The following is a 58,530-nucleotide window of genomic DNA, read 5'->3' on the forward strand; positions in this document are numbered from 1 at the left end:
AATAATCTCTCCAGGTGAAAGCAGCAAGATGAACCATAACATTCCTTGATAACTCTTTGACACTGCTGTAACCATCTCCCGCGTATTTCCCTCCCAAAACACATTTACTAACAATATCGTTTGATGTTGATGTCAGCATCTCACTTAGATTCACGTAGCAAGGATCACTGGAGCATGCTTCCCGTATCTTATTCACCAATTTGGCAACTTCTTCTTCTCTGATGAGATGAAATGATTGAACCCTTTTCATGCTCAGAAGTTCAAGGACACATATTTTTCTTTTCTGCCTCCATCTTTCTCCATACGGTGAAAAAAGAATGTCGGCACAACCATACACTAAGATTTTTGCAGCAGTGTTTTGGGGTCGGTTTGAAAAAGCAACGTCATGTGTTTTCATGATTTCCATGGCAACATCTACAGATGAAACCACCAGAGTTGGAGTATGCATCTGCCCCAACTGCAACAACATGATGTCACCATACCTGAGTGAGAGATCTCGAAGAGATCGATGTGGCAGTTCACCTAACTGATGCAGATTGCCTATGAATGGTAGTTTTGGTGGTGATGGAGGCAAATTGATCAGGTTTGTTTTGGATTTGGTTTTTCTTAAGAGCTTAAACACATAGAGGAAGCTGATAAAGGAGAGAAGAGATAGATAAAAGGTAGAACTTGAAGATAACATTTGATTCATTTGCTCATACAGCCACTGTTTGAGAGCCATTCTTTTCCAACAACATGCATGGAATGGTGACTACGCACTTGAAACTCTTATAGGAGCGCCATCGTGGTTTTTATCTCTTCTTTTTTCTTTTTTAATTGATTACTCGGTGACTTTTTGTCTGTATTGACTCTTGGAAGAAGCTTTGTAGGAAGGGGTTTTAATTGATTAAAAAAAAAATCTATTTCAATCGATGTAATCTTAAGTACGGCCATATATAATAGACAAATCATACTAAAAAAGGAGTGAATAATTAACCAGAGCAGTATGTGCTATAGCGAAACTTATTACAAAAGAGGAAAACTTAATCACATTAAAATTACTTTCAAATTTTCTTATTGAATAATAATCAGTCTCCCATCTTAAAAATTTTTATTACAAATTGGCACTAGGGTATATACCATTTTAGTAAAATATCATTAATAAAAGTTATTCTACTATTTTAAATTTCAAAGAAAATATTGTACAAATTAATTAGGACGTTCCATGGCAATAAAAATAAGTAATATTATTTATAAAATACAATATGATACTATTTTTTGTGTATCTATGTTGATCTAATTAACTATTTTTAAGATTTTAATTTAAAAATATGTATGTTATTTATATATTTATATTTTATGAAAATATTATTGATCTTATTTTAATTCTATCACATTCATATTCAAATATGACAATCAATTTTAAATTAATAAATACATTACTTTTTGTTTTATTGAAACACTTAATCGCAAAAATATTTTAATTTTAATAAAAAATAAATAACTAATTCATCAAGATTAATAAAATTAATTATGTTATAAATATCTAAAATAAAAAATAAACAACTTATATATTAAACAAATAAATTTGTTCATTTTTTTAAATAATAAGTTACTTATTAGTACACAATTTATAGTAAATAATATGGAAAAAGTTATTAATTAATATAATTGATGTGAGTATATTTTGGTAAATTATGTGGTATAGTTAAAAAATTTTAACCAATAATTTTTGAATACGTGTTTAAATAATAAATTTATTTAATAATAAATTATTATATTTATTATATTTAAACAAATTAAAGAGTAGTTAAATTTTTAAATAGAATTAGAATGTAATTAAAATTAAATAAATTAAAATTTAAAAATAAAATAATAATATTATATTCATATATTTTTTATATTCTTAATTATATTATTATTAATATTTAATTATTAATATATTATGTTATAATTTTTTTATTTAAAAAATATATTCTATTTAAACTGAAAATATATAAAAATAATAAAATAATAAAAAATTTAATATTATATATATATAATAATAGAATTATATAATAAATAATATAATTTTAAATAAATTATATAATATTTTTTTAATTTATCACATATTTATTTTTTATTAATATAAATTTTTTTAAGGTAGATTACCTCTTCTCTAAAATAAAATTTTAGGTACCACATGGCATACCTAAATTAAATTGGGGGTCCTACCCATAATCATTATTGTGACTAGCTGCTTCCCTCGGACATAGCTACAGGATCCCCTCTATTATCCTCAATTGAAAAATGAAGCGCACGACCACAAACTTTGCAATCTATATCTTATAATCCTCCAATATTGAATTCTTATCCAAAATATCTGTAACTGGTGACTGTGAACCACAACTAATCATTATTGTGAATCACCACTTCGCCCAACAATAATTCAACAAAAACGTCAATAATAATAATAATAATAATAATAATAATAATAACTAGAGCTATGTCTTTGCTAAGCGTATATCTTAATAATTTATGTTTGATTTTGGTTGAAAAATATTAAAAACACAAACATAATAGTAACAGATGAAGTTGAGGTTAAAATATTTTTGCACATTTGTATCCTTAAAAGTTATAGTAGATTGGTAACAAGTTTACAAATATATAACATTATTATTCACATCAATTTTATAATATATATATATATATATATATATATAATTTTCTCAAAGAAATATTTTTATGAAAACTCTCATAAAGTTAACTAAAAAGTGATTATATTTAAAATAAAACCATACACACATCCGTTTAATATTAAATTCTAATTCATCATTTAATTATTTAACAACATGAAGGTGTATTTTTTGTTATTATTCCATTTGTTTATTGTTACTTTGTTTTTACATTATTTTTGTACTATTTAAAATATCCTTTATGAAATACCAAGTTAAAGTATTATTTTATATATCAATTTTTATTTTTTAAACAAGTAATAAAACAATATAATTCTGTCTTAATAATAATAATTTTTAATGTATAAAAACTTAATGTAGACACACATATTTATCATCATAAGTTACAATTTTTTTTCTATACTTTCTTGAACGAAAGTCACTCTCTCCTGGTCTAATAATTATTTTTAAATCCTTAAATAAATTCAATGGTGGTATTTGGGGTTTTTTAAGTATTATATCTAAAAATTTAATATTAATTTATGGAAACACGTGTCAAAAGAAAAACATTATAGTCCACTGTAGATTACAATATTATTATTGCCAATTTATAAAAGCAATACTTTTTTGCTTTAAACACGTGACAGAACACCTTCTTTATCGGTGGTGTGATATTTTATTTAAAAAATCTATATAAACAATGCAATTAAATGAAAACTTTCCCGCAGATACATTTGTATGAGTTCATGTTACATTTACTAATAATTAACTTTTAAATGAATTATTAATAAATTATTTATTTTAAAATACCTGTAATGTAATAACAACCTATGAGATATATATATAGCTAACTTTTTAGCAATACATTGTACCTAGTTGAAGAAGGGTAGGTAATGCAATAATGCAAAGGGTCCTGCTTTATACTTGTAAGATATGGAATTTTTATTTTAGCACCTAATAATTCAATCCCAGTGAAATCATCTTAAAATTTAATTGCTTTGATTATGAAGCAATTTCTTTTATAACATGAATTCGTGCTTAGACATGTTTTTGGGTCACAGGCCAAAAAAAACATTGGTGCTACTTGAGATTAAGAAAACCTATTATTATTGAGTTAAGAATGATGCATGCTTTTAAATCTTTAAATTAGTTCAACATCTGGTAATTGATATTATATGTGACTTAATTGTATATCATAATTTTTATCTCATTTACATTTTTTTTAATCTTTTTTATATACAGATTATAAAAATACTTTTAAAATAAAAAGAAACACTATAAAATATATGGTTTTACTGGAAAACATTGTCAAAATCGGTTTATATTTATATTGAGAATGACATTGCTTTTAACCTTTTGTGTTACAAAAAGGCTTTAAAGTGAACAATTTATTGTCAGAGGAAACTCGAGTACAGTATGATAAGTACTTATAAATCATGTCAGTGTTGTTTTTTAGTTGAAATTTCACTTTGATATTGATAATATGTATGGATTTTTAGGGTTAGTATGTTAATTTTAAATAAAAACTTTTATTATACATATTATTAAAATGATTTCAGATTGTTTAACAAATAATCTTATCAGAAATAGGAAAATTCTTCCCAAAAGGAAAAGGAACATCAAATTACAATCATATATATATATATATCATCACTTTATTAGTTATCTTTTTGCGAAAATTTAGAAAAATAATAGAAGTGAAACATTCTGTACTATTCTTGCACGATATGTCAAGGTTTAGATTCAATTCCTAAGGAAAATGGTATTGGTTCAAGGAGAAGAGGAACCTTCTTGTTGACAGTGATCCCATATCTCTCGCTCATGTCTTAGCCTTGCACTGGTCCACCAGTTTTAGGCACTTTCCAATCGAACCAATACAAAAGATTATCTGGGGAAAGCTCAAAGCCAAGAGTACCAGCTTCTTCAAGTCGAAGGAGTATATCCACAAAGTCTTTCTTATCATATTCATCACCCTCCCTCTTCTTGATCTTCTTCCTGTGTTCTTCAATTACCTGATCAAAGAAAGCATATGGTGAACTAAGAGTGGCCTTAAACTTTGGAATCTATAAATATTAATTTAAATTATATAGGTTTTTATGGATAAATATTTTAAAAAATCATATAATTTTTATATTTTAGTTATGACTATTTATAATAAGATTCAATTATTAAAATTTGTTCTCACATCAAATATATATATATATATATATATATATATATATATAATTTATTTTTTTTCTTATTGATAAGGTATATGCTATAGTTCATATTATGAGTAAAAGAATTGAAAGAAAAATAACGTATGTATTGATTCTGAATGAATGAATTACAAAGGAAAGCTATCTAGTTATATAGCTGAAAATTACAAAGAGAGAGAATGGAAAAGCTAACAGACTCAAGGTCAAAAACAAAAAAAGCGTAAAAATGGATTTTGTTATTAACAGTAGTTTCAGCATCTTAATTGATGTGGGACCTTGCAAGTTGTCAAGGTGCACACTATTGTCACCTATTCTGATGTGGCACTTGGCAATTCTAATATTTCTAATAGCCTCCCTCAAGCTGGAGGATGGAAGATGTCCAATACTCCAAGCTTGCAAAGTAATGCGCTGAAATTTTTGGGCAGTAAGGCTTTGGTGAAGAAGTCAGCCACCTGATTGTTGGAAGAAATGGGCATGAGTCTCATAAGCCCATATTGCACTTTCTCACGGACAATATGACAATCAATCTCGAGGTGTTTTGTTCTCTCATGAAACACTGGATTGTTTGTAATGTGGATTGCACTTTGATTGTCCCAGAACAATACTGAAATTTTTGAACATTTGATCTGAAGGTCCTGAAGAAGAAAATGCAACCATTGAAGTTCACAAGTTGCAGAAGCTAGGGCCCTGTACTCTGCCTCTGCTGAGGATCTAGCAACTGTGGGTTGCTTCTTTGCACGCTAGGAAATGAGTGAATCCCCAAGAAAGAAACAGTGACCAGAAATAAATCTCCTGAAATCTATGCACCCTCCCCAGTCTGCATCAGAATATCCTTGCAATTGAAGACTGGACTTTCGTGGGAAGAACAACCCAAGACCTGGGTTCTTTTTGAGGTATCTTAGTATACGGAGAGTAGCCTTGTGATGTGAGACAGTAGGTGAGCTCATGAATTGACTCACTTGTTGCGTAGCAAAACTGATATCAAACCTTGTTGAAGTAAGATATAATAGCCTCCCAACCAATCTTCTATAAGAAGAAACATCATGAAAGCTTGGACCAAAGTCTTGATGGAGTTTGAGAGCAGGATCAATTGGAGTGGAGGCTGGTTTGCAATCTGCATGAAAATTGTCTTCGAGCAAATCAATACAATACTTTCTCTGACAAAGGGAAATACCAAGTGAGGATTGTGCCACTTCCAAGCCCAGAAAGTACTAGAGTACTCCCAAATCCTTGATTCCAAATGCAGCATGTAGTCTTGCTTTGACAGAGGTAAATTCTGTGAGACTATCCCCAAATAAAAGCACATCATCCACATAAATGAGTAAACCAGTAAAAGAGATACTAGTAAATCTCAAAAATAGTGAGTGATCAGCAGAAGCTTGGTAATAACCAATATTAATGAGAAAATGTGACAACTTGTCATACCACTGCCTGCTGGCCTGTTTAAGGCCATACAAGGATTTAGAAAGCTTGCAAACCTTGGAATGAGAAGAGACAGACATGCCTTGGGGAATACACATATAAATGTCCTCCTTTATATCACCATGCAAGAAGGCATTATTAATATCTAATTGATGTAAATGCCAATTAAAATGAGCAGCTAAAGCAAGGGTTGTTCTGATTGTGGTGATCTTAGCCACAGGAGAAAATGTATGAAGAAAGTCCAAACCTTCAATTTGGTTATAGCCTTTGGCGACCAACCAAGCTTTGTACCTTTCAATAGTACCGTCTGCCCTCCTTTTAATCTTGTAAACCCATTTGCTGCCTATTGGAATGACACCAGCAGGAAGGTCAACAAGGGACCAAGTTCCATTGAGTTCAAGAGCATTAATCTCTGCATCCATGGCCTTTCTCTAACATTTAAGTTGACTAGCTTCATTGTATGTAGCTGGTTCCTGTTCTTGGCTAAGGAGAGAGCTGTAGGAAGCATGTGAAGGAGATAGATTGACAAATGAAACAAAAGAAGAAAGAGGGAAAGAAATACCTGATTGGTTCTGCTGAGAAATAGATAAATTGCAATGGTAATCTTGCAAATAAGCAGGTCTTTTTTTATGTCTGACATATTTTCTTTACAAAGTGGGTGGGGAAGGTGATGGTGAGGTATGATGGAAAAGAGGAGGTGAAGAAGGAGGTGCAAGTGAAGTGGGATATGAAATACACATAGGTGTGGATAGCAGTACAGTTAATTTGGCAAATGTAAACCAAGGGAAAATGTATTCTTCAAAAACAACATTTCTGGAAAGTACCAATTGGTTTGTATGCAAATCATAAACTAAATACTCCTTAGTGCCTGACTTAAAACCAACAAATACTGACTTGTAACTTTGCAGGTCAAACTTGGAACTATGATTGCCAAGAGTAAAAATATAGCATAAGCACCCAAAAACTTTTAAATGTGACAAGTTTGGTTGTACCCCATATAGTAAAGCATAAGGAGAATTGCCTTTGAGCAAAGGGCTAGGAATTCTGTTAATTAAATATACTGCATGAGCAGCTGCTAAGCCCCAAAAAGTTTTAGGTAAATAAGATTGAAAAAGAAGTGCCCTAGCAACATTCAAAATGTGTTGGTGTCTTCTTTCTACCCTACCATTTTGCTGAGGGGTTTCAACACATGACTTTTGATGTAAAATGCCCTTATCTTGATTAAAAGAATGTAAAGAGAATTCTGGGCCATTATCTGTCCTTATGGTTTTGATGGTTACACTGAATTGATTTTCTATCATTTTGACAAAATTTTTAATATGTGAGCCAACTTCAGATTTTTGTTGGAGAAAAATAATCCACAGAAATCTACTGTAATCATCCAAAATAGTCAAGAAGTATTTATGTTTTCCAATGGTAGCAGTTTTATATGGCCCCCAAATATCCATGTGAATTAATTCAAAAGGCTTTAAAGCATTATGAGTGCTGATGGAAAATGGTAATTTCTTTTGTTTAGCATAATGGCAAACATCACAAATGTGTTTCTTATTAAAAGGAAGTAACTGTGGATACAAACCAATAAGCAAATTCATTCTAGAGGAAGACAAATGTCCTAGTCTAAAATGCCAAATAGCTGTGTCAGGAAAAGAGTAAAGACTGCTTGTAAGATTGTGAACTTGATGTTGTTTTGCTGGGAGGAAATAATCATTTGTATGCAAGTAGTACAATCCATCTATTAGCTTAGCTGAACTAATCGTCTTCAAGGTATTTAGTTCCTGGATGGCACAAGTGGTTTTTGAAAATGTCAGAATACAATTGAGGGAAGCAAGTAGTTTAGAAACAGATACTAAGTTGATTGAAAAATTTAGCAAATATAAAACATTTGGAAGAATTAGTGTGTTGTTTATCTAAACAGTTCCTATATGAGTGGCAGAAGTGAGATTTCCATTTGGCAATTTAACAGTGATAGAATTTTTGCTGAGAGGTTGTAATGAAGAGAAGATGGACTTATCTAAACAGATATGATCTGTGGCTCCTGAGTCTAGAATCCATGAATTTTTGTTGGAGTGATTAATGGTTAAAGTGTAACAAATACCTGTGTAAATGGAACTTTCAGGATTGAGATGAGTTATGCTAGTGGAAACTGCAGCAACTTGTCCAGGAGAATTGCTAGTCAAACCAGAAGGTTGGATCAATGACATGAATGCTTTGAACTGCTCTGAAGTCAAAGACACCTGGTGTGGAGCCTCACTTTCAGCAGTGATTGTGAGTTTATCATCTTCACAAATTTCAGATTGCACCAATAGCATTGTTAGCTAAGATAGTATTCTTCCCACGGAATCCAGATAGATACCCATGCTTTTTGTAGCAAACATCCACAATATGACCATTTCTACCACAACAACTGTAGATCTTGGGGTTGCTTTTTCCAAAGTTATTTGTGCCTCTATTAAAGGTGTTATGGTAGCCTCCTCTACCTCTACCAAAGGATTTACGACCTTCAGTTGCATTGACAAAAATCTGTGAATCTTCTATTACAGTGGAAGCATCAAGTGAGGAAGAGGAAGAAATAATTCTCCTCTCATGTTGAACAACTAGATTAAAAACTTTGTTAACATTAGGAAACGGATCCATCATCAAAATCTGTGTGGTAACTACTTCATAATCATCATTTAAGCCACTTAAAAACTTCATAATGAGATCTTCTACTCTATAATCTTTTCCTAGATGTCCAATCACACAAACACAGCTGACAGAGCAAGAACAATATGGAAATGGTCTGAAATTTTCTAGTTCTTCCCACAGAGTTGAGTTGTGAGTTCAGTAAAGAAATGAGTCACCGAATTTGTACCTTGTTTGAGATTAGAAATCTCTTGTTGTAAATCAAACATTCTTACACGATCAGCTTGTGAGAATCTGTCCTTCAAAAGTTTCCAAGCTACTGCAGCAACTTCTAAATAAACAATCCCTTGAGCAATTGTTGGTTCCACCGAATTGAAGATCCAAGACAGCACTAAATTATTGCATCGTTCCCAAGCATCAAAACTGGGATCAAAGGTTGATGGCATTGGGAGAGAACCATTTACAAACTTGAACTTATTCTTTGATATTAATGATCTTTTCATAGCTTGAGCCCAGCTATGGTAATTCTTAAGGTTGAGCAAAGGAGTAACTGGACTTTCACCTGGGTGAATGTAGAAGACGCTGAGAGGATTGAGTGTTGGATCTGAGGGAGAAGGAGGAGTATTGTGAGAACCACCACCTCTTGCCATGGTTGCAATACTTCACGAAGCTCTTGAAACCGAAGAGCTCTCTGATACCATATGAGTAAAAGAATTGAAAGAAAAATAACGCATGTATTGATTCTGAATGAATGAATTACAAAGGAAAGCTATCTAGTTATATAGCTGAAAATTACAAAGACAGAGAATGGAAAAGCTAACAGACTCAAGGTCAAAAACAAAAAAAGCGTAAAAATGGATTCTGTTATTAACAGTAACTTCAGCATCTTAATTGATGTGGGACCTTGCAAGTTGTCAAGGTGCACACTATTGTCACCTATTCTGATGTGGCACTTGGCAATTCTAATATTTTTTATACATGTTTATCACTCTCTTCTCAATTATACGTGAGGAGAGATAAATTTAATAGAATCTATGACATGTATTTATTTAGTGAAAAGATTATATATAATATTCAACAGAAATATATATTATAATGAATTTAGATTATCTCCCACTATAATGCTAACATTACCATCTAATTTTGTTTACTCTTAAGTTAATCTTGTGATTTTGTGACAATGATAGATATAATAAAGAGATGACAATAGTGATGACAATAATATTTCTATAGTTGGTTATCCTCCAAGTCAAAATAAAATAATAATAATAATAATAATAATAAAATGATTCTTGATAGCACAATGACAAGGGAATTGGAAGCAAAGATGGGACCTTGGGTTAAAGCAACTCAATGAGACTTGATAGGATTGACTTGGTGAGTTGGTTTGGACTCATGCCAAGGGTGTGAAAGTTTTGGAAAGAGAGAAAAAAAAATAGAGGAAATTGCTCTAGTTAATCAGGTGTTAGGCAAGAAGATGATTCACATTTTGGTGAGTTGGGTAATTTGGAGAGCAATGAATAAGACATGTGACAATTTTGGGAGAGAGGATGAATTGAATTAACACAACGGGTGAGGAAATGGACAAAGAAAGTGAGCCGACAAATAGGAACAAGTTAGTGTCGTAGGGAAGAATATTGCAGACTTGGTTGAAAAAGCAGGTGAAGCAAGCGAAGGAAGAGCATGACTAGGGTTCACTGTGGAGAAGAAAGGTTTGGTGGGTGAGAGTTCTATGAGTATGTTTTTTTTATGGAAAGAAGGGCACTAGGTTTCAATTGGTTTATTTTTGGATGGTTAAATTATTAATTTATAATTTATTTAAATGAATTGATATTTGTTTAAGCAAAATTTCATTGTTTTATATGTTTAGTCTTACATTATTCGTGTAAGTAAAAATAAAATTAATAATATTATTTTTATCCTAATAAAAAAAAACGTAAATTCTTATAATAGTATAAATGCACATATATTTATAACTACGAGACTTGTAATTTTCTTTCAGATGATTAACTTGTGATAAATAAATATATTAAAATATAATTTATATGTTACTTAAAATTTAGTATTTTATAATTTAAATATTAATTTTTTATGAAAAAAGTATGTTTATATATATATATATATATATATATATATTCATTTATATAATTCATTTATTAATATATTTTTATGCAAAAAGTTTATTCATACGTGGGGTAAATATTTATTCTCATGATGTAAAATCATCAACAAAAACAAAGAGAGGTTTCCAACTGACAGATCATACCCAAACAATATAGATTGAGACCAAAATCGACAGTATCCATCTATACCATAGTTGAACCAACATAAATTGCATGCATTTCAACGTAACAAAATGCGAATTTAAGACTCATGAGCTGGGCAGCGTTTGACAATATATATGTCATATAAATTGATATAGTAGAAGATTACAAATGAGCAGCACACCATAACATAGTATCTAGAACAACACATTGCACAAAGAAGAGAAGATAACTCACAACAACACACTTAACGAGAATTTTATAGCTTAAATTAATCAAAACGGTATCGGTTTAAGATGAAGTGGCATTTTCTTCGAGACAACGAGTCCAAATATCTCACCCATGTCTATGTCTTGTTTAAGTGTATCAGATTCAGGCAGCTTCCAATCGAACCAATAAAGAAGGTTGGCAAGAACATACTCTATTGAAGTGACTCCAAAATTTATTCCAGGACATCCTCTTCTTCCAAAACCAAATGGAATAAACTGACAATCTTGACCTTTAAAATCAAGCTCACTGTTTTCAAATCTCTCTGGCAAGAATTCTTCAGCGCTTTTCCAAAATTTAGGGTCCCTTTGAATTGCCCACGCATTGATATATACCATCGTTTTTGCAGGAATATCGTACCCTTTCAATTTAACGCTAGATATTGTTTCCCGTGGAGCCAGAAAGGGACCTGGTGGGTGTGACCTTAGAGTTTCTTTGACCACGCACTTTAGGTAATGCATTTGATTGATGTCATTTTCTTTTATATTTGATTTATTCCCAATAATGTTTCTCACTTCTTCCTGTACTTTCTTCATTATCGTAGGATTCCTCGCAAGTTCTGAAAATGCCCATTCCAATGTCACCGCAGTTGTGTCAGTTCCGGCAACAATCATATCCTAAAATTATTCGAAAAGATATTTATGAAATTTATTAACAATCGACACACTAGTTAAGAATAAAATGAAAATAATTAAGTAATTAAAAGTGATAACATTTAAATTTTTATCATTTAAAAAATATGTAATTGATAGATTTTAAAGAAAAATAATTTATATATTTGAATTTAATTTCAAATTAACTAGACCCTGTCATGAATAAAGGTACGTCGTAATTAATGCTAAATCTTTCCCTTAAATATTTTTTTTATCTCCTATAATTTTATAAATAAAAAAATAAATATATTTATGTCTTAAAATATAAAAAATGTTTTAATTTCTTTATCTAATAAATAAGACAATTAATAAAAAGATACTACATATAATTCTATTTATAAAAAATAAATGACTAAATCACCAAAATTAATGAAAGTAATTATTTCAGCTATACATTTTTTTATGAATATAAATTTTATTTTAAAAATATTTATGATATTAAATGATATAAACATACGTTTAACAATAAAAAAAATATAAAAAAAATTCAGCAATTAATACATCTCAAATATATCATATGTTTCTTATAATTAAGATTAAAAAAATACTGAATCTTATTTTTTATAAAAAAAATCAAAAAGAGTATTATAAAAAGCTTTAAAATTATTCTTTTAACAAATAATCACAGACATGCCCAATAAAAAAAGCTTAAGAGTCTAAATTCACTAAATCTTGTAATTATTATTATTATTATTATTATTTATCTTGAGTAATCATAAGTATATTTAAAATGTTAGTTAATTTGAAGGCTAAACCTTCCAAGCATAATTAATAAAGTTTCATGGTTGAGGTTATGCATATGATTAAAGCTGAGTAAGAGGTGCTCCAACTGATAAAAGTAAAAAAATTTAAGAAGATAGAGACATAAATAGAAGTGGAAAGAAAATATAAAAATAAGATTAAAAAAAATCATTTTAAAAAAGCTCTATGTCCATCCATATTACTTATAATTCAAATAAAAAATTTATAATGCAACACAACACAGTGAAAAACCAAAACATTAATATTTTCTTATTTAAGTAATTGTATGATATCTTTTTAATCTTAATATTATTACTATAATTGATTATAATGAAATGGAGTCATTTAGATTTTAATATCCTTCGTATCTATTGGGATGCCTATATGCATGGAGGTTTATGTTTAATGAACAGGGTTGCATTATGGTTTGCATCAAATATGGTTTTTCGGAACTAATAAGATAAAAGAAAAGAAAAGCATGTATGCATGAAGTATAGAAAAGTCGTTTGTTTAATAAAAAAAATTATTTTAATTTGTCAATCTATAGAATTGCTTATTCTTGGAAAAAAAAATTTCATGCTAAAACAATAAAAAAAAAACTTAAAAAATTTAACTCAAAACATATGAAGGTGATCATATAGTCAAATAAACGAGATTGCAAGGCTTAAAACACTAGTTCAAGTTGATGGAGCAGGAAAAAGATAAAAGCATTTGTGATTATTTCTCACAAATGAACAAGTTCATCAATGATAAGAAAAATAATAGTAACAAAGTAAAGGAGAAAGAAATCATAAAGAAAATTATGCTTACACTTTCAATTCATTTTGATTACATGATAGCAGTCAAGAAGTAATTAAAGGATCTTACAACAATGACTCTAAATAATTTGCAAGCATCTTTAGAGTCATATAAAATGTGAATGAATAAGAGGTTAGGTGGCAAGATTGAGCAAGTATTAAAAGATCAACCAAATATTAGAAATGAGGAGCATATGCAAAGAAGGGTGAATCACCATTAAAGAGGTCATAATTTTTAAAAGGGAGGAATCCTCAATCTGACTCAAGCCAAGGCATACAAGGTAATGACTCTTTCCAAAATAAATATAATATTCAATGTCACAAATAACAAAAGCACAAACATTAAGGCAAATCTCATATTCAGTGGGATAACTATAATAAGTATGGTCACTATAGTTGAGAATGTTGTGCTAAAACATTGAATATTTAAAAAACTCAACCTCGAGTTATGAAAAGTGAAGAAGGAGCTTACAACAAGTCATGCAATAACTAATAAAAATGACAACTAGATTGTTAGATACAATAATCATCTAAGAGGAAAAAAAAGGAACTATTTTTTGATTCATATAAGAGTTACCACACCTCAATTAAGCTTGGTGACACTTCAAAACTTGAAGTTTCAAGAAAAGGAAAGAATATTATTATATTAAAAGATGGATCTTTATATTACATTTCTAATGTATTTTATGCACTTGTTATATGTTAGAATCTTTTAAGGGTTGGCTAACTTAGTAAACAATACTATGACTTAGAATTCAACAAGAAAGGTTGGACCATAAATGATAATAAGATGGGCCTGATACCAAAGAAAAACATGTTAAGGAATCGTCTATTTCCAATGAACATCAGGTATGACACTAGTTTATGTTGCAAAGCTACAACTATTGATAATAATTGGCTTTGGCGCATGTAACTTGGACATTTCAACTTTGAAAACATCAAGTTTCTTACAAATAAAAAGTAGGTTACTAGCTTGTCTTATCCAAACTCCTAATTAATTAAATGTGTGAATTATTGAGATCTTTTTCCTAAAAGACATGCCAAGAAGACTACAAAACCACTTAAGCTAGTGCACTCTAATTTATGTTATGTGGAAGTTCCATCTAGTGGAGGTACTAAATATTTTATTTTCATTGATGAATTTAGCAAGAAGAAGTGAGCTTATTTTTTGAAAAATAAATCTAATATTTATGATACACTAAAAATTTTTATAGTGTATATTAAAAGACAGGGTAGTTATACATTGAAAACCTTGAAAATTGATAGGTGGACAAAGTATATTGTTTGTGATGATTTCTTAAGGAAATATGGTGTTAAACTCCGCAACAGAATGGAATAGCAGAAAAAAAAAATAGTAAGATCATGGATATGGTAAGAAGTATGTTGCAGTGCAAGAAATTACCCAAGATTTTTTAATAAGGCAAAAAAATACATCTTTGTAGGATAAAGTGAATAAATAAAAGCCTACAAGTTGTATAATCTTGAGACTCAAAGATAATTATCAACCAAGATGTTACCTTTGATGAAAATGGTGTGTAGGACTAGTTAGAAAAAGAAAATGAGTTATTGACCGTACCAATTACTATAAATGAAGAAGTAAATGACAAAGTTAAAAAAAAAACTTTCAATTGAATTAATAACAGATTCACCACCTGAAAGATATCCATAAAGGGAGTGATGTTCACCTCCTCACTTGCAAGATTATGAAGCTAGTAGAGATAATGATCCAAAGGATAAGAAGGAATAAGTTACCTATTGTGTCTTATTTATAGATTGTGATCTAGTGACATATGAGAAAACTAACAATGATAAATGATTAAAGTAATAAATGAAAAAATTCATGTAATTAAAAAGAATGATACATGGGATTTAGTAACACTTCTAAAAGGAAAGACCAATAGGTGTAAAGTGGATGCATAAAACAAAGTATAATATAAATTGAGAGATATATCATTTCAAAGCACGATTAGTGACAATAGGGTACAAACAAAAATTCAGCATTGATTATTTTGAAGTATTTGCTCTAGTTGCTAGATTGGACACAATACATATGGTTCTTTCTCTTACTACCCAAAATCAATAGAAGATATTTTAAATGGATGTCAAGTATATATACTTTCTTGAATGGTATACTTGAAGAAGAAGTTTATATAGAACAACCACTAGGTTATGACAACAAGGAGAGAAAGACAAGGTCTACAAGATGAAAAAAGGTATATACAGATTGAAGCAAGTGCCTAGACTTGGTACACACATATTGACACATATTTCATCAACAATAAATTTCACAAAAGTCTATTTAAGCATACTTTATATGTCAAAACAAATAAGGACAGAGATATCATTATTGTTTGTTTGTATGTGAATGATTTGATTTTTGTTGGCAACTGCTCAAAATTTTTAGCTGAATTCAAGGAGAACATGTCCATACAATTTAAAAAGACAAATATGGGCTTAATGTTTTATTTTTTAGGTATTGAAGTAAAGCAAACAAATGAAAGAACTTTATTTCATTAAAGAAATATGCATTAAATGTTCTAAAGAAATTCAAAATGGAGACTTGTAAACTAATGCTAATACCAATGAAGGAAGATTAAAGCTTAGAGAAGAAAGTGGTAGTGATCTCATCAATTCAACAAAATTTAAAATGTTAGTAGGAATTCTTAAGTACTTGACAATATCAAGACTTGACATATTTTATGGAGTTGGACTCATAAGCATATTCATGGAATCACCAAGATAATCCTATTGGCAAGGTGCAAAATGAATTTTGAGATATGTCAAAAGTACAATTGATCACAAAGATAGTTTTTATTTGAATTCTAACAACTTAGAGTTGATTGAATAATAGTCGGTGATTAGGTTGATAAAATTGAAACTTAAAAAAACACTTCAAGTTATGTTTTTCATCTTAGCACAGGTGTATTTTCCTAATCCTACAAACAACAAGTAGTTGTTCTTTCAACAACGGAAGCAAAATACATTGCAACTACAAATTGTGTTACTTAAGGAGTTTGGTTCTAGAGAATATTGAGTGCGTTACAATACCAACAAAATGGTCCAATAAAAATATTTTGTGACAACAAATCAATAATTATTTTGACAAAGAATCTAATTTTCATGATCACATTAAACACATTGATATTAAGCATCATTACATTCTGGCTTGATAACAAATAAAGAAATTATGATAGAATATTATACTTTAAAAAATGAAGCAACATACATTTTTACAAAACCACTCAGCTAATTTGTTTTTGAAGTTGAAAAATATACTCAAGATGAACAAGCCAAATTTAAAGGAGGATATTAAATAATTAAACTTAGTCCTACATGAAGTTGCCAGCTTGCTTAAAGAATTATTTGTGGTCAAAGCTTAACAATTTATAATTAATATACAATTATATATCGTTGTACGACTTTTAAGTTTAGTTGTTTCGGTTAGTATAATAACTATTAAAGTTTGAATTCTAATAAGAAATTAGTTGTATTTTATTACTTTAGAAAAACTAGTAACCAACTAATTACTAGTACAAATAGGAAAGATCAAACTTAATTATATATAATTAAAAAAAAAAAAAAAACCTCTAATGAACTTAATTGATTTTGGTGAGTTATAGCACAATTTTAATAAAGTAAAAAATCTTTGGGTGTATTATTTATTCTTTCAATATAAATATTTGAATTGGTTAAATTTTATTCTTTAAGTGTTTATATTTTTTTAACATAGCATCTAAATTTCAACAAGATAATTTTATTTTAATTTCTAATAATATAATATTTAAAAAATAATTTATTTTATTTAAAAGTTTAAATTCGTTTATCTTGATTTAAATTATATTTTTATTTATTTAAGGGTACGTTTCTTTTGCTTATTTAAAAAGCATTGTTACAGATTATGCTTTTAAAATATAGGTTTAAAGACCAGGAGAGATGCAATATACAAGTCACCTTTCTTCCTAAAAAAATGGTCTTCAAGTAATATTTTTAATGCACAAAAAAAAAACTTAAAGTTTATACCAAACTCTTTAAAATGTTAGATTAATTATCAAAAAATAACAAAGATTAAATAAATAAGTTAGACTTAAAAATTAAATTTAAAATTAAAGAGGACTTAAATCTTTCAAATCCTAACTCCAGCTAGCTTCCTAGTTATGGATTGAACGTCTTACTTGATGAGAGAGTAAAAGATAATGATAAATAAGAGATAGAATATACCACTAGCAGTGCTTTGAGGTCGTTTCTGGTTAGCTCAAAGTTATTATGCATGCTGTTCTCTTCAAGTTGGAGAAGGATATCCACCAAGTCTTTCTTTTCGGAGTGGTCACCTTCTGTCTTCACTGTAGAATGCTCTTCAATTGCCTGATCAATTAAAGCATCCAATGCTCCAGAAGTGGCCTTGTATTCCTTAATTTTTCCAGTGAGAACATCAATCCAACCCAACAAAGGGAAATAATCTCTCCAGGTGAAAGCTCCAAGATGGACCATAACATTCCTTGATAACTCTTTGACACTGCTTTTACCATCTCCCGTGTATTTCCCTCCCAAAACACATTTACTTACAATATCGATTGATGTTGACGTCAGCATCTCACTTAGATTCACGTAGCAAGGATCCCTGGAGCATGCTTCCCGTATCTTATTCACCAAATTGGCAACTTCTTCTTCTCTGCTGAGATGAAATGATTGAACCCTTTTCATGCTCAGAAGTTCAAGGACACATATTTTTCTTTTCTGCCTCCAACTTTCTCCATACAGTGAAAAAACAACGTCGGCACAACCATAAAATAAGATTTTTGCAGCAGTGTTTTGGTGTCGGTTTGAAAAAGCAAAGTCATGTGTTTTCGTGATTTCCATGGCAACATCAACAGATGAAACCACCAGAGTTGGAGTATGCATCTGCCCCAACTGCAACAACATGATGTCACCATACCTGAGTGAGAGGTCTCGAAGAGATCGATGTGGCAGTTCACCTAACTGATGCAGATTGCCTATGAACGGTAGTTTTGGTGGTGATGGAGGCAAATTCAGGTTTGTTTTGGATTTGGTTTTTCTTGAGAGCTTAAACACATAGAGGAAGCTGATAAAGAAGAAAAGAGATAGATAAAAGGTAGAACTTGAAGACAACATTTGATTCATTTGCTCATACAGCCACTGGTTGAGAGCCATTCTTTTCCAATTATTGTGGATATTTATTTAGACGATTAATTATACATCCTCAGGGGAACGCCGAAGTTGGCCATTGGGAGGCTTAGCAGGAAGAGATGTGTTAAATATTGTTTTTAATATATTCTTTAAAATACGCTTAGTTATACTAAAATTTATCAAAAAAATATAAATATTAAAAAATATTAAACTAATTAAAAAAGTAAAATTCAAGTAATTTTTATAAAATTTAATCAATAACTTGAAAACACATTAAAAAGTATGTTTACTTACAGCTGTCATTTTTCCATTTCTCTGCTAGTATTTATAATTACATTGGTCATTTTGTCGATTGCAAAATAAACAAAACTAAACAAAATAACAATTATCATCGATTATTAGAATATAACACATGAGTGAAAGGCAACTCAACCTCCATTCTATCAAGAAAAGACGTTACTCAACCTCCATTCTATCAAGAAAAGACGTTAATTTTAAAATACAAGAGTGGATCACACCTCATCCTGCGCCCTTTAATTCCATGCGGTGCGCAATGTGCTTGTTAATGATTTATTAGTGTCTTACTCTCCTTATTTAGACTCTACCATATTTACCATAAATATATTTTAAATTAATTTTTAATGTGTGCTTAATTTATATATGATAAAATTTAATAAATAATAATTTTAGTTAAAAATTATAATACTTAATCTTATAAATATGATTGTAATATTATATAATTTAAATTAAATTTTATTATATATAATTTTTTTATGTTTCTTTAGGTTGCATATTAATGACACTATATTTTAACTGTGTCTTTAGTTTATTAATAATATTTAATTTTAGAGATGGTGTGATAAATAAAGTGTCATGTCGCTACGGCACTGTATTATCATCACTGCCGGATACAGTAAAGAAGTCGGATAATGATTCAGTCTCATTTTTGTGAAAATTGTATAGTTTAATTAAGTAAAATTTTGTACTTACGCTCAAGTGAAAATATAAAATAATATGATAAAAAGGTATAATTATGAGACTAAATCTAATTAATAAGGGGATGGGAGTTGATAGGAATTATTAGTTCCATTGTGTAATTTTCACTTTCTTTAATATTACTTTAGAGTTATATGTATCATGCTGATCTTATTTGTACTCAATCTAAGGTTTTTCATTATTTTTTAATAAATATATTATTAAAATGATATTTTTTAAATTAATTTTTCTGTTTAAAATTTTTTTGTCACATTGCAAGTTTTATCGGTATAAAAATTAAAAAAAATAAAATTTTATTTATAAAAGAGATGAAATTAAATTATTTATTCTTCGTGTGAACTTGAACGCAATCAAGAAGGTGCTTAAGATGCAAAGCACAGATATGTAGAAAGCTGGATTTGACTCCAAATCTTGGATGAATTGTAGATCCATTATTTTCCTTGTACTGTTCAATTTTCGAAGAAAATGAATCGGCTTGTCCAGCCGTCATCATTGCGGGTTTACTTATACAACTGTATGCTTTTTAAATTCACTGAGTGTAGTATTTGAAATTTGGATCTGCTGTTTTGGCAGTAATTGCATGTTACAGTTTCTTTCTCGCTTAAACAATTTATGGAAGGATTTGAACACTCAGAAGCACCCTTAAGCAAGTTAGAAGAGATTTTAAGTAAAATTCGCTTGAGCCACTAAATTTAGTTTAAGTAAATTTAAATTTGTTTAAGCTTTCTTAAGTGAAAAGGAAAAATTTTAAATAAAAGTAAACTAAAAAATACGTTTCAGAGAGTATGATTAACTTCAACAAATTTTAAATGGCTTAAACAAATTTTGATAGAACTTTAGCTAGTATTTTATAAATCTAACAAGATTAATTTAGCTTAAGCAAGTTTTATCTGCTTAAGCTAATATATCAAAAAATACATTAATCTATATAATCTAATATAATAGTTTAAGCGAAGATTTGTAGCGTAAGTAAAAATGAACTAAAAAAGCATATTTTTCGGTCACTTATTTTATTTAAGAGAATCATGTTTTTCATTTAATGACGATATGTGTGTCATATAAATTGATACAGTAGAAGATTACAGGTGAGCAGAACACCGTAACATAGTATTATAGCAAAACACATTGGACAAAGAAGAGAAAATAACTCACAACAACACACTTAAATATTATTTTTTTATGAAAAAAGTATGTTTATATATATATATATATATATTCATTTATATAATTCATTTATTAATATATTTTTATGCAAAAAGTTTATTCATACGTGGGGTAAATATTTATTCTCATGATGTAAAATCATCAACAAAAACAAAGAGAGGTTTCCAACTGACAGATCATACCCAAACAATATAGATTGAGACCAAAATCGACAGTATCCATCTATACCATAGTTGAACCAACATAAATTGCATGCATTTCAACGTAACAAAATGCGAATTTAAGACTCATGAGCTGGGCAGCGTTTGACAATATATATGTCATATAAATTGATATAGTAGAAGATTACAAATGAGCAGCACACCATAACATAGTATCTAGAACAACACATTGCACAAAGAAGAGAAGATAACTCACAACAACACACTTAACGAGAATTTTATAGCTTAAATTAATCAAAACGGTATCGGTTTAAGATGAAGTGGCATTTTCTTCGAGACAACGAGTCCAAATATCTCACTCATGTCTATGTCTTGCTTAAGTGTATCAGATTCAGGCAGCTTCCAATCGAACCAATAAAGAAGGTTGGCAAGAACATACTCTATTGAAGTGACTCCAAAATTTATTCCAGGACATCCTCTTCTCCCAAAACCAAATGGAATAAACTGACAATCTTGACCTCTAAAATCAAGCTCACTGTTTTCAAATCTCTCTGGCAAGAATTCTTCAGGGCTTTTCCAAAATTTAGGGTCTCTTTGAATTGCCCATGCATTGATATATACCATTGTTTTTGCAGGAACATCGTACCCTTTCAATTTAACGCTAGATATTGTTTCCCGAGGAGCCAGAAGGGTACCTGGTGGGTGTAACCTTAGAGTTTCTTTGACCACGCACTTTAGGTAATGCATTTGATTGATGTCATTTTCTTCTATATTTGATTTATTCACGATAATTTTTCTCACTTCTTCCTTTGCTTTCTTCATTATCGTTGGATTCCTCACAAGTTCTGAAATTGCCCATTCTAATGTCACCGCAGTAGTGTCAGTTCCAATAATTGAGTAATTAAAAGTGATAACATTTAAATTTTTATCATTCAAAAAATATGTAATTGATAGATTTTAAAGAAAAATAATGCATATATTTAAATTTAATTTCAAATATGACCTAAACTCAGTCATGAATAATGGTATGTCGAAATTAATGCTAAATCTTTCACTTAAATATATATTTTTATCTCCTACAATTTTTTAAATAAAAAATAAATATATTTTTCTTAAATATATATATATATATATATTTTAAATTTCTTTATCTGATAAATAGGAAAATTAATAAAATGAATAAATTTATTCATTTATTTAAATAATAAGTAACTTATTAGTACAAAATTCATAATAAATAATATAAGAAAAATTATTAATTAATATATCTAAAAACTTGTCTTTATTTTTTTATATTTTAAAATATAAAAATAATTATATTTTTACAAATAAGATGAAAAGAAATATTACATAAAATAAATATAATTGATGTGAATATAAATTAAATGGGGGGCTTTTCTGCCTTATATACTCATACTTAATATAATATAAACTTAATAGATGATCTGCAATAGGAATACGATCCCTTCTGTTACCCTATGGGCTCTTGTGCTTCAATCAAGAGTCTAGACCCTCTTTATTTCACCTAAATTTTATAGGAATGCCATTTCTTGGGGTCTACCTTGGAAGATTTTTCCTTCTTTTTTTTTTTTTATAAGTTGGCTAAAGGAAATTGTTTGAAATTTTGAAACTAGTTATATTTTCTTGAATCTCGTCTTTTTAGTGAGTGATTTTTTAAAAAAAATTTAAGAATATATATATATATATATATGTGTGTGTATTATTATTTTTTACACTAATCTTATTTTTTAACATATTAAATTCCTTAAAAAAATAAGTTTCGTCTTAATTTTTTTATAAATTTTTTTTCTAAAAGTTAACTGAAATTAAACCTTTAAATTTAATTCCACAAATATACATCCCTATTAAAATTTATTATAATTTTTTTTATCATTTATAATAATTTTCAGTGAAATTGGATTACCTGCTCATGATCCTCGGATATAGAATTCAAAAAAATCGCGTACAAACTAAACTAAATAAACTGTAACTGGTGGCTGTGAACCACGACTAATCATAATTATGAATCACGACTTCGCCCAACAACAATTCAACCAAAAAAAAAATCTCAATAATAATAATAATAATAACTTGAGCTATGTCTTTGCTAAGCGTATATCTTAATATTATTCCTTAGTTTGAACGAAAAACACATTTTCAAACCGTTGGTCTTCTTTATGAAAAATGTTGCTTCAAACAAGCTATCACCCTCTTAAGCAGACGCCAGTCTCTGCCTTCAGATTTCGAAAAAAATATTCCTTTACCCACTTTATATCTAACTTATTACCAATTTAGTATAACTTCATCTTTGTTAAGGTTTCAAACGTACAAAAATATTTTAACCTCAACTTCATCATTAGAACATCTTAACATATAATTAAATTTAAATTTTTTATTTGTTATTCACTAACATTGAGCATTGTATACCAACTGTTCGAAACATGCATACACTACTAATATATTTAGCCACCTATGACAGATTTCAACACTATCTATTATGTGCACTGACTAAGGTATCAATCAACAATGCAGAAAAGAAAAGCAAATTGAAAGGGTACTGAATGAAATAATCTGACCAGTAATTTTCAAACACCAAAACAAATAAAAATGCAAGTGGTGAATTCCTGAAGCATATCTTGTTTCAGTCAAAATAGCGACAAAAAAAATTATATAAAGAAATATCCACAAAAATATTATCATGCCTACTTTTCCTCATACATCATAGTAAGTAAGCAGAGCATATTATAATACCCATATAACTGAATTTTTCATACTTAGTAGTCTATAGCCATATGTAACAGTTCCTGATTGGCACACAAGTCTCCAAAGAGCAAACTCAACTTCTCACAAAAAATCACATTATTTACAAAATGTCTAGATTTAATCAGAGTGATGTGGATCCATTATTGAGTTTAATTTTGACTCTCTTAAAGACTGGTTTAAATTCCTAATAATCAAGAAGCACTAAATAAAAAATAAAAAATAAAAAACTTTGATACATATCAATACATTTAAAACTACCTACAATGCTATCTTTCTTAATATTATTTAAGTAAGGAGAATTTTAGACAGTGATTTAGGATGGTTTAAAGGGCGGAAACTGCTATTTTCCTTTTTTTTTAATCTCTAAAAATGAACGTTATTATATATACTATTAGAAAGAAGAAAATGGAGATTTTTTTAAAATATATATATTTATTAAAAATAACCAGGAATTTTTTTCCCCTCCAATTAGGCTATTGTGGTTCAAATTGAATAAGACTATTGCAAACAATTTGAAAGCAATTACATTTTCAAAAACTTAAACTCGAGCACGAGTTAGAATTAAGAATATTGTAGCAATAATTGATCAACTATTACAAGTGCTTTTGACAACAGAAAAAAGAGAAATAGAATCATGTATTAAAAAGAAATTATGAATGAAAAGTTGTCACTAAATTTTCAACAAATTTTAATAATCTTGCCTTTTTTGTTGTTTTATGGATAGTTGTTCCCCAAAAGTATATATCATATCCACACAATTATCTATGCAGTTCAAGTATCTATCGACTATCATATCCACACAAGTTATTAGGTGTGTTGCAGACTGTGTTTGATATTACGTGCACACCCAAACTATACAACAAGAGGTATATAAAGCTTTTTAAAGGAAGAAAATGACAGAGTTATATTTTGTTAATTAACAAATACAGTATATGACATATGACCAGACATATAATTATAATTACATATCAGGCATACATAAAATTTATCACCTTTTAAATACATGGTGAACAGCACTTACGTAGTATCTAAACAACACACCATACAAAGGAAAGGTATTTACAACAATAATCACGTTAAGAACAAAGCTTTAAAATTTAGATTAAAACGAAAAGGCTATTGGTTTAAGATTAAGTGGCACTTTCTTTGAGACAACAAGTCCAAATATCTCACTCACATCTATGTCTCGATTAAGTGTATCATCAGGGAGTTTCCAATCAAACCAATAAAGAAGACTAGCCAACTCATACTCAACAGTAGCAAGTGCAAAATTAAGTCCAGGACATCCTCTTCTCCCAAAACCAAAAGGAATATACTGAAAATGTTGGCCTTGAAAATCAACCTCACTGTTTTCAAATCTCTCTGGTATGAACTCTTCTGGGCTTTCCCAAAATTTTGAGTCTCTCTGAATTGCCCATGCATTAATATATACCATTGTTTTTGCTGGAATATCATATCCATTCAGCTTCAGACTTGATATTGTTTCTCGAGGAGCCAAAAGAGCAGCAGGTGGATGTAACCTTAGAGTTTCTTTGATTACACACTTTAGATATTGCATTTGATTGATATCATCTTCCTCTATATTTGATTTATGCCCTACAACTTTTCTCACTTCTTCTTGTGCTTTTTTCATTATGATTGGGTTTCTTATAAGCTCTGTAACAGCCCACTCTAACGCTACTGCAGTAGTATCAGTTGCTCCAACGAACATGTCCTATGATTATAAAAAGAGTTTTTTTTTCTTATGAAATTTATAAATAATTGATACACTAGCCAAGCAATAAAATAAAAATTTTAAAGAAAATGAAAGATTTAAATATTTTGATTAAAAAACTATAATTAATATCTTTTAAATGAACAAGACCTAATCCTTTTTTGGCAAGCTACCAAGACCTAATCTCATTCATGAAGAATGATATATCTTTCTATCAAATCTTCACAGGCGTGTGGCACATAAAGCATAAGGATATGATTAAAACTTAAGTTTTTTATTAAAAAAAGAAAGTGATAAATATTTTTAAAAAAATAGTAAAGTTATTCAATATTCATAATAATAATTTAAAATTAATGTATTATTTTATTTAAAAATAATAAAATTAAAGAATATATATTTATTAAAAATGAAAAAGTTATATTTTTAAAGGTCGATTTTCAAATATATCCTAAGGGTGTAAACCCTCTCGAATACTTATTTTTTTCTTTAATTTATTTATCTCAAGAAATTACAAGGATCTCAAAAAATATGTTAATATTTAAAGGTTAATCCTTGCAAACGTATTGAAGTTCCGTGGTTTAGTAGCAACTTCATTTCTTACTGGAAAATTATTAAATATTTTCACACTAAGAGATGCACTTAACATTAATATTTATGTGTCCGTTAACTTTTGACAATTTAACACTGAGGTTATACATATGCAATATCAAAGAGCAAAAGAATTGCTCAGACAACACTCAATTTTATCGGTCTTTACAACAAAATGGGTCAAAAATTGAATATATTTTAGTTATTGTAAATAAAATTTAATGTGATTATAATCTTTAAAAAGTATATTTAGTCTTTATTTATTTGAAATTTTTAAAATTTTTATTATTATTTTTAATGATAATATGACATGTATATGATCATATTATGTTTTATGATCACTAAAATGTTTGTGTCTAAGTAATAAAAAAAAAAAAAAAACCCTTTTTAGAGGTGAAAAAAATTATCTAAATTTTAGATAATCGTTTTATGAGTATTCACAGGTCGTTGTTTACGTGACCGTTGTTTATTTATTTTGACAATAAGTTTTTATCTATAGTCATGTTAATTATAAATTTTTTATCTAAATAGAATAAATGACAGTAATTTTCAAAACATTAGATAAATAAAATTCGATCTGATCGTGTTAGCACCCTACCAATGATGGTTTATAATTTAGACACAATTTTTTAAATGTTGATAAACATAAATAAGCAATAGTTTAATATTTCACTTTTTTAAAATATCAATAATTGGTAATTTTTTACGAAAACTAAAAAGTTGCTCACTTTTATGAGTTTTGTGAACAACTTTTAGCTATAAATAGAAAAAATATTTTTCAAACCTTCAAATGTCGTAATGGATATAATATAATTATGGAGAAGTACGTATTATGATTTGATGAATATTACTTAAGATGACGTACACACAATTAGATAATTGTCACTATTATTTATAATTCAAAATCTTAACCTTTTTGTTGCTTTTTTTTCTTATGTATTTTATTCTTCATCCAAAGTTGTACGAAGAAAAGAGGAGGGAAATAGGCATATGATAAAAAAGATGGAGAAAAATAGAAAAAATGAATTAAAAAATTAGAATAATTCTTGTGAGAGATGAAGAGAGAGAACAGACCATTAGAAGTGCTTTGATGTCATTTTTGGTGAGCTCAAAGTTCAGCATGCTACTATCCCGTTGAAGTTGGAGAAGACTATCCAAGAAGCCTTTGTCTTTTGAGTGTGTTGTCCAGTGTTCTGCCATTGCTTGATCAAATAAAGCATCTAATGCTTCAAAGGTAGCCTTATATTTCTGGATTGTTCCGGTGAGAACGTCAACCCAACCAAACAACGGAAAGTAATCTCTCACAGTGAAAGCTGCAAGATGAACCATAATATTCCTTACAGCCTCTTCCACTTTCATGTAACTATCTCCCGAATGCTTGCGTCCAAGAACACATCTACATACAATATTCATTGACGTTGACCTAATCATCTCACTAAGATTCACGTAACTCGAATCACTTGAGCTTACTTCACGTAACTTAGTCATCAACTCAGCAACTTCCTCTTCTCTGATGCTACGAAATGATTGCACCATTTTCATGCTTAAAAATTGGAGAACACATATTTTTCTTTTCTGTCTCCAGTTTTCTCCATATAGCCCAAACCCAATGTCTGTGCATCCGTAGAGTATGATTTTTGCAGCAGCGTTTTGGGGTCGGTTTGAAAAAGCTATGTCATGGGTTTTCATTATTTGCATGGCTACTTGTGGAGATGAAACCACCAGAGTTGGTGTTTCGCTCTTCCCCAACTGCAACATCATCACATCACCGTACTTGAGTGAGAGTTCACGAAAGGAACGGTGTGGTAGTGTTCCTAACTGATGGAGATTGCCTATGATTGGTAGTTTTGGTGGTGATGGAGGCAAGTTCAGATTGGTTTTGGTTTTTCTTGCGAGCTTAATCATTACTAATATAGTGATAAAAAAGGAAAGGGATAAATAGAAGGTTGGGAAGAACATTTCATTCATTTGCTCAAAAGGCCATTGTTTGGGAGCCATTATTTTTTCAATCACATATCGCAGTGTCAGCATCTGCCAAAGGATTTATAGGCATAGCCGCAAAGCTATATCGCCCTTGCTGTTTGACTTTTCTTTGATAATATGCTTTTATTATATTAAATTCCCTTTTAATGTGATTCGGACAAGGCTTAGCTTTCGGAAAAGGTCACAAGTGTGTGGCTCAAAGTCAAAGATCCAAAATTTATCCACTTAAACTAACGTTCTTATCGAAGTTATTTGGTCGAATCAATAATTCTTTTAGATAAACTAATGAAGCTGAAATATTATATTAACTTTTTATAAATAAAATGTCATTGATTTATTAAGAAGAAATTATATATCTTATAAAATTATTTATACCAATTCTTATTTATAAATATCTAAACATTATCACTGTTTTTTTTTTTTCTCTCATCTCATCGTATCACATTATTTATTTATCATTTTTCCTATTATATTCCTATAATTTGGCTGCCAAGCATTTTGCAGAGTTTATCTATATTGCCCCTCTTCGGATTTTGATGAGATCAGTTTAGGGATGGCAATGGGTAGGGTACTACAGTACTCATCCCTATACCCGCGTTTTAAAAAAATATCCATACCCGGCTCTATACCCGCGTGGGTATGAATATTAATCCTCGTACCCGTACCCTCTGAGTACCCACATACCCGTCTTGTACCCATTACCAGCGCTTGTTTGAGAAAAAAATATTTGTAAAGAAAAATATGTTTATATAACTTCACATAAGTAGCATAATAATACAAAAATTTAATATATAGTTGCCGAACAAGGTACAAATATAGATAAAAAATAAATATTCAAAGATCATAAATGTTAAATGTATCTTAATATAATAATTTTCTAAACTAAAATTCTTAGAAACAATAAGCAAAAACTAAATACACAAGTTATTTGTCAGTGATAATTCTATCTTGTGTGAGATTTGATTGTTGGTAATGTCAAAACGACAACAAAATAGATCTATACAATGGTTATCCCTTCGTGTGGGATCACTTAATAACCTCTTGTGACGGCATTAACAACTAACTCTAATGAATAACATTTCATAGTTATTAAGTTTTAGTGAGACAGACATTGAGAATGAGAATAGAGTTAAAGTAGATAAGTTCAATACTAATAACAGAAAGTTGATACATAAAATACTTTTTTTAACTTTTGAATTTGAAATTGTAAGAAAAATAATAGATTTAATTAAAATAATGTAATATAATTAATATATATATATATATATATATATATATATTAATACTAGTATTTTTTAACTCATATACTATACGAAAGTATTTTATCAAAAATATAAATTTTTGAAAAATTATTTTAGTGAATTAAATATTTATAATGTATATAAATTTTAAAAAATAGAATTTGAATAAAAGATAAATAGTTACAATAAAATTTTATAATAAAGAAATATACGTGTATATTAAAAAAATTATACTTTTTTATCTTAAAAAATTAACAAATAAAAATTAACAATAATTTTTTATATTTATATCTTTTCAAAAACTTCTTTGAATGTGAATAAATAGTTAGAATAATATTATTTAGATTCAATAGATTATAGTTGTGCTTGTAATACATATGTTACATAGAAAAATATTATTTTAAATTAAAATATAAAAATAAAATTTAAATATTATTAATAAATAATAAGTTTACAGTAATAGTAGGTGATTGTAAAATTTATAAAATATTTATAATATATTTATTATTTATCATTCACTTTATGATTTAAACATCAATATGATTTTATTAACAAAAATATTTGTGTAAAAAATATTTTATGTGTGTCATATATAAATAATATTTTAAAAAAAGTCAATCTTATATTAACTATGTAATAATTAAATTGTGTTAGCCTAATTAAATGATATAAAATAGTAAATAAATTTTTCTATTAAAAATATAAACCAAAATAAATTTTTTGGTTTACTTTATTATTAAATATATTTTTATATTAATCTTATATAACTTCACATAAATAATATAATAATATAAAAATTTAATGCATAATTATAGAATAAAGTTCAAGCATATATATATATATATATATATATATATATATATATATATATATATATGCGGGTATGGGGCGGGGTGGGTACTTATATACCCATACCCGCACCCATCCCCATTAAAATTTACGAATTTTTACCCACACCCATACCCGTACCCGTATAGCAGGTAAATACCCTACCCATTGTGGATAAATTTTGCCGGTGCCCATTGAGTACTTTACCCATTGCCATCCCTAGATCAGTTTCTTCGCAGGCTTTCCAGACCATTCACTATACAACAATTAAGACATAGGTGAGGTTAGTTACATCTATTATACAACTTCATTAATTTTAATTAAAAATTAAAATTTTCAATATATTACTTATTTTTAAACTCTTTTTAATAATTGTTTTTAAAAAATTACGTCATTAATTTTGTTTATCTCACCATTTATTCTCTTCACTAGTATCTCTATTGTACTTTTTTTACACATGTTAAAATCTCTTTAATCAATATTTTGTCATTTTTCCACAATGAATGTTAGCACCCAATATTTCATTTTTTATCTCATTATTTTTTATTGATATTTATAATTATGCATTTTTTTTTCATGTTTTCCTTTAAAGTTTTGCATTTTTTATTATAAAAAATAGCTTGTTATTTTAGAGCAATGTAACAAAACTTATCTTTTACTTTTTACTTTTTACTTTTTACTTATTTTATGATAATAAATAATTATCAATATCTTTATCTATTTTAACCCTCAATTACAAATAAATCTTGACAAAATGAAAAAATAAATTGTTAAAAAAATCGCTATCTAAATTCTTCTTAGAGAGTATATTTACCTATAAAAAAAATATATGAGATGTGATCCATTATACATGATAAAGAGGAAAAAAATGTGAAATAGGGGTAAATTTTATAATATTAGGTTTAATTGCTTTCCTTGTTTTTATATCTAAATTATATATTTTTTTAAGTTTTAATTGTTTGCATTTACTTACCTTGTTTTTTTACTTATTCAAATTAAATTTATCAACCCAAAATTTTGTTTAATATATAATCAATGAAAATACTACAAAAATATAATATATCAATAATTTATATAAATTTTCAATAAAAATTATATAAAATAATAAAATAAAATAAACAATATTATATTTTTTACATTTCATTTATTATTTCAATTTAATTATTTTATATATTTTTATTAATTAATTTATAAAAATTATTAATATATTATGGCTCTATTATATTTTTGTTAATTATTAGATAAAATTTTGGAATAAATAACTTGTTTTAAGAAATTTAAAAAATTAAAGAAACTTAATGTGATACAAAATTACAAAGATAGAAATCGCAATATAAATTAATGACGAAAAGCAATTAAGATTAAATATTAATGCATGTTATTTTTTAACATTTTTTTATTATTTCACATAAATTTTAAAACAAAATATATAATGAGAAGAGATTAAATTACATATGAGTTACAAACCTACAATTACTCTTATGTCATTGATGATATTATTTAAATTATAATTTTTATTGATTCAATGATTAAATTATAACTATATATTTTCTTTGTTATTATCAAAATTTATTTAAATTTAAAATTTATAAAAATTTAATTTAAATATTTTTAAATATATGTATTAAAAAAATATATATTTCATTAATTTTAATATATACGAATAAAATATATAATTTTAAATTAATTTAAAATTTTATGTTCTATTGTGTGATAAAAATATTTAATATAACAGATTATTTTTTAATAAGATTTTTTAATAAAAAATATTAAACAATATAAAGTTATATATAACTTATATTAATATAATTTAATGTATAGCTTGATTCCATCTCGTCCAATCATATAGTTAAATTAAAAAATAAATAAAATTAATACTTATACATAATATTAATTTTCATTTTATCACATATAAAAAAAATTAATCTCTTACATTTTTATTGTTACACTTAACATTTTCTTATTTAATTCGTATTAAAAATTACTTTAAAACGGTTATAATATAAAAAAAAATAAAGATTAATTTGTAAAATAAACGTGTAATAATTAAAATATAGAATTTTCATATTTCATATAACAGGAAGAACATGTTAAAAGAATATGCTGCTAAATAATTATTGTTATTATTATTTTCTGCCTTTTGTCAAAAGTGGGCGGCTGAAACGACGTGTGCCTAACATTGACTTTTATTATTTTTGTTTTTTTTGAAGCTCATGAATTACATTCTATACAGGATTTCTCCCCTTTTCCCTTCCTCATCAGTTTCGCTATCCTCTATTAGTTGTCCAGATAAAGATAGAATTTATTCTTAAGGTGAAATAATTTAATTTAATAGAATTGATAAATGTTTTTATTTTTAAAATATAATTTTAAGTAAAATAATTTAATAAAAATATAAACAAACATGTGTTTTTTTAATAAAAAAATATTAATCTAATTATTAATTAATTTTAAAAAAATATTGGCTAATTTACTTTTAACACCGACTCTAGCTTAATTTTTTTTATAAGACTTCAAAAATAAGACTACGTAGTATGTTATGTGAAGTAAGATATTGACCGCTATAATAAAGATTATGTTATTGATTTGTTGGTGTTGTTTATATTAAAATATTGTAAAAAATTATAATTATTTTAAAAAAAAGACAATTATATTAACTTATTTGACAAGTTATTGGAATTAATCTTAGCCATATAATATTTAAATTATTAAATGAGATGCATTAATTGAGTGGTGCATTTATATTCAAATCTTTGTTATCAATTGCTTTGAAAAGATGGAGGATGATTTTGAACTCAATTAATTTGCCGTGGTCCCACGTCTCCCTCTGCCCAGCGCTAAATGGTCCTTCTCCTTGTCGACGGTGACAAGACTCTGTTAGAAAATAAGACTAGCTTCTGTCACATAGAAAGTATTGCAATAAAAAAAAAAGGCACAATAAATATTTTATAATTAAATAATTTGACCTATATATTAGTTCTCATATATAACAACTTTATAGTTCCATCATCCTATCTTTTTTTCATAAGCAACGAAATATATTAGGTTAAAATTAAGAACGCAAGTATTAGTGTGCATCGCATAATATATATCATAGATGACTAGCACAATTTTGTTGAGAGAAAATAAAATAGAAAAAATAGAATAATTATACATTTGAATTTAATTAAATAAAAATATTAAACAAAATGAATTTTATTTAAATTTTCTCGTCTCTTTTCTTTTTGTTTTACTGAAATAATCGGAGGACAAATGGTGTTTAAAATAATTTGTAGTCAACATATAAAAACAATTTATTGATGTAATAATTTATCAAGATTATTTTTAACTTATTTTAATATTTAAATTTATAGCATATTTGTCGTGTATCCCAATGATGTAGGCTACGAAAGGATAAGATATTAGTTAATATATATTTCATCAAATCGAAGAGGTTTTCTGTGTCTTCCAAAATCTAAACACATTTAGACATGAGAGTCCACCGTGTGTACTTCGTCAATTCACGCCAATGACTTCTTGACTTTGTACAAAGTACCAGTCAAGAGCTTAGCTATAAATTACACTTTATCTTTTCAACAAATTATACAGGATTATAAAGCTATGTATTTTACCGGTTATTAACTCGCTTAAGTATTTTATTTTAAAATAAAAATATTTAGTTTAATAATTAAAAAAATATGTTTTTATAAATAATTATATATGATAAAATTATTTTAAAATATTAATCATTTAATTTAATTATACAATTACCGATATTATATATTAATTATTATTGACCAAAAAATTTATACATAATAAAATTTAAACAAAAAATTTCTACTAAAAAAACAAAAGGACCTTAAATTGTTCAATTAGATTTTATGATATTTTTGAAGTAATTAGTTTTTGTAAGTTTCCATTGAGAAACAGTTAATTGTGTTTGATTGGTTTATTTTAATTAGAGAAAAAAAATTCCATTAACAGTTTTCTCTGAGAATAAAAGCATTCTTAAAACAGTCTAAAGTAAACGCATGCAGTAGAAAAAGAGAGAGAGAGAATTTAGAATGATTTTGTTCAAAATTCTAGTTTGAATGTTAAATTAAAAATTTCTCGGCATTTTAATCAAATATTTAATTAAAACTCTATCTTTTTAGACAATTTTAATCTATACTATCCCGTCGTACTATGCTCTCATTTTGGTGTATAATATCATTTCACTAGTATCTTCATCAGCCAATCCAACCTAATATAAATCACAAAAATTGAATAAAAAGTAATTAATAAAAAATTATAAAAATAAAAGAAATGATTGAATTGGAATAAACTTGAATCTCATTTTAAAAACAGATCTAATTCAATACAAACCGTGTATATATTAACATCTAAATTATACTTTTAAGACTATATATTAATAGAATGATAATATTTAATTAGTTTTTTCAATTTTTATTTTAAATTAATATCATATTATTGATTTTTAGAATTATATTAGATTATTTTCATAATCATATAAATAATTTTTTTAGAATAACTAAATTATTCAATCCAATCCACTTTGCTTTTAATTGAATTTGATTTAAATTTAATTTTAAAAAATCCAAACCAAAATACACTATAGTATATCATCAAATAAGAACGACTAACTTTTTGTTTAAAAATTAATTGAATCCAATTTAGGAACACCTCTGAAGAAATGCAATTTTAAAAAAGTTTATTAATCTCAACGTTTAGAGTTGAGTTTAGCATCCACAAATAAAAAACTTTTATGAAAAAAATATATCATTATTGTATTAAAGTTATAAAAATACAATAAATAATTTTTTAATAAAATATTATTATTATTATTTACTTTTAACAAAAATTCTTTTAGAAAAAATGTGAAAAATCATAAAATTGTAAGCCTTAAGTCCATAATGGACTTATGGGCTTTTGCGGGAGGGGCTTTCAATTTGGATTAGGATACTACGGTGGACCAATGCCATGACCATGCATCGTTCAATTTCAAGTCTCTCTTTGACGTCTGCTTTTACAACGATCAATGATCTAGTATTTTATTTTTGTGCGTGATTTGGTGTAGCTTTTCAAAAATATATATGTTGCCTCTTTTGGGAAATTTTAATTCCTTGGTTACTTTTACAATTCAAGCATGAATTTTTATAAATGATAAAGATTGGAATGCAATGATTAATTTATTATACAATTTAAAAATTCTCTAAACTAAACACACTATTGAAATATATTTAAGAGTCGGATTTTGATAGGGAAAAAAGGAAGAGAAAACAGTTTATTTATGAATTAAGAGGGTTAAACATTATTTATAAAAATAAATAAATTAACACATTAAATTTATACCAATTTATCATTTTATTTATTTTATTTCAAAAGTTATCATTCAAAAATATTTATTAAAAATAATATTTATCATCTCTGATCTAACACTTAACTCCAAAACATACCATCAAAGAATGAATTGCTTTCGAAAATAAATAAATAAAATCGTGTGGTGGTATCTTGTTTCCTACAATCGTAGGTTTTTTGGAGATTTTTTATACAAAAATATTAACTAGTGTTTTAAAGGCATTGCCGCATTGGTTAAGGTATCAAAAGAGGAAAAGAATGTTATTAAAAATATTATTAATACACACTTAAATTTTAATATATTCTTAATGTAATTTAAAAAAAAATTCCTTCAAATAGTATATCTTTAGGTAAGGTTTAATAAAACCCTTTCTATAATAAACTATTAGTGAAAATAGATTTGTGTTTACGTGGGTTAGAGAGCAATAATAGTTCTGCGAGTGGATGCAGCTATATATGGTTGCAAGTGGTATAGAAAATATTTACATTTAAGGCTTAGCTTGCCTAAAAAAAAAGGCTTAATTAAATTGTTATAAATGTATTGTTTAAATTTCAGAAATTTTTTTAATTATAAAAATATCTTCTTATTTTTATTTAGTTTCTTTTTTTTAATATTTTTTTTAGGAAATAGTGACAAAATCTCATTTTTTTTACAAATCTTTAGAATCAAAATAGAATAAAAATAATGTATTAATTTTATAATAAAAAGTAAAAATACAAAATATTTTTCAAAATCAAACAGACCTTAAGTTAGTTATTTTCATTTTCTAGGATGCTTACTGCAGGAAAGTGTGAATTTTTATATTTGCGGTAAATATAAAGAATATCAAGTTGGAAAAAGAAAGCTAAACTTGATTAAGATAGCAGGAATTTTTATACTGGCATGAAATTGTGGGGAAATTTCTTATAATTAGACAGTTAAATTATATTTACCGTATGGATAATAACATGGAATAAATTCGAATAGATCAAGATATTATAATTTATTGAAAAACTTAGAAAAAAGAATAAATTGAAAGCTTTGGCTAATTACAATGTTAACTTTGAATAGGTTAGAAACCATCATGTTAGCTTTTTAAATTTTAATTTAATCTTATTCTAGATTACGAAATCCGTCCCATCATTAGCCCTCCAGCATCTAATTTAACTTCATCAGTAGATTATATTAGAATATATCATGTCCATACTTTTATTTCTAATTAACTATATTGCATCATAATTACGATATTCCCCATCAGTTATGACGTCCTCAAACACTAGCCCAACTCAATTTACGGTAATTAAATCAACACCAGTCTTCATTCTCTCCCTACCATAACTTTAGACATAAACTTTACCCCTTTGTTGGTAGGCCCGAATCTCTCTATTTCCAAAACCCACAAGCTGATTAATCCAAATCTGAGATTAAAAACAAAAAACGATCTCCAAGTAACCACTTATTTTTAAATTGAACAAAAATTATTTTAAGCCACAAAACGTAATTAAAATATATAACCAAATTAATCATAGGATAAACTTTATATAACACGTGCATAAGGCAGTTAAAATTAGAGTGCCAGGGCGAGAAGCAGGTAAAAAAAGAATAAATCATTTAATTTCTTCAGGTAACATTTCCCACCTCATCAACATATATTTTCTTCTATACATACATTCAATTAAGATACATTTAAAGTCTTCTAAATAAGGATGCAGAAAAACCATCCCCGCTTTTGTCAGAAGACAAAAGGCTTCATCCTCCTATTGACGCAACAGCTGCAGCCATCATCACACAGATGTGAGCTCCTTTGTACACAACATCCTTAACAAGAAGGTCCATGGTGCAGCAGAAGCAGTAGCAGCAACTTATAAACAGTGAATCATCTCCTAAGGTGATCTCTCATAAAGAAGGAATGTCTAAGAGCTTCCCTGGCTGTAAGTCTTTCGGAGGGGTCATATCTAAGTAACCCCTGCAATAGATGTATCAGATCACCAGCTGAATGATCAACATGCTGCATTATAAGGTTCTGCATATATTTGAGAAAACAGAGACGACTCAAGTCAACAAAAACCATTCAAATTGCTTTATATAGTTAAATTAGAAAGCAAATAATAATTTAATAAACCTGCAGTCTAGGAAGCTTCATTACAGCTTTGATACTCTCCCTTGATGTTGCACCCTCAGGCCAGTCTAATCTACCCCTTCTAGCATACTTCTCGGCGTGCCGGCTATACATGTACCCAACAAAATACACACTCATCTATCATATTTTAATTTAAAGATCAATCAATTGAAAGTAAGTTCCAACTAAAAGTCACTTACTCAACTCTCTTCAACATGTGCGGGGGTAATGGACCAATTACCCTTTCCATCATGGCAAGGTGCTCTAAATTTTCATGGGTCTGAAACAAAGCTTCGCCCTGCAAAAAAAGTTCACAACTTTGAGAATGGAAACTAAAAGATGGATAAATGTGTTTTGTAAAGTCTAAAAAGGCTATGGCAGAGCCTAACATACCGTGCATAATTCAACCAATATACATCCAACACTCCATACATCACAAGGATAACTCCAGCCAAGTCCTAAAACAACATTGCCAAAACCAACAATTTAGTAGGCATGTAGTCAGTATCATATGATTAACAATGTGCAACCACAATTAGTTTAGGCATTTTTTCCACTTGTTTTGGAGGATGTATATACCAAGGATAACTTCGGGTGCCCTATAGTGACGAGTTGAAACGATGTAATTCTGATCTTCTCGCTCGAAAGTGGTGCTGCCAAAATCAATCACCTTAATAGCACTAGACTTGGGAACTTTCTTGAAATAGGAACTCGGTGATCTACATGAACTCTGTTCAATAAAAACAATGCATGTCAGGGATTGATCAATCAATGCTAGCTAGAAACTTCGTCTCATTTTTATCTTTCCTCTCAAGGTCTAGATTTTTATTTTTACCATAACTAAAAAGGCGAGCACAATTGTCCTAACAATTACCCATGATCATAAATGCTTCTTGCTGCTATCCACTCCTAACCGGAGCTGATCATTTAAAGTCAATTACATTATCTTCCTAGAGTAGAATTAGAAAATTATTCTGATTAAAATTAAGATTTCCATTACACATACCAGCATCGCAAGTTCCCATTTAGTTCGAGAATTTCTAACAACAAAAAGTGCAGGAAGTCCAAAACAGTAAAGGATAGCAGGCATGCAACCAAGAAAAGTACCTTGTAATCAGGAACTTTGACATACTCCGGTGAAACTAGTAGTATGTTTTCAGGCTTCAGGTCAGTATGGATCATGCGCAAATCATGCATGACTGCAAATTTATATAATGAAAAGTACAATTAGAAAGCTAACCCAAAGTGACAAAAACAACACGGTCTGACCGTATACAACATCTACAACTAGTCACAATAAACCCAACACAAAAAAAAATTGATGTATTGCCATTATCAATTAATGATATAATGAAATGCACAAAGTTAAATATATGGAAGAAAATGCTAAAAGGAAGCTAGTTAAAGTAAATACTACACACATGCTACACATTCCAATAGTTGTCTGCCAATCTCACGGACAAGATCAATGGGAAATGAGCGATAATTGTTTTTCCGAAGAAAATCGTATAAGCTTGGTCCAAGTTTCTCAAACACCTGTTAAAACCATTTAAATTCACCGTCGTCTTAACCCCCAAATTATTTGTATATTGGGGAAATTAATCCATCACAAATCAAATACTTACAATACAGATATGATTACGATAGTCAAACCAGTTCCGTATTTGCACACAACTGCAAGGAATAAGTGCATTTAAACATTGCAACAGAAACAAAGATTTTACATTGTACAGGTATAGAAGCAAACTAAGTTAAATCTACTTACCGATTTCCTCCTCTATCGTGTTTCCCAAGCTGTTGCAACACCTCAATTTCTATCATGGCTGCTTCTCGATACTTCTTTATCCCACGGACAATTTTTATGGCAACCATTTCCTTCCTTTCTCTGTCCCAGCATTCTAAGACCTGTCCAAATGTTCCCTCACCCATTTTGCTATGGATCTTATCTGCAAACACAAAATAAAGTGTGAATAATGCAAGCCTTGCAATGAAGTGGATCTCAGCATTCATTAAAACATATAGTGCCCAAAATGCTTTTCTACCTAAGGACATAAAAAATGATCAAGGTAATGAGATTCATACAACTGAAATAGGTTTGGTTAAGGTATTAAAAATAATAAAATTAGGTCCATATTTAAAAGTTAAACAATGTGAGATTGCATATGCATCAAAATGATGAGTTTTGGAAACAAAGAATTACAGGTCTAAGAATATAAGACCATGACATGTACAAATGAAAATTTCTTAATGATGGTAAAAGTGTAATTACAGCGAGAAGTAAAATTTTCTCCAAGCGCAAATATGTAATGCCCATCTTTGTCATCATCTCGCCAAGGGGGAGAACCATTTCGAGCAACTCCCTTAACAAATAGTGAACTATTGGTATGTTCTGAGGGACCCCTTGAAGGAGCATAGCTTGGAATAGTCCCAACATCTTGTCCACAAAACAATCCTACCTGAGCCTACACACAGCCATCCATTCATGCACCGCTCAATAGTTAAAAAACAAAATTTCACCCACTGTTATTAACTTCAACCTATGCCCTCACCACCAACCATCTCAGTTTGTAACAAAAGATTAGACAAGGGAGAAAAAATTGCATGCTTGCTCCAGTACACACAACATTAATCATCATGTGCATAACAAAAAAATAGTCGAGAGAACACAAAATTAATCATCATGTGCATAACAACTCAAACAAATTTGAAATAATTGATAATTCACATCAGAATATAATAGACAGGCAATTCATTCTTCAAATTCCACTTAGATGAGGTTAAAAAGATTAGAACTTACACAACAGTTCTCCACCTTTACAAATGATAGCATAAAAAATGTTAGTTTATGACAAAATCTAGATACATATGCAAACACAAGCAGTGATTCACATACAGCGAGGGTAAAAACGGTAAATAGGATAACAAACTCCAAGGTGACGAGCGAAATCAAATACTTATATTCATCAAATCCCAGTTCTATACAAAAAGACATACATTCATACAAGTATACCACCACGACCACGAAATACAATAATCTAACACAGACCAATCACAAAAATAAAATAGACGTAGCAAACAAGTATCCAAAAATTAGATCAACTTAATTACAAATACCCGGTTCCAAAATATCAATTAAAAGACCAAAACCTAGCAGATCCATCAAACAAAACAGAAAAAAAGTCATCAGATCAATCCTGTCAGACAAAAGAAACAACGTTACCTGAATCAGACATCCTAATCTACACATATTCCACCAGATCTACGGGCAGAAAAAATAAAACCACAAAAAAAAAAAACAGAAATCGAATCTGAGAATTTAAGATGAAGAAAAGAAGTTACCTTGGGGACCTCAGGGATGTCCCAGCCCAGCCTCGCTCTCTTTCTCGGGCGCCGATCCATGTGAGTATGAGGAAATTCGAAGACGCGTTCCATCTCCATGATTCAAAGAACGACGAAAACTTCAAAGGTAAAAACTTGAGAAGAAAATTTCAGGCAAGAGAAAAATATGCTTTTTGGGATGATAATGCTTCAACTTCAGGAACCCTAATTTCAATGTTAGCCAATAAAGACCGTGGAGGGGTTCGGATGAAATCTAATCGTCCACGTGTCTCAAAATTGGAGCATGTTGGTTGAGTGGATTGTGCTGTCAACTTTAGACTATGGTTAAATCTGGGCCAACCTTTTAACCAAGGTTTGGTTAGGTTTGGTGGAGCTAGACTAGAATAAATGGTAGCTTTTATATTGGTTAAAATAGGTTTGACCACAATGGTGAAAGAATCTCACGTGTGAAATGAAAGTAGGTGATATTATAATTATGATTATACATTAAATTTTATATAATTTAAATATTTGTAAATAAATTATTTAAATTTAAATATTTATTTTTATTTTAAAAATATACTATATGTTAAAATAAAATAATGTAATAAAATATTTATTGATTTTATTTATTTTTATTAAAATTATTTATTTAATAAAAAATTCAAATAACAATTATATTAATTAATATTTTAATTTATAAAAATTATTAAATAATATAAATACCAATATCACTGAATTTTAACTCTGTTTATTTACTTGTAGATGATTATTTTATTTTATTAGTTGAGTCACAAAATTGAAATTAGAGTAAATATGACCATTGAAATTTTTATTAACAAATAAGGATCTGTAGTGGTAGGCACTATGATATGGGGTCTAACACGGGGCCGTATAATTCATCAATTTTGACAAGATAAGTTGAGGAATCTTAGCTAGTTAGTTTGTTTAACTAGTTTAGCACCACTGATATTTTACTCTAAAATAAATACTAAAATTTTAATAATTAAAGAATATAATTTCTATTTCGTAAATTTTTGTATGTATAATAAAACTTTTTAAACAATAACTTTTTTAATTAATTTAATTTTATAATTACAAATATTTTTTATTAAAATAATATTTTTATTGTATACTGTACAAAAATATCAAATATCAATAATTGATATATATTAATAACCATACATTTAAGATATAAGACTCTTAAAAAGTAATATTTAAAATTTTAAAATATAAAAATTAAGACAAGTTTTATAAATGTATATAGGATATTTAATATATATATATGTGCGCGCGCGCGTTTGTGTGTGTGTAATAAAGAAATATTATATAACAACTTTAATTTTAAATTTTTAAAATCAAATTAATAAACATGTAAATAAAAATGAAATTATTGTGATAAAAATATATAAAAAATAGCTTAATTCACTAAATAGTTAACTCTTGATTATAATATAAAAGTTGATTTACATGCCTTATATTTTATTTTAATACAACTTATATAAGATGGAAAAAGTTAGACTTATGAACTATTTATTTAATTAACACTACATGACTTATTTCTGCGTCTAAAAATCAAACTCACATAACTTTTTAAAATTTAAATTTTATAAAATAAAAAATATATTTAGTTCTTAAGATAAGATTAATTTTCAAAAGAAAATGCTTTTTTAAAAAATGTTAACTTTAAGATGGGGAGACATTATATTTTTTTAATTTAAAAATATTCATTTTATTTGAAATAAATAATGTTTTAGTTTTTGGAAAAAAATCGATTTAATTTATAAAAAAAACTCGAAAGATTTATTTTCTACAATAGAAAGATAATATTTTAAAATTGAAAGAAGATTAAATTTGAATACAATATAGCATATTTTAGATTTAGAAATAATTTACTTGATGGAGTTTTTTTTTTTTTTTTGGAAAGATTGATGTTGAAAATAAATGTTTTTAAATTTATGAAAAAAAATATTTTACTGTGAAAAGATAATATTTATAAAAATTAAATACAATTGAAAATAAAATATTTTTATTATTTTTTAAATATATAGCAAGAATATATTTAATTTGAAAATTAAATATTTTGGACTTTTAAAAAGATTAATTTAAATTGGGAATAAAATATATTTTAACATATTAGTTTTGAATTTTTTAAAAGCTAATATTTTTTAAGAAAAACATTGTTTTTTAATTTTGAAGAAAAATATATGTTCTTATTTATTCTTCATTAAAATATTTATTTTGAATATAGAATAAGATGTTTTTTTGTGTTTTGGCAAAACATCGGTGTTGATTTCTTTCTTATTTTACTAAAGATCAAAGATAAAAATGGAGTACTTTTTAAATTTAAGAATGATTGTTTTTTAAAATTAAAAGCACATTTTTAAAATTATTTATTTTATTTTTTAAAAAAAAACAACTTGTTTAATTATGATTTTAATTTAACACAGAAATATTCAGTAAATTCTTATAACTTAAATAATATTAAAGGTAAAACAATTACACAATTGATACTCAGTAGTAATTAAGCATCATATAGGTTTAAAGTGATTTTTAAAAATATATTTTAATATTTTATTTTATACATTTTTAGTAAAAATTATATTTTAGGTTTTAAAAATATTGATTTAGAAAAATAATATTAAAAGTAGATAGATCACTCAATTAACGTCACATAACTATTACGTGAATTTAAAACTTTTTTGAAAAATATTTGTATTGTTATATTAAAAAAAACATGTTTCTTCTCATAATATCTCAATTAGTCACACTTTTTTTTGTCTTAAGCTTTATTATTGTTGTTTTTAAAGAAATTATAATAAAATCATTCAAACCTAAAATCTCAAGGGAAAGGAAACAAACATATTTCTTTCAATCACAATTTTTTTATAGGATAAATTGTAACTTGACGTTGAACACTTTCAAAGATATAAAATTCATAAGTTTGTTGTATAATTGACTCAATCACAATTCATTGAGATTTAACTATTATTTTTGTTTTTTTTTTATGTTTTGTTAAATTAATAACAAATCAAAGACAAGGTAAAAGAAATAAATATGAACAAATTTTAAACTACAGTCATTTTTTGTTATCTTGTGGAAATAGACAAAAGAGAATGCATTCCTAAAAATAAAAATGCAAAAACTTGTAAAGGAGACAAGATATATAATGACACGCATAAGATGTGAAAGTTGAATTCGCAACGCAAGGTTATTAGTTCCACTATTATAAAAAAAATTATTTTATTTTTAAAATAATTTTAGATTTTTAATATTAAAAAAACACAATGTATGTTATCCTGCAAAAAATTCAACAAAATAAAAAAAAACGCTGCAAAAAAAGTACACAATTAAAAGAATTAAAAATTTAAAAATGTTACTTTGTGTGTTTTTGTGTTAATTGATCTGTCTTGCTATTTAACCTTGCGATCTCTCTCAATATTTGTAATTTATATACCGATCTTATCTCTTCAATCTTTACTTCTCTCTTTTTCATAACCTTTCTATTAGTTCTACCAATTTATACTCATTAGATATAATTATCTTATCTACTCATCAAACAAGTGCGTAAATTATTATTATTTTTTTAATTACCTATTACGATTTTTTTTAGTTTGTATAGTTTATGATTTTTTTTTTTTCTGTTCTCTTTCCCTTTTATTATTATTCAGTTTTTTTCTTTACATTTTTTAAGATTTTGTTATATTTATTACATAAATATAAAAGAATGAGAAGACAAATAAACTTGAGCTTTCGCAATTATTATGCAAAAATATTATCAAAATAATAAATATTTTTAAAAATAAAATAAATTTTCTTAATTGCTTATCCTGACAGTAACATTTTCTCTTTTAAAGGCTTAGTGAACGGGACAGCATTGGGTTTGGTCAATATTCACCAACGATTCATTAAATGGGGTTTACCAAGAAATTCCAGCACCATTAGTCCAATTAATTGCACCGAACTAGTTTTCACATGCAATTGTTTCAGCTGCCAAACATAGCAAAGGAACTTCATCATATATACAAGATATGTTCCCGTGAATAACAAATTAATAATAAAGCCTATCCCATCCATCATAAGCTCACAAATTATCTGGCCTATAATTGTTCATCAGTTCCACAATGCCTTCATTACGCAATAATCTTTCTTACCGGAGACTGAGAAATGAAGAAGAAATACTTGCAGAAGAATTCAAGAAAGCAAAGGCGTGGCTTAAGCTTAGGACACTAACGGGTAGGAGAAGGCCAAGGATTCGTGTTGCAGGCTTGAGAAGATTCCTTAGAAAAAGAACAAAGTTTCTTTCTAGATTCAGAGTCCCATGGCGCAAAGCTTTGAAGAAGTTGAAGAATGGGCAGAGCCATATGAATGATCTCTTTGGGGGCAATTTTCTTTTAATGCATGGCACTCACAAACCTTTCGGATGCGGTGAGAAGCTTCATACGGGTCATCATGCCCTTAAAGGATTATCAACAACGTATTCTATTGCAAGGATATCATAAGAGAAATTAGCTTTCATGCTGTCCACATATATGATAATCCTACTATTGTGTAAAATATTTTATCTTTGTTTCTCAGATATATGTTAATATAACTTAGCAACTACATATTTCATCCTTTTGTCATATTTTTTTTTGTGTCCTTAATTTCTATACATGGGACAATAATAGCGAAAATAACTCACTTTAACTTTTTAAAATTCTGATAATAACTTTCTAATATAATTAATACAACTTTTTTTTATAATATTTGTAGAAGTTCTCTTTGAACAGTTTTTCTTCATAATTGAGCAAACTATACAGTAAAACTGTAGTCATTTAATTATAAAGTATGGTTTTTTTAGAAGAAAAGATAAAATGTTTTCATTAGAAAATCATATGGTATTGTTTCATGATGGAGGGTGGGATTGTAAAGTCGAATGATTATGTCAATATTTTAACATTCTTTTATTTTTCAATTTTACTTTAAGCTCTTCTTACTTCTCTCTTTTAACTAGCTATAGAAACTTCATTTGTTAATGTTATAAGACTATAAAAATCATTATAAATTTGTTATTGCTGGTCCACTTTTAATTTTTTAAATGAATTTATCTTTTTTGGTAAGAAAAATTTATTTTTAAAAATAACTTTAAACCCTGATTAATTCAATATTAAGTCAGATAAATAATTTAAGGAGCTACATTATTTTAACGCTTGTTTTTTCATTCATAACAATTGAACCCAATCATGGTAAGGAGAATGGAGTTCCTTAGTGCTCAAATTAATAGATATTTTGTGGCCATTAAATGAGTTCATTAGTTTGACTATTAAAGTTAAAAAATTGAAAATGAAATGATCGTAACGCGCGTATATATTTTTATGGTGAGAATTATGATACAAATAGATAATGTCGCATGCAAGGGACTAGTTTGTAGCTTGGCCGCCTTTTTTTTATCAATTGTTTTAGATTTTGACATAGGTATTATTAAAAATGTCAATTTTTTAGTGACAGATAAAGGGTATTATTGTATGGCCTATGTTAAGTGACTAACTAATAATAAATGTTGAATATCACTGTTGATTTTATCTATGGTTTAATCAATTAATAGTAAGTGACTTTGAAATTTTAGATTTTAGAATAACTTGATAGGGGGAAAGTAAGCAGCTCATTAAGACTTAGCTTGGTCCGTTTAGTCAAATTATCAGGCCCAAACTTATAAAAAATATCTATTTAATTATATAAGTCAAACTCAAACTTATAGAAAAGCTTATAAAGCATTGACGAGTTTATTTATATAATTTTATATTTATAATTTATAATTAATATTATTTTTATCATTAAAGTAAATTACATGAATATGTAACATAAATTCATTAGTAATTAATAAAATTTATTAATTCATACACTTATTATTAGGCTTTTTAAAGATAGACCTATTAATATATAAATTTATTATTAACTTCATAGAATAGACTTGTAGTCTATTTAAAAAGCCTACATGCATAACAGACTGTTAAACATGTCAATAGGTAAGGTTAGATTCAAAAATTGGTCTATAATAAGTCATAGTTCAAGCTTAAGCCGCAAAAATATTCTAAAGACTAAAATTGATAGCGCAGCAGAAGCATTAGGAGTCAACTGGAATACAGTTTGCTCCAGAAATGAGCTTCTTAATTATCACTAATGTCTGAGTCTGATTCGCTGGGTAAAGGCTATCAAGGAAAATGGTAATTTAAATAACTTTGCAGGTATCCTTATACATTATTGTAAAAAAAATAAGTAAATTTTTCCATGCATTATATCATCCAGAACAGTATTTGATTGAGGATTAACCCTCGTGTATTGGTGCAGCTATAGCTTTGAATATTTGTACAGGCATTTAATATAATTTTTTTTACTTTAAAAAACAACGATGAATAATAAATATATAACCCATAAGTACTGATGGAGCTGTGGTCAAAAGTTCAAAACTCCCCTTTGGGATTTTTTATTTGTTTTATGACGAATCACGAGAGTAGATTCGTACTTGAACCAATTTAAACCATCCATATCACTGTTCAACTAGTTTTCAAAAGGTTTACCGATTCAATCTTAAACAATAATTTAATAAACATGACGGTCTGGCTCGGGGTTTGGTTCCTCTTGGTTGTTGATTCTAATAATCTCCGTTGTCAACATCATTATTATTAACTCTCTTTTTTTCGATTTGATTAAGTATTATATTGTATTGTAAGTTATATTATTTAAATACTTTAATACTTATCTCGTTAAATTATGTTTAGTATTTTTTTATATATTTTATTTTTTTTAAATATTAATTTATTTAGTATAAAAATTATTCTCTTTTCTTTTCTTTTTCTTTTTGATAACTTTCCTTCTCAAACAACCCTTTAGAGTTTATAAAGTTGAAGTTATATATTTGTGACTAAGGTTTAGTTATATATATACTCTTTTTAAAATTTGGAGAAACTATTTGTACATCATATTTGTATATTTGTATAATAAAAAATGAAATAAAAAAGAAGAGAAAATAAGATGGAGGTTGTGAAAAAGATCAACAAAAGAATATTTCTAAAAAGATATTGTATAAATGTATTATATGGACGATATAATTCTAAAATTGTTAACCTCAAAACCTTCTATAATAACTCTGAACATTGATTTTCAAAATATTTTTTGTTACATTATTTCTTTCCTGCAGAGCATCTAGGATTTTTAGTTTGGCCAAGAGAAATAGCATTCTTAATTATCTTTATAAACTTTTGTGAAAGTATAGTTCCGTATCCCCCCACCTTCCTTGAAACAACTGGTACTCACTTTTTTGTCCTATTAGTGTCTCTTCTTAGTCTCATCTTTTCGGGGCTGGAAAAAGGTCGCCTAAGCCTTGCATTTCTTTCAACTTTTTCAACTATCGCCTTTGCGTACGCAATCCTTTCTTAGTACAAACGATTCTAGTGAAAATGATCCATCTCTTGTGCTCTTCTAGTTTTAAATTCATAAACTGCCTCTTGAAATCCACTATCGTTTATGACATGCAAAAGATAAAGATTGCTAATATGACGATCTGATCCTTTCCTAGTGAAATGATCCCATGATCTGTTATGATGAAATCATTTTGAGATAAGAGGAGTTTATCTTCACCCTAAGCTTAATTTGAGTCCTACAACAAGTTTTAGATTCAAACATAAACTAATATGACAGGTCGTGATTATTAACAAATTTCACCTACATGCATATGTATATGCATAAATTGATATTCACGTGTATACGTATGCATACGTCTCCTCTCTCGAATGCACTCCATTTGTGAGTCGGTTAAACTTGGATCAAGGCGGATACGTAAGGAAGATAGAATTGGACTCAAAACCGATTCCCAATAATATGCATCAGCAATATCACGTTGAAAATAATATTTTTATACTTCATTTTTTATATTTAATTTTAACTCATTTTCTATTTGTTCTTTCTTGTTATATTATATATCTTGTTAATACCTAAATCACATCCTTGATTGAGTGTTAAAATATCACTTCTCATTTAAAAGAACAGCTGAGCAATCAACCAGAATAGCTGAAAAGGGAGTTAATTTCAATATTTTCAATTAATTTTTTAAATTTAATAGATTTATTAATTAATCTCTGATATATTATTTTTCATTTCATTAGAAGCGTAATATTCTATCATCGTCTGTCAACTCATTCTATATTTAGATTTAGTTATATTGTTTTAAATTTTTTTTTAAATCATAAATATTTTTTACTAGAAACAACTCTGTTTGAGTTAAGACTAAATATATATATTTATTGAGATGTAAATTAGAGACTATCACGTATTCAGTGGTAAATAAATCATCATCTAAGTAAAACTATTATATTAGTACAAATTTGAAAATTAATTTTTAAAATAATCAATTTAAAAGATATATTTGTTATATATTTAACTAATTGATAGAATAATTTGTTTCTTTTTATCTTTTATTCTTATAAAATTTTCTGATCATTAAATAAAAATATTAAATATTTGTTTACTTTTAAAATAATAAGTGTGCTTGTATATTCATTAATTTATCTATCTAAGTGAGAAAGTCAGAGTACCCGCCGGCAGAAAGGGGTAAACTATAACGGGGGATTTGATCATAATAATATAATGATTTTATCAGTTTTGTAATTATTGATCACTCTCACCTTATGTATCTGCAAGCCCAAGAAACAAAGGCATGCAGTAGAATGTTGATGAGATGTGCAATCATGCATCTGCAAAGAAGTGATACTTTCTGATGTTGTCGATTATCAACCGAACTGCTGAAATTGTGGTTGCTATTGTGAGCAGAGAAGAAAATACGATGTTGAACCAATGCCACGCCTTCTTCTCTTTTCTAGCGGTCCTTCCCTTAACCTATAATTGAAGCAAAACCACTAACAAATTACTCATATATAATTATATATATTCACAAGTGAATTCTGACTAACTGTAATTCGGTTCGTTAATAAAAGCTTCGTTTTGTAATAATAAAAATCCAGTAAATGACCTTGATGAAGACCATGCTTGGGAAAGTGAAGGTCAGAGGAACGAGTGAAAAAGAGCCTAGAAAGTTTACAAAGTCACCCATAAAAGGGAATGCTGCAGCCACGAATGTGTTCCCTGTGAAGAAAAGCGCGCGTAGCAGAAATAAGCGTTTCAAGTTCTCCCCTGAATGCATGGTCTTGTCAAGTTCTAGGAATTTAGTGTCCAACGCCTCATGAATTGGGGCCACAAACAACTGCATTTTTTCAATTGACACCCTTCAATTTGTTAGATTTTTTTTTCTTTTTCTTGTCATACACAAATTCAATTAACCATCCAAAAAAAATACACATGCTCTTTTGTTGAATTAATAGTAAACTTCATGTGAACAAAAATTCAAATTCTACAATATCTTACATGTTGAGAGACTATGGACTGCAGAAAGACGACGGCATTAACGAGGACGTTAATCCATTTGGGACCGCTTAAGTTTTCGGGAAGGTATGCAGATGCCATTGACCCATAAGCCCAATATCCCATAATGGTAACACTATAATAGAACATAACTCCCACGGTATATTGTGAATACAGTGCCTTCCTCATGTTCTCCACTGCTGGCTTACGTAGAGTGGACTGCATTCATATTACCAATTAAGGAAACTAAAATAAAAATATGTATTAGATAAGAAACATACAAATGATTTAATATATACTTGTTTAAGTAATTAAAAGTATTTAGGAGGATACATTTAATTTTCTTTAACCTATGCACTTGTTACAACATACCATAAGAACACATGCAATTTTGAGGTTTAATTAATCTGTCCATGTAAAAATAAAAATATGACCTGTATCTCGGGGAGCAAGCCACTGGTGTTGCTAACAATTATCGCAGAAATGGCACCAAAAGCATTGAACACCTTGCTCACTTCGCTTCCGCTAATGTTGTAATCCCTATGAGAATTCGATTTCCCTTCCATCCAAAAATGGGTGGAGCAGGCATAATTTAATGCTAGTGCTAAACTTTATATGGTTTGGCAGGAAAGGACAAGTGGAAGAGGATAATATTAATAATATATTTTAAGTTAAAAATAGAATGCTTTATTACCATCTTTGACTAAAACAATCAGCAGAAATATTATATACGTGAAAGTGACCACCGCAGAAGCTCCCAACCAATTTTTCATCGCTGATATTGTTGGAATGAAGAAGGAAAAAACAAAGTAAGCAGCTCCAGTTATGACTATGTAATATTGGAGCCTCAAGGGTGAATCGTTAAATTCTGAATTAATTTCCTGCAAAAAGAAACCATTATTTTATGAAATACCATACTAATCAAATTTAAAAACTTTGTTAATCGTCAAAAGTACTTGAACTAAATTACCTTGAGTGCCTTGCCTCCGAGGAGAATGAAACCCATATTTCCAAGAAGGAGGGTCAAAAACTGGAAAATCCATGTGATGTGATACATATTCTTACCTTGAGAAATTAAGGAATAATAATTCAATTAATAAAGTTGATAAGAAATTCTAAAAGTGTGTTACTTAAAAGGGTAGTACTAAATTACTAATATATGCACATTAAATTAAAAATTCACCGTAAACATATCCCATGAGATCTCTGTATCGAATGAATCTTCGGTCATCGATGAACTGAAATGCTGCCAAGAGCCAGTTGGCATAGGCGGTGTAGAATCCCACAACAAGAAGGCATATAATACCCCAAGTCCAACCCAGTGGTAACATCACCAGGTTTGAAAAACTTAATATCCACCCGCAATTGAAGCTTGTCACCAACATCAACCCCACTTGTTGCCACGAATCTACAAATTGTAATCAATTATGTCATGACAAGGATAATCTCAGTTCTCAAGGAAATAATACAATAAAAGTAAATAATTCATGTCTTTGTTTATATATTTCAGCTGAAATCATATGTAAGAGACGACTAGACTGTTTTATAAACTTGAACAAAATTATGAACCCAAATAAAAAAAAAAATAGCATAAACAGAATTAACCAGATAATTAATAGATTTAGTGTTACCGCGATCAATAGTATGAGCAGAAGCTAGGCCAAAATCATCGTTTTGGGTACCCTTTTGTGGAACTTGTTCAAGGTTCAGAGTGTGAGACTTGCCGTTGCTTGATATTCCCTCATCCATGGCGATTGGTGAATCCTAGGTATGTGGAAAAGGACAATCTTGGGCTCCTCAAACAGCTAAAGGTGGTAGCAAAATTATGAAGAAGTTGAAGTCTGACTCAACTGATGACCAGCTTTCAAAAGAAAGGAAATGACTTTCATAGGTTACAATAATGCGTTTTGCAAAGAAATTTTAAACACTTTTGTCTTTTATCCAATATATATATATATAACCACTTTAGCATGTGGTTGTTAGTGTTAATTTTTAATTAAAGATGAAGTTTATGTGTATTAATTTTTAATGTTAATATGCTTACTTTTGATATCTACTTTCATATAAATTATTAAAATAAAATTTAATTTTAATTAAAAATAATAAACCAATAAACATGAAGTTTAATTTCGTGTAAATTTTAAATTCAATTTAAGTAAAAGTAACTTTTTACATAAAAATTTTTAAAAATCAATAATGTAGATATCTTTTGAAAAATAAGAATAAGCGTTAAATAACAGTAAAGTCATATCTTAGAATAGAAAGAGAAAAAGAATTTAATAAAAAAAATCGTCTCCAAAAGTATATTTGAAATTTTATGATAGCGATCGATGATTTTTCAATGAGAAGTTGAAACCTTACGTTGCTGTAATAGCTCACAATAGTCAAAGTTATTTAATAATATATATGTAAAATAATATTTTATAATAAAAATTGTTTCATATTTTTTTAATTTCTGAAAAAATATAAATTTTATGCTAAATAATTCAAATTAATTTATAACTAATAAAAATTCAAATATGCAAAAAATATCGATTGACATTTATAAATTCATAACATCAAATGTTATTATTACCTGATTTGTAATTTTATTATTTAGTTTTAGGATACCTTTTTAAAAAGATGCGATTAAAACAGTATTAAACATATAAACGACACAACGGATAATGTGGGGTGCTGTTAACGATCAAGAGACAGGGAATTAAACGATCATGTCAGACAGGTCTTAGGTCACGTGCCAAAAGAAAAACCACACAAATGTTAACATTACAAAAGAAAAATGTTTATCAACAAATGAAAAATATTATATATTAAAATAAATTTGGTTAATATAACTGCTATCAAATAAGAATTAAATGTAATAGGAAAAAAAATAAAAAATAAGAATTAAATGTTAGAAAAATTTTAAAAATTTATACTGACAAATAATGTAATATAATATTAATAACATATCTTAATTTTTATATTGATAATCTTATTTTAGTTAAAATTTATATTTTAATAAAATTTAATTTAATATTACATATTTAGTAAATAATATTTTTTATATAAAATATTAATAAAAATAAAGTAAAATATATTTAAAAATATTATTAATATATTTTATTAAAATTTAAGTATACTCTCTTGATTTTTTAGAGAATCATTCATAATAAAGAGTGCAATTGATATTTATTTGTATTAAAATTGTTTTTAATTTTTTGACAAAGCTTTCATTATTAATTTTTATTAATGATAAGTTAATAAAATATTTAAGGATTAGATAAAATAAGTAGGTGAAAAATTAATAGATAATTAAAAGCCATTTTTCATTTTAAATTTGATTGATAAAAAAATGTATTATTATTTTCTTTAATATTTTTGGAACAATAGATAACAAAATCCTAATATTTTATTTGTTTGAATGAAAAAATGAATTAAGTTGATAATAGTCGAATAAAATTATTATAGATGATAAAAAAAATTTAAAAAGTTTTACATAATTATATTCACTCAATAAATAATAAGTTACAAATATTAAAACAAATATAAGTATGACATAATAATAATATAAAATTTACCAGCACAATTGTTTTTGTGCGATACACGAATTTTTTAATTACGCCTTGTTTAAACGAAAAAATAAAATAAAAAACAGAATAGAAATATAATAAAAATATTTTTTATTTAGATTAATAAAAATAAAAAATTATTTTTCCTGTTTAGATAAATAATAAAATTAAATAATAAGTTTATTATATAAAAATATAACAATTAAAATATAATAAAATAATTTTGATATAGTATTTTTATTTGTAATTCTATTAATGAACTTTTACAGTTTATATTATTTAAAAATTACCCAGCACTAAAATAAGAATAATAATCCTTTTACAAGTAAGGGAAAGTTAAAAGTTTTTGTGACCCTCTTTTTATTTTCTTATACTAAAATACAAAATATTTAAATAACTAAAACTTCAATCTCTATACAAAATTATTTTTTCCCCTCTTAACATCACTTCATCGAAACGAAACATGGACTTCGAGTTAGTTTATATTAAAAAAATTATAATCACGTGAAGTTATTAAATGATGAGTTTGAATTGCTTATTTAAGGAATAATTTATATGACTAACACTTCCACGTAAAAGAAAAATAAACTAATTATTTCATCTTCTAATTTTTTTATTTTAAGTTTTTTATTAATTTAGTTTTATAACTTTTTTCTTTTAGTCCTTCTATTGTCATCTCATTAAAAATAACAGATTTTCATACTTTACATAAAAATTGGATGTCTAATTTTTTTTTTAGTGATTTTTATTTTAAACGGTTTTTTTCTGAAGTAAAAAACCATTAGCTTAAATCAATAAGTGAGTACCAAGTGTATAAAATAAATATTGTATAGAAATCACTTAAAGGATCAATAATTTTAGCTTAACTAAAATTTAGTTTGCTTAAGTAAAAAAAATCACTTCAACAAATCATAATTATATGAACTGAAAAATTAGATAAAGTACATAATTTCACACATTTGAAGTCATTTAAGTGAAACACATGACTTAAGTAGATCTCACTTTACTTAAACAAGAACAAGTTAACGTTAGAAAAAATATAATAAAGACTAATATTTATTAATTTATGTAAAATAACTTGAGCAAATGTATAATTGTTTAACCAAAATTGGTACACTTTTGCTTAAGCGAATAACGCATAAAAAAAGTAAATAATAATATAATATTTGTTGACTAATTTTACCAAACAAGTAAAATAAATTAAAAGAAAATAAGCATTTAAAAAGTCAAATATTTATATTATATATTTAAATTGTGTAATTAAGATCCAACCTTAGAAATCATCAAAATAAAATACAATGTGAAACAACAACAAACTTAAACTAAAATTTATAATAAAGTAAGAAAAAATAAAACAAAAAAGTTTTATGCATCTTTATTCACATCATCATAGATAAGTTGAATCCTCTTTTACGTGACCTCCTCTCCTATCATCACTTTTATGACCAGTCTTTGCCTTTTTTTCTTCATGCTGTGCATTATTTCGATGTAAGTTATGAGAATATTGAGGTGTCTTCTCCATGCTCGTGTAAGGTAAAACAGTAGAATAATTTATTTTTAGTTTGTGTATGCTCGATAATTTGCTGTTTAGTATTGTATAAACGTATAAGTCTAATGACTAATCTCCATGTGTTGTTGTATTTGAATCAGATATTTTGTGACGTGACATTTCACAGGTGTGGTGCAAGAAACAAATGATAATGCTGATGAAGAATAATCAAAAGATATGAATAACTACTTTAATGAATTAGTGTAATAATTATTTATGAAGCGTTGATAAATTTTTTTAACTTGATGATTTTGATTTAGAATTGTTAGATATTTGAACAATTTGATAATTGATGGTTTATTTTATTTTAAGATTTAATTTATTTAATATAATATTATAAACATATTATTATTTATATACAAAAATTATTTTCTTTATTATTATAAAATTTTTGAAGTTTGAATAGATTAATCTATTAAAATGGATAGATTTTTTTTAAAGTTCAAGTTTAACTTATTTAAATAATAATTTTTAAAAAAATTATGTATTTAGCCTATTACTTAAAAAGAATAAGATCAAGTTATGTTTTAAACAATTTAAATTATAACTTTATTGAATAATTTGACTTACTTCCATTCTTATGAGTTATAATTACAAAAATTTTATTTTGCTTTATTATGTTATGTATTTAGTAGACTATACACGCGCGTGTCTATATATATATATATATAATTTTTAAAGATAATAATTTTTATTATTATTTCAAATTTTTACACTTTAAATATTGTAAATATTTGTTTGTTTTTATTATTTTTATAAAATTTTAGAAAATAAAAAAATGTGCAGTGAAAACAGAAGTTATGTATTTTTATATTTTTAAAATGATAAATACACACTTTATTCAAAACTCTTTTATTGAAAAAAAAAAAAAAAAACAAACAGTAGTTTCTTTCGGCATTTCGTACACGTTAAACTCTGGCAAGTAGGTTTGAAAAAGTTTATATTTACTGACAGTGTCAAGCTTTTGATAGTCTTACATATAATTTTTTAAAATAAAGTTATCTTAATCAGAATATTTTATAAGGCGCATGAAACCCAACGGTACCAACAACCTTCTTTAATTACTTAAGTATTCTTGATGGTATATTTTTTCATATAAAATTAAGTTGATAGGATAAATATCAATAGTTTATATTAAAAGAACGATACCGATGCTAGTAGACAATTATATTTATATTAATACCGTAATTTTATTAGAATGAAATAATATTAACAAAAGAAAATCATACGCGTACTAATAGACAGTAATATTAATGAACAAAATAAAATAAAACAAAACAAATAAAGTTATGTAAAGAATAATTGATTTGAAAAAAATGGTAATTTTTTTAAGGTTATTAGTGTGTGCGCTTAAAGTTCTTGAAAGCTTCAATGGAACGTATTTTAGCATAAACATTCTAACGTTTAAATTAGAAAAAATTAGGCCAAAGTTGAGACATAAGACCATGAGGTTGTGTATTTAGGTTAAGAAATTATTTTTTTTATATAAGTATTGATATATTTGTTGTTTAACACACTTGATAATATAACTGTTAATATACAAAAATATATCTTATGCATGTACACTTGAGTCATGACGTGTTTGATAAAGTTATTACTTATTAAAAATGTTAAAATATTCATGAGTATATATAATAATTAAGTCATCTTAGTTGGGGTTAAGATGAACTTAAATATGTGATTTCGCATTAGTTGTCCACATCTCAAGTTTGCCATGAAAAAGAAAAACAGAGATAAAGTAAGTGAAATAAGCTCGAGGCGCTCTTTGTGACAAAGTTGTTATAAGACTTAGCGCTCTTCATGCTAAGTTATTTGATGCTCAAGGTGTTATTTGCACTTGATTTTTTATGTTGGACAATCACTATTCACATGTTTAAGCCCTAAATGTTTTTTACACTTGGTCTTCAATGTTGGTTAAATACTTTTCACATCTTTAGACCCTAAGTGTTCCTCACATTTAGCCTATAGTATCGGTCAATTGTTCATCACATCTTTATGCCCTAAGTGTTTATCACACTTGGTCTCTTGTGTTGACTAAATGTTTTTTACATTTGGTTATCAATGTTGGTTAGATGCTTTTTACATCTTTAGGCTTAAGTGTTCTTCACATTTGATCTTTGATTTGAATATGCAATAGACTTTTAATAACATATCTTGTTTTATTACATAAAATATAAGTATGTATGCATATTTCGTACTCTTAACATCTAGGTTGGGATGAATTTTGGCCTATTACCTTAGCCAACTTCAATTATATCATAGATCATGGTATGTAACACCCTACTTTATAAATTCTCAATTAGAGAATTAGTGATTTTTTATATATACTAATAATTTTCTCTTCATACATAATATCGATGTATTAAACCATTAATCACAAAAATAAACTTTAACAAACAAATTTTTAATAACACATTTCAAAATTATGTCATTGCATAAAGTACTTAAGGTAAACTTTCATAAGTATTTAGATATCCTTTTACAGTAATACAAAGGGCAAAATGATTAATAAGTTCCTCGTATTACACAGCACAGTATACTAGAGAACTAAATTACCATTTTACCTAGCAATATAATTACATATAGATAAAATATTAGTTACAGTTCTTCAAAATAATAAGGACAATACCAAGGATGACTTCCTACAAATCAGCACAACTAAACAAAAAGAGTGACTTCTACCCGGTATCATAAAGGCCTATGTACAACAAAAGAATACCTACGACTAACCTTTGCTACTATACAAAAAAATAAACAAAGTACTATCAGTCCTACTCCGAATCTATATCTTCAGACTCAGGAGATGAATTTCCCTCATATGAGTCCATCTCTGAGTCGCTAGACTCATCAGTGTTTAAAGGCTCATAATCCTCCGGAATATCAATATCTATTTTCTCCTCTTTGGCTGAAGGGAGAATTGGTGGTGGTATAGGCTGAAAAGAATTATTATTATCGAAGTCAATAGTTAGTCTAGTCCTTATGGTAATAAAGACACCACCTCCGAGTCCTGGTACCGCTCTCCTAAAAAATATAGTAAGTATAGCCACAAAAGTATGAGTGTGACTATCTCAATCGTGTTGCCATCGATGTGACTTCGGAC

At 27.5% G+C, this 58,530-nt stretch overlaps 6 protein-coding genes across 7 annotated transcripts in view; all 6 read right to left on the reverse strand.

Moving 5' to 3' along the window:
• Positions 1–766, reverse strand: part of LOC113846647 (cytochrome P450 71A1-like) — a 3,212-nt gene extending 2,446 nt beyond the window's left edge. Inside the window, exon 1 of the mRNA XM_027475135.1 lies at positions 1–766. This exon is cut by the window's left edge and continues 233 nt beyond it. Coding sequence (XP_027330936.1) covers positions 1–721 — 721 coding nt within the window. The 5' untranslated portion in view covers positions 722–766.
• Positions 767–11,383: 10,617 nt separating this feature from the next.
• LOC113846648 (cytochrome P450 71A1-like) lies at positions 11,384–18,770 on the reverse strand. Its single transcript, XM_027475137.1, has 2 exons — positions 17,816–18,770; positions 11,384–12,023 (listed from the first exon to the last, which is right to left on the reverse strand). The coding sequence occupies exons 1-2, from the start codon at positions 18,764–18,766 to the stop codon at positions 11,415–11,417; spliced, it is 1,560 nt and encodes a 519-aa protein (XP_027330938.1). The 5' UTR covers positions 18,767–18,770; the 3' UTR covers positions 11,384–11,414.
• A 2,556-nt stretch (positions 18,771–21,326) lies between these two features.
• On the reverse strand, positions 21,327–21,954 carry LOC113874853 (cytochrome P450 71A1-like; the record flags this gene model as incomplete). Its single annotated transcript, XM_027513067.1, has 1 exon — positions 21,327–21,954. A coding segment is annotated over one exon (597 nt), but the record flags the coding sequence as incomplete, so codon positions are not given.
• A 2,755-nt stretch (positions 21,955–24,709) lies between these two features.
• Positions 24,710–28,139, reverse strand: LOC113847798 (cytochrome P450 71A1-like). The gene is made up of 2 exons (XM_027477083.1): positions 27,203–28,139; positions 24,710–25,540 (listed from the first exon to the last, which is right to left on the reverse strand). The coding sequence occupies exons 1-2, from the start codon at positions 28,124–28,126 to the stop codon at positions 24,929–24,931; spliced, it is 1,536 nt and encodes a 511-aa protein (XP_027332884.1). The 5' UTR covers positions 28,127–28,139; the 3' UTR covers positions 24,710–24,928.
• An 8,950-nt stretch (positions 28,140–37,089) lies between these two features.
• Positions 37,090–41,151, reverse strand: LOC113874949 (serine/threonine-protein kinase AFC2-like). Of its 2 annotated transcripts, XM_027513272.1 has the most exons (11): positions 40,956–41,151; positions 39,886–40,078; positions 39,382–39,562; positions 39,242–39,290; positions 39,038–39,152; positions 38,724–38,815; positions 38,196–38,346; positions 38,010–38,074; positions 37,817–37,914; positions 37,620–37,722; positions 37,090–37,520 (listed from the first exon to the last, which is right to left on the reverse strand). In XM_027513272.1, exons 1-11 carry the CDS (start codon positions 41,052–41,054, stop codon positions 37,374–37,376), a joined length of 1,293 nt encoding a protein of 430 aa, XP_027369073.1. In that variant the 5' UTR covers positions 41,055–41,151; the 3' UTR covers positions 37,090–37,373. The 2 variants fall into 2 exon arrangements, with proteins under 2 accessions (XP_027369073.1, XP_027369074.1); XM_027513273.1 differs by lacking the exon at positions 39,886–40,078 and having other exon boundaries at positions 40,956–41,083.
• Positions 41,152–49,527: 8,376 nt separating this feature from the next.
• Positions 49,528–52,262, reverse strand: LOC113847669 (proline transporter 2-like). The gene is made up of 8 exons (XM_027476905.1): positions 51,962–52,262; positions 51,514–51,738; positions 51,301–51,395; positions 51,025–51,211; positions 50,765–50,889; positions 50,334–50,549; positions 49,942–50,172; positions 49,528–49,808 (listed from the first exon to the last, which is right to left on the reverse strand). The coding sequence occupies exons 1-8, from the start codon at positions 52,077–52,079 to the stop codon at positions 49,659–49,661; spliced, it is 1,347 nt and encodes a 448-aa protein (XP_027332706.1). The 5' UTR covers positions 52,080–52,262; the 3' UTR covers positions 49,528–49,658.
• Between the last annotated feature and the right edge of the window lie 6,268 nt (positions 52,263–58,530).

Source organism: Abrus precatorius, unplaced genomic scaffold (assembly GCF_003935025.1).
Source record: "Abrus precatorius isolate BTA unplaced genomic scaffold, Abrus_2018 Scaffold8, whole genome shotgun sequence".
Taxonomy (NCBI): Eukaryota; Viridiplantae; Streptophyta; class Magnoliopsida; order Fabales; family Fabaceae; genus Abrus; species Abrus precatorius.

Coding starts and splice junctions, on each gene's coding strand:
- LOC113847798 (XM_027477083.1), bottom strand. CDS start 28,126: ATGGCTCCCAAACAATGGCCTTTTGAGCAAATGAATGAAATGTTCTTC. Junction 25,541..27,202: donor ACATCAAAGCACTTCTAATG/GTCTGTTCTCTC, acceptor TTATAATCATAG/GACATGTTCGTTGGAGCAAC.
- LOC113874949 (XM_027513272.1), bottom strand. CDS start 41,054: ATGGAGATGGAACGCGTCTTCGAATTTCCTCATACTCACATGGATCGG. Junction 38,347..38,723: donor TCAAAGTTCCTGATTACAAG/GTACTTTTCTTG, acceptor TTTATTGAACAG/AGTTCATGTAGATCACCGAG. Junction 37,521..37,619: donor TGAAGCTTCCTAGACTGCAG/GTTTATTAAATT, acceptor AAATATATGCAG/AACCTTATAATGCAGCATGT.
- LOC113847669 (XM_027476905.1), bottom strand. CDS start 52,079: ATGGATGAGGGAATATCAAGCAACGGCAAGTCTCACACTCTGAACCTT. Junction 51,212..51,300: donor TCGGAGGCAAGGCACTCAAG/GTAATTTAGTTC, acceptor TTCTTTTTGCAG/GAAATTAATTCAGAATTTAA. Junction 50,173..50,333: donor AGTCCATAGTCTCTCAACAT/GTAAGATATTGT, acceptor GAAAAAATGCAG/TTGTTTGTGGCCCCAATTCA.
- LOC113846648 (XM_027475137.1), bottom strand. CDS start 18,766: ATGGCTCTCAACCAGTGGCTGTATGAGCAAATGAATCAAATGTTGTCT. Junction 12,024..17,815: donor ACCTCAAAGCACTGCTAGTG/GTATATTCTATC, acceptor GAATAATTTTAG/GATATGATTGTTGCCGGAAC.